Raw genomic sequence first — 69,738 nt, 5'->3', positions numbered from 1 at the left:
CACTGAGTACTAAAAGGCAGGCAACGCTCATTGTGCATTAAAAATTACACCATCCTCTGCCTTAATGATAAGACACTGCAAATGGAACCTGGAATCTGAAGTTTAGCAACGCGCGACTTTAACCAACTATTTGGCCAGCCTAACAAAGGCGTTGCTACCAAATAGTTGAAGTGACAAGGAGATCTTGACTGATTGCTTTGCTCAGGTGTGCAGCAGCAGCTGAACTGTATACAAGCTGAAATTATAATAAAATAAGAAAATATATTTTGAATGTCAATCCAATTTAATTCAATATTAAAGACAATGATTGCGGCTATGTGAAGCTCATGCCTGGCTCACGACTTCTCACTTCAAGTGCGAGAATTCCGCATATTCAACCAAAAACAGGCCTCATCATTGTGTACGCCAAAAAATGGAGAAAGCTCACGACAAATGCTAAAAAGTTTCAGCAACTTAAGAGCGTTACTCTTTCATAAGTCTAACCATGACCAAATGTCAATCCAAATTCAATTCAAAGTAACTTTCAGTTGTTAAATAGGCTGTCAAATAAAGCACTTTTGTCAACTCCAAGTTGTAAGCCTCTAAAGAACACAACCTTTTTATGGATGAAATATCGAGAGAAACCTTTGTTCTCTTATATCAGTGGAAGAAATTGAGAATGAGAATTGAAGGCATAATGGATTTTGAGGCATAGCCGAGATCTGGACGACAAGCTGAATGGATCTGGCCTGGATTTATCTTTATTTTATCTTTATTTCTCGCAGCCTATAGGAGCTAGAGGTATAATAAGTGTACATGGGGTCCTCATTCACAGCTCGTGTTGTCACGAGATTGGTTCGTTTCCATGAAACCTCGAGCTGCTTTCCAGCGAGAGCTGTCGAATTTGGCATTTAGTTTCATGCATAATTTCAACAATTTTGATTTATTTTATATGCTATCTCTGAAGACACAAAATAAACTTACTCACAGTTCAGTTGCAGCTTTGGCCAATTTCTAAAAGACGTTGAGCTCTTTAGTAGTTGTTGCACATTCAGTGGACTAATGAGACTAACTCTTGAATATAGTAACAAAGTTTCAGAGAGCTGTAGCTCTATTCGAGTGTAGATGGAAGCTAGAGTGCTTGGAAAAGCAACCCAGCTGGCGTTCGGGGTATATCTTAGTCAGATTTCCTTTAACACATTCCAAATGTTACATTTGATATAGAAACACGATATTATTGGACTCATGACTGAGAATGTTTATTGCTTCGTGGGTTTCAAGAGACATGTAGATGATGTCTTTAACCCACCAGGCCAAACACTAGAGATGCATGACTGACCCTCCGCTTAGCTATAAAACATGCCAAGCCTACATCTCAGTATTGTTTTGAAAATAGGCTGATAGGCTAGAGCTGGCTAGAAAAAGCAGTTGAAACGAAAACGGGTTTGTAAGTGGATAAACATAGCAGCTGCAGATAGAAGTTTTATAATTGTAATAGAATGAGGAAAGGAAGATAAAAACGAATTGGTATTCGGTTGGAATTCGAAATTGTCTTGTTGACTTGTCATCATTAGCGTGACTTGCGCTTTGTGCACGCTTTCGTTGCCTACCTTTACATGTTCGTATTAAGCTAGAAAGCTCTACGATCGGAGGGACGCGATTGCCCCAAAGACAGAGGTAGAGAGAGAGACGGAGAGAGCCGGAGAGAGACGGCTAGAGAAAGAGAGAAACTTTTATGTTTTGCTCTAAAATTAGAGTCCAAATATCTTTCAGATCCGTCCGCGACTCTTGCCTCACTTCGTGTCTTGGTTAATTAGGACTTGTATTAACTCTGTGGAAGCGTGCGAGAAAACATCTATGTTAATTGCCCAGCATGACAACGAAAAGTGAGGGTATCTGCGAGACGCCGATGCCCTCTGTTGGCATCGATAAACTAGAAAATAAATCATAATGAAACTGCGAAAGTGATTCGCTTTGGACTAAACAGAATTTTGAATGGAATTTCAAAGAAATTTTATATATGTGCTGCATTTCTCGCAGTGTATTCGAGCAGGGAAGAAAGGCCAGTTTATGATCTATATGCTGAGTAGCATAAACACAGCTCGATTGTCTGTGGCATCGACTTTACGATGATGTTTACGATCGATTTCTGTTCTGTTTGCTCAGCTGACTGCTGTCGACGACGAGCGTCTGTTGATTGGCTTGTAAAATCCAAACAGGTATCAGTTCGTCTACCCAGCCAGCGACGCTTTTATGTCAAGATCAGTCAAGTTGCCCAAGTCACAGATACAAATGCAGACTCCGACACAGATACAGATACAGATGCAGATACGGAGACGGAGACAATGAACACCGTTACAAGCTTTACTTTCACTTGTGCAAACACGGAGCGAGCTTACGCCAAGAACAAGAGCTGGCGCTGCCATGAAGCTCATTTGGCGGCCATCTCTGCTGTCGCGAGGGTCATCAGCGGGCCCTAAACGTGCAGCCGACTGGAGCTGGAGCCTAAAGCAGCGCTTGGACGTCGCTTGCGAGCGTCTCTGGCCTCAGTAGCATGTCAGGGGGCAAGCCAAGCGGTCCAATTTACCGACTCCGATTCGCGTCTCGTGGTATCTAGTACGTTCTACCTGCCTGCCTCTCTCGGCTTTCGCTTCCCCTCTCTCTCTCTCTCTCTCTCTCTGTCTCTCGCCCTCTCTGACGCTCTTTGTCTAACTCATTTGCCGGCTTCGCCCTTCTTTGCCAAGTTTTGATTTATAAATTTGGCTAACGTTGCTGGTGAATTATGACGCGTTTCGGCAATTTTAATAATCGGCATTTGCTGCTCATCTCTTCTCTTCTCTTCGCAGTAGCTGGAGACAGCGGGAGCGACAACAGAAGCAACACTTTACTTACCATGGCCAGCCATTTGCCAGCCTGTGGGTCTGCCTGCTGCTGCTGCTGCTGCTGGGCAACATCTGCGGCTCTGGCGCCCATTTGCACAAATGGAATATCTTGCAAAAGAGTTTTCGCTACATGCAGGAGACGATGCTGAGCAACAGCTTAGAGCGCGCTCATCTCAATCATGGCATTGTGTTTGAGTGCCGCACTATGTAAGTGCTGCCATTCCAGGCTCCTCAAGATTCTCATCCCAATTGCCTTTCCTGTAACCAGCTCCGACGCGAACCTGGGCGACGAGGTCCACTTCCAATTGCAGCTCGGCGACCTGCGAGGCTTTCGACGCTTGGATGCCAGCAAGAAGCTCGCCTTATTCCTGCACGGCTGGAACGATCAGGGCAGCAAGGACTGGGTGCAGGAGCTACTACTGAGTAAGCCAAGCCGAATGTGCCACAAGTTTGCCTAGAATCTCAAGGATTTTCTCCACACTTTCAAGTGCTCAGCAGCCCGCGACAAGCGTACTTTCAGCTGCTAAAATTGACTTGTTTTACTGAAACTCTAACTGAAACTTAAACTGAACTGTTCAGCTCCTCTTTTAAGTGTTTAAGATTCAAGTTCGCTCGCTTAAGCTGTTGTTTGAGCTGATCTAGTTGCCGTAGATCCCATACTGCTTAAAAGCCTTGCTCCAAGCGGATTTCCAATCAGACATTATGCAAAAGACTTGACTTCCAATTAGAAATTTGTCAAGCAGCTTCTGATCTGTTCTCACAGAAGATATAAATAGATAGATATGATTTGATATAGATTTATATACTTTTAGTTAGCAGCAATGCTTTCCTTCTTCACAATTACTTGGCTCAACTCACTTCGTGCTTTCGCTTGAGCCTTCTTTACTCAGCCACTCAATAGTCTTGTTTGCAGCTCTATTGGTCTCTCCCAGACGAGCTCTCCCAGTAGAGCTGGACTAAGCGTAAGCTCTCTATAAAAAGATTCTAAGAGCTGAATCGAATCGATTGTGTTTCATATCAAACTTAAGGCGAGTGCTAGCTGCATCGCTTCGGTTCATGTGATGAGAAAATTTTTGCGTCTTTTGCTTACTCCTCAATAGGAGTCTTCTGGCTTCTCCGCGGCTCTTTCAATTGCTTGTCTATGGTGTTTGCAAGCAAAGGTAGCTCTGAGTTTCTTTTACGACATATTCATGCGGCCTAAAGTCGTGTCAAGTCTTGTACTACTTTGTGGTATAGCAGACAAGTTAACACTTTGTTTTAATGCTAGATACCTTTAGTATGCAAAATATCTAAATTTCACAGACGCCAGCAATTGCTAAATGGATAGAAACTTAATCAAACTTCGTTTAGGAGCTAGAAAAAAGTAGTCCAGCAGCTGCATGCCAGGTGCAGCTAGACTTTTAAATACAATCAATGAAACATTAATATTTGAATACGTTGAGCTAATTTAATTACTCAAGCTTAATTACAAATTCAGTTCAGAGATAAATTTGCCTTACAAGTAGCTCTTATCAGACTAGGCAGCTGAAGAAGGCCTTGTTGATGGTTGAGCAGGACTCGGACTTAAGTTGCAAGAACATGGAAATGGTTCTGTCTGATAGTTTATAACCACGTACAGCCAGATACCTCTGGCAGCAACTTCTAGCTTACATAATGCTCACAAAGACTTTGATTACATTTGCCTGTGCCAAATAAAAGTTTCATCTGCTTTTACCTGATTCAAACTAAATCGAAGCTGGCAGCGACACAGCTGCAGAGTCGCCTGATATACTCAGTCAGAGAATGAACAGATTCTGCTATAGACTTTATCTAGAGCTGGCGCCATCCATCAATGACCTTTGCTCGCGCAGCTGCTTGAGCTTACTCCTGCTTATCAATATAGAGATCTCTATTGCCAGCATCACTTATAACACTCTGAACGTCTTTGGCAGCTTGGACGCTGTTTGATGAGAACTACAATGTGTGCGTCGTGGACTGGGGCAATCTGTCGCAGAATGACTATAAGAGCGCTTCGATGTCCATATTCGACGTGGGCCTGACCGTTGCGGGCATCATCATTGCCTTGGAGGAAATGCGACCGCAAAGCTTCAATCGGCAGAACGTGACCTTGGCTGGGTATAGCCTGGGCGCTCATGCAGCGGGCTATGCGGGCGCCGTGCTGGGCGGTCAGGTGGAGCAGATCATTGGCCTGGATCCAGCTGGGCCGCTGTTCACGTTGCCCGCCGATGTCCATCCCAAGTACAGGCTGGACAAGACGGACGCCCAGTTCGTTCAAGTGCTGCACACCTCTGGCGGCACGCTGGGCACGAGCCTTAAGTGTGGCCATGCCGACTTCTATCCGAACGGAGGACGAGCTCCGCAGAGCAACTGTCTGATGTTTATGAATCTGCGCGACATGCAGAACACAAGTGAGTGAGCATGAGCAGCTGCTGCCAGCGCCAACAGCTAATCCTTGAGCCCTTCTTCCCTAGATCCCATTGCCTGCAGCCACTCGGCGGCTGCGATCTTCTTCCGGCAGTCAATGGATCCGCAGTACCCCTTCATCGGCTACGAATGCGGCAGCTATCGCGATTACTCCGCTGGCCGTTGCGTCAACAATCGCCGGGCCATGTTCGGCATCCACTCACGGCGACGGCTACAGGGCAGCTTCTACTTCGACACCAGCTCGAGCTATCCCTACGTGCAGCAACAGCGTCCGCAACGCTTCTGGAATTGGATTTGGGCTAGGTCTCGCAATCGGAATTTGAATCAGAATCGGAATCACATTAGCGCCCGGTACTTGGCTGAAGACGAAGCAATTACATTAGCAGCAGCAACAACGGCCACGGCCAGGCCATGGACGCTCAGGTGGCGAAGGCGCAGTCGTGGGCGCCATCGCTGCCCGTTCAGATGAGCCCAATGCAGAGAGCGAGACAGAGGAGGGAGGGAGTAGAGCGGAACTAGTTCCTAGTGTTGTTGCTGTTATAAACATGTGAACGATTTGATATGTATGTCCGATAAGAAACAGAAGAACGCCCCACCACAAATATGCAATCAGCCAGGCCGTGTGTGCTCCACATTTCGCAGCAGCGAACACTAGAGGAGAGTCGAGAGTTGAGAGTCGAGCGTCGAGAGTCGTGTATTGAATAGAATAGCAACAACAATTTGTTGGTGTTAAGTTGATTATTGTCGAATAAAAAAGAAGAAGGACAAGAAGAAGAAGGAGAAGGAGAAGGAGAAGGAGAATAAAGCAAGCATTCACTGTACCCTAGAAGCTGTCTAACGTGTTGGCTAAAATAGCCGTTCATAATTAAGAGGGGTCGGGGTCGGGGTCGGAGTCGGGCTCGGTCTGACATCTACATACTGATATAGGTGCACATGAACATAAAATAATTTAACACTTAACGTGGACAAGGTTCTGGACCCCCGGGCCAGGACTTGGGCCAGACTGCTTGCTGGCCGCACCAGTAGAAATGCAACTCACATAACTCATGCGAAGTCGACGGCCGCGCTGGCGACGACGGCGCCATAAATTTCAAAACAGGAAGCAGCGAGCAAAAACAACTCGCAACTCAAGTGGAATGTAACGGAGCAGCAACAGCAACAGCAGCAGGAAGAACAACAAAATCAGCAGCAGGAGCAGCAGCAGGAGCAGGAGCAGCAGCAGGAGCAGCAGCTGAAGCAAGAAAACGAACAACAAGCACAAGCTAAATAAAAGCAGCGCAGAGCAAGTCTCATGTAGACGGCAAATATTAACTACCTTTTAGCAGAGGCGTGCCCAATGCGAAAGGCCAGCTGACGTAAAGTTGTAGAAAATTATGTTTTACAATGCGAAAATTGAATTTCAGTTTATTGTTTTCGCTTTTCATTTTGTTTTACGATTAACTGTAAAGTGCAGCCGCCAGTGTACGTTGCGTATACGCCGTGGCACACAGCGACATCGGGCCATGGCAGCAGCTACTAGCCAGAGCCGAACTTTGTTGCACGTCAATGACTTCCTGCCAGCCCCCGTGCAAACGTGTATATAAACTCACTCGTGTGTGTGTGTGTGTGTGTGTTAGCTGTGTGGAGGCAAGGCCCTTGTTTTCATTCGGACAAGCTTTTGTAGGTAGCATGTAGTAACAACATTCGATAGCTGCCAAATTAATTAGAAATTTTAAAAGTTACCAGCGTATAAAAATTGAATTCGGAAACTGAACGAACTGCCACGGCCTGCCGCTGCGAGCCCATCCAGGCAAAGCAGCAAAGACTGACAGAACTTCAGCTACCCTTGGCCCTTCCATAGAGCTTGGATGGCGATGAGCAGTAGCTCAAATCGAGCTGATTTCAGGAAATTCAACTGGGTTTTTCCTCTTTTCCGATCAACTTTCAAGCACCACAAATATCTTAATATTTTTATAAGCCAATTGAAAGAACTTGGCTATGGGCACACGCCTATTGAGCCAAGATTTCTTAGCCTCAAGCATAATAGCTAAACCTGAGCTCACTTTAAGCTCGCTTCCACTTTGCTCACATGCCTTTATATGCCACTAAAATCGGCAGCTGTAGAACACTTCCCTTCATTTTAAGCTTGGCTTGATCTTCAGTAAAGACTCAGTGGCCAAGTTTAAGCTAGGCAGGCTTGAACTTAGTTAGAGTCAGCTAGAGTTCCCCATGTCTACTGGATCTTACCAGGGTCAACCACTACTCCTCAGCCTATGCCCTTGAAAGGCATTAGCTTACGAAGATGTCATGAAGGCCAGCTCAAGGAGTTTCAGCCAGAGATTGGGCTCGCAATAAGCCGGCTCTTAGCGCTGCAGATGGACTTCATGATGCCTGCAACTGCATTTTAGTGCAACTCAATTGTTTTCCTTCTCCTTTAAAAGCCTCTCAGCTCATAAGCTCAGCGCAAAGCGTGCTGTTTGTCTGAATGCATAAAAGGATGTTGTTATCTTTGTTATTGCAGCTGCGTGCAATAGTCCGACCAGGAATACCAAATTTTGCATTGCTGCTAACTGCATAAAGTATATATTTATATATCTCAGTATATATAGAAGATATATCCAGCTGCGAGCAACATTTCTGCGCTTTGTTCTGAGTACATTTGAAATATTCGAATGCAAGGAAATCGACTTGAGTTTGCAGTCCACAGACTCGGGCTGCAGGCAAACAGGCAAACAGGCAAGCAGGTGTACAGAGGCCAGGGTATGTGCTTTTCAGCAGAGCTATTCCTTCTTGAATTGGCGATTTATTTGCCTGTGTGATGCTCTATGCAAATAAAAGAAATCAATTTATAAAATTGCATCAAATAAAACTGTTTCGCTTTGTTTTCGACAACAACAACAATTAATACGCGCTGCGAAAATAAATACTGTAAATATATATGAAATATTTATATAGATATATAAATATATATACATTGCATATGCTGACAAGAATTGTTTCAGTCTTTAAAAGTTTCCATAAATAATTCAATCAATCGATGACGTCGCAAACGAGAAGTGGGAAATGTTGAATTCTTGTTTGTCTTATTCTTGCTATGAACAGTCAAATAAACTACTTACTCTACTTTGTTATTGATTATTAACAATCTCAATATTTTGCCCAGGAATAGCAATCCGTGTGGATCCTTGCCTCCTCGAGTTGCCAGCGTGACGAACGAGAGCTTTCATTGTGCCTCCCGGGAGGCAGCTTCTACCCTGTAATTTACATTGGCTGCAGACTTCAATTTCAAGTTGAAGGCGTTCCAAATAGGCGTGACAGTTGCTAAAGCTGCAACTGAGGCTGAGGCTGAGGCTGAGGCTGAGGCTGATGATGTGCCCGTAGCTGAAGCAAGACAGGACTTTCACTCAATAGCAGCGAGTTGTTAGGAAAACTATTTTACCGCTCAATTGATTTTGCAATTTATTTGCGCGCATTATGCAAACGCACACATACATAAACAGAGTAGCACACACGGGTAGCGGGTAGTGGATAAGGGGTAAGGGGTAAGGGGTACGGGTATTGGATATCTCAGCGTGTACGAGACAGCAGCAGCAGCAGCAGCAGCTCACGTGTCCTCAGCCCAAAACGAGCGTTTGCCAGTGGCGGGCGCACTTTCAATTCTATTTACTCCCAATAATCATCATCAATGTCAGTGGCGCTTGCACTAAAGTAGAAGAACAACAGCAGCAGCAACTACAACAACAACAACAGCAACAGCCTTAAGCACTTCTCAAAAGTAACAACGTCAACAGGACCATTGGCGGTGCTTAGAGCAACAACAAAGAATAAAAGTGTAAGCACTGCGGTCGGGTATGACTGGCTGAGCAATGCTCTGTCAAGTCATGGCTCACACGAGTCTGAGGCCTCAATTAACTTTCCAAGGAAACATTCGCAGAAAGAAAATGTCAAATGCTTTGACTAGCTAAAAGTGAAACGAGTATATTGGCTTTTGCGCATGCAGACTTGAAGGAGGGAAATCTGAAGACTGGAAAGACTGAAACATTTTAGCACTGCGTTTGTCTCGCTCTTCTGTGCAGCGTCTGAGGCAAAGCTCCATGAATAAAAAATAAGGTCTAATAAGCTCCGGTAATACCCTGCCCCACAACATATGTGAAGGAATAACTGAATAGCATTGAGTTGCACTTACAAATAAGAGCATTTAGTTACAGGTTTGCCTCGCTGCACGGATCACGAGAATGGGAAATATCTATCTAATGTGAACTCAGACCCAGGATCAAAGTTATTCACATATAAATTTCTCTATAGCTGGCGATGGAAAGTGGACATAAAGTGCGCAGCTTATGTGTGTGTGTGTGTGTGTGTAATAACAGGCTCTGTTTACGATGCAAAGATCCCATACGCTATTTGACGTAGAGACAGAGCCTCGGCATTACGGCACGGCGCACCTGGCCAACGTCCCAACGTGATCCTGGCAAAGTTAAGTGTTTCTTTAGCTTAATAACGGAAATATTTTAGTTGCTGGTTGCTGGTTGCTGGTTGCTGCCTGGCCGATACACGCTTACACAAAAACACATTTAAATGCTTCCGGCGCTGTGTTAAAGCTGCACGAGGACGCTCTTTTGGCTTCTGGCCGACGTCTTTCGTGGGGCGTCTCTGGAAGAAGGCCCTCCACTGCCTGTAAATAACTCGCAGCTGGTGTCGGCGTCATGGTCGTCGCTGGCTCTGGAACGCCCTCCGTGCTGGCGCTCGAGAAGACGGGCAGGTCGACGTGCGCTGTGCGCTGTGCGATGTGCGACGTGCAGCCGAAGGCAACGTTTTCTTTTGATTACACGCCGTGGGGTCTGGCCATTGTTCTGCCGCCCAGCCACGTTCTGTGCCCACGCCGACCTCCAAGCAGTCTTGCCCACAATGTAGGTGTAAATGCAAGTGAGCATGAAAGATGAAATATTAACGCGTCGCCTTGCAAGTCCCTGGACAGTGTTCGGCGACCAGCGTCCTGCGCCCTGTGTCCTGCACTCAATTTCAAAATGCAATTTCTACTAAGAGCGCACATCCGCCAATCGAGCGCCCCAGCCACGAGCTGAACAAGTCAGCAAGCCAGTCCCCGGTGAGGTGCCACACAACAAAAGAGCGCATAGATGAAAGTGCTTCAGTCGGGCCTGCCTGACCACCGGATACACTGTCTAAGCACAACTCTAACTACTCTACTTTGACTCTCTAACTCTAACAGTCGAAGATCTGAGATCTGAAAACGGCATTAAATTTCCGATGGGTTCCCTTGACAAGAACACAGATAGCAGCTCGATCATTAAATTGTATATTTCTTCATTCATTAAGTCCTCTAAAGAAACTGATCTATGTTTGTCAGGCTCGCTTCATTTTGTTCTATTTCTATGCTGCTTCTAACGAGCTCACAGCTGCTTTTGCTTTTGCTTTTGCTGTCGCCTTCTCTTCCACTGATTATCATAACGTCTCTTTCCGATTGGCCTTCACAGCCAGCTCGCTCTTACATAGCAGCAACATGGGGACAACGTTGCGCAGCAGCTATCTTCGACTCTCTCTCTCTCTCGCTCTACCTCTCAGTTATAATGAGCAGCGTTTAGCTAAGACGCAAACCATTCGGATAATATTTTTACAGCGCTAATGTTACTGTAGTGGAAGGCGACAGTCAAGAACTGGGAAGCTTGGAAGACTCTGATATGAACGCTACATTATCGCGTACTTATAGCATATAAAAACAATTTAGGCTGACTTAATCTAATTTATGTTAGCCAGATCAGATCAGAAGACTGAACTGTACCTCAGATCTCAGCATAGAAGAACTTAACACTCAGACTGTCAAAATTTGGTATGTAGAGTAGAGTAAAGTCTATGATTACCTTTCCCTTTTAGAATTGTGCCAATTGTTGAAATCATTCTTATGTAGATATATATCTATAAACGAATATCCATAGTCAAATAAGTTAACTGCAGTCGATCTTAGCAGGCTAAAAGCTGATCAGAAAAAAAGTTCGATAAGAACTCAGATCAACATGCTTCAGTAGATATATGAATTATAGCTAGATCGAGCTCTGGGCACAGCTGCGAGAAAACGACTAAATGAAGCTAATCTCAAATGGAAATTGCAGCTCAGTCCAGGCACACGGCAAATGTAGGACAATAGTAGGGCAAAGGAGCTCTCCACTGGAGCGGCAGCTCTGATGCAACAAGTGCAAATTCACTGCATACTTGAGGCCGACCACAAATGCCAGAATGTCAACGACACATGCCAAAATGTTCGACAAACCTGGCCAACATGTTGCACGAATCGCTCGATTAGGCAACTGCCAGCTGCGACTGCCCTGGTCACATGCTCCTCTGATGACTCCTGCCTTGACCAAAGCCAGAGCCAGCGCGTGTCAGTATGTGTGTGGGTGTGTCTGGTCATTCTCATCAAAGCAGCGAACATAAATATATATATATATATATATATATATATATATATACATATATAAAATATATATAAATATGCATAAAACATTTTCTTATCTAATTGTTCAGAAATAATATAGAATGTTACTGAACAGCTTTTATTTTTATATATTAAAATAAAATAAAATACATAAATTTATATATTTCATATAAAGCTCGAGTTGCGTTCAAAAAGTAATGCAAATTTCGAATTTCCGCGAATTACATATATTCGATTCATGATCTTCAATGATCGATGTCACCTTATCCCGGTACTCATATACCTCACCTATGCCTAGAAGGACGACGCTATGAACAGATAAAGACGGCAACGCTAGAGAAGCTAAGCAAAGTCACAAAAAATAATTTTTTGAAGTGGAATCCCTGATAGAAATTACTTGAAAATGCTATCTGAAGCCTTGCAGAGGAGTTCCCATCACATATTATCCTCTCTGCCAACTGAACTACCTTTCTCTTCCATGAATATATAAATATAAAAAAACAAGTTCTTGTAACGTTTTGAGCACACCTCGCATATTCATTTGTTATTACATCTAAGTCTAAGAAATACACTCAGAGCTCTAATTCAATTGGATTAATGCCAGTTGATATAGATAGACCATATAGTATATGTATCTATATAATTTATATATTCATGAGCTATCTTCAAAATCTCTAGATTCTGTTTAATTTCTCAAAAGTCTTTAGGAGTATCAAGCTCATTTTATGTGCAATGAAATTTTCTTTAGATTTCATTAAATCGATATTTATCGATTTCGGAAATTTATAGCTGTTTAGCCACTTCAATTTGTGAGTCAAGTAGAGCTTGCCCTGTGTCTTTAAGTGAGCTCAACTGACACAAAGTAATTTATATAGATTCGATTCGCGTTAAATATATATTTTAGCATATCTGAGGAAGCCTAGCGGCACATAACAAGGCTGCAACATCGCCAGCTGCGATAACAATTGCTGGAAAAGAAAAGAACTCGACTTGAAGATCGCTAGGAAATGCCAAGGGCTTCGCAGGCAGCTTCAAGGAAAAGCTTCGACAAGTTCGGGCCTGAGCACAATGCTAAGATCACGAAACCCGTATAAACGGCAATCAATCAGTTCTTAAATGCTATTACTAACTAACTAACTTCAAGGTGTGATTCAAGTGCAACTTTGTATGAGTCAAAAAACTATATTCTATATAGTTCACCGCAACTAAGGATGTGGTATATAAACCTTGTTTATATTTTAAATAAAAAATAAAATATATTTATATATTATATATTTATTTATTTTTATTTATATATTATATATTTATTTCAAAAATGTATAATCGGAAATTTTAAGGAATGATTGGCGATTGGCGTCCACTAATTTGCTTAAAATAATATCTCATGGCTTAATAATTAAACAATTTCATTTTTTCTAAAAAAAAAAACAAGAAAACAAATAAAATTAAATTAAATGTTCGCTGATGAACAAATTTTCAGTGTATATTTTAAAGTTTTCCAAAAAAAAATTATTTCTTAATTTATCTTAAAAAGAATTTATAAAATTTAAATAAATAAATAAATGTAGTACTTTCAATTAAAAGCCTTGGATAATATGCAGCATGTACGAAGCAAGCAAATGGGGCGATGATGACGATCTACAGAGTATATATATATAGTAAATATATATATAAAATACATGTGTATATTCGATCTACAGAATATATATGTATATATGTATATAGTATATGTATGTATATCATTTCCATCCTAGCACAGAGCTTCAGCTAGGCTCAAGGCTTAAAGTCACAGCAACAAAGGAGAAAATCTTTCAGTTACTCGAATGGCAGCAGGTTTAGTTATTATAGCCAGCTCACACAGATTACAGGGTATTTTGCTGGCGAGCAACACTTGCTGCAGCAGTCTTAGAAGTGGCTTAAAAATTGCTGTTGAAGCAAAAAAGAAAAAAAAACAAACGAAGAAGTTGAAGATAAAACACCAGAGATATGAAACCAATTGAACGAAATTTTTGTGACACCTCCAAATGTATAGAGAGAGAAAGAGAGAGAGAGAGAGAGAGCGAGAGAGGGTGAGAGATGGAGTCTCTCTATCTTACATTGCATATTTCGCTTAACTTGTGAGAGACTTTTTCGCTTTGCCTTTGGCAATTTCTTACTGCTGTCGCTGCACACAATTTATATGCATGGTTTGGCGTTGATGCCACGCCTCCCGCCGAGACTGGCTCTGGCTCTGCCTGGCCGCCCTTCAGTGTGCTCTGGATTTTTAATGACACTGAAATATTGTGTTGCAACTTTTGCTTTATTATCGAGCCCACAGCTACTGGCCGCTCAGGTGCCCCGAGCACCTGGCCCCGTGGCACATCTTTTGCAGCTGCAGCTGGCTCTGCTTGAGCTTCAGCTTGTGCTTCTGCTTCGTTTCTTGCTGTTGTTGTTGTTTTCTCACTTGGATGCTGCGATGATTGCAGAGTGCTCGCCTCCGCTCCACTCGAAGCGATTAAGTTCCCGCCCAAAACAAAGAGCCGTTGCGCAGCATTCAATTTCAAGCGTATACAATTTAGTTAATAACTTTTAAGCAAAGCGCATCATAAACTCTTCTCTCGTTGGCAGCGCTTTGTTTTAACAAATGGCCGGCAATAAACTAAACGCAGCAGATTACGACTGCTGCGACTAGGACGAGATATCCTTCTGGCTCTCCGGCTCAACGTGTTGCTGCCATGTGTGTGCCTCTCCATGTGTCTATGTGTGTGTGTCCGTTGTGGACTATGGGCTCGTGGCGTGGCAGTTGATATGCTTTTTCCAGCGCTAAGATGCTTTTAACCAGGCGCCAGGCGCCAAACGCCAGACGCCGAGCGGCAGCAGTGACAACAAAATGCTGCAACAACTTAAGCTTAGCAATGACAGAAGCCCCACACAGCGGACGTGGCACGGGCGACGACATCCCACGACACATATATATATCCAGATATACATATATATAAGCGCACAAAAACGGAGACAATGCGCAAAATTGTAAGACACTTAAATTGGCTGAAAAGACTCGCCAATGCCAGCAGGCGACTGCGTTGATGTTAATGCGGCTGCCCATAAAAGTGAGCAACAAACTTCATTGTTTATATCCAGCCTGATGGCCACCTATATGTCCATCTATATATCTATATATGTGCACACGTATATACATACACACGCCTTTCTTGGCGCCACTCAAAGCCCGAGCTTCGGCTTCACTCCCCCATATCAATTGAATCAGCAACAAAAGGAATTTACTTATAGCTGGAGTTGCGTTTCATTAAAAACCATTTTGAGTTTGTTTTAAATATGTTTTCAACTGTTTTATATGCCAATTCTTAGGCCACTCACAGCTGAATCACTCTTGGAAAAGGACTCAGGTAGGAAGCCAGCTTCAACTGTGGAAGCTGTGGGCGACTTGCCTAGGCTAAAGAGTGTTTCTTTTAAAGTTACATAATTTTAAAAAGTATTAAATTACAGACATATAACATTAATATCTATCAAACTAACTCAATTATATACAAAATATTATAACAATGCATTAATAAAGACATTTCGACTAATGCATGCATCTCGTAATCTGAAACTTTCACTTTTACAATCATCAGAAATCATGAGGCACTCGTTGCTGAAGACAGATGAGCCAATGACTCAGCAGCCACCAAACATTTATTTATAATGTAATCAACTATAATACAACTATAGCTTGTGGATAATAATTCTACCTATTTAACTATCCATTCAAGCATTTTGTGTGGCTCAATTGAAATAAGTTTGCAATTTAAAATTTGCAAGCAATGCTCTAGTGTAGTTCTATCTGTGACAAAATGTCCTGTTAAGTGCAATAAGAAACAGTTATCATGTACTAAAAAAATATTAAATAAAATAGTATTATTAAATCAAAGTGATCTGCCTTTTAAAAAAAACTCCTTTTTATATACTTTTTAGTGAATCAATTGAGATTTAGTAGTTCCCTTGGGAGTTTCTAGCTTTAGGTTAGTAGAAGATAGAGCACGTCACATCCTCTCTGGATTCAGATATATATATAATACATATAAGGTCCCTTGGTTTCTGGGATGTATGACGTATATATTTCAAATTCTAAATTTCAAATATTCAAAGACTCTGATCTAAAACTAAATTCATACGGACAAAACCAAGCTTCCAGAGGGAAAGCTATGCCTAGTTTGCATTGATATTCGTATGATCAAGTGAGATATAGCAGCAGATCAAATTTTTCAGTGGAAACACTGGAAGAGGCTTGACTCATGAGTACTTACAATCAGGTATCTTTATACTCCTTTAAGACCCAGAAATTATGATCTAACAGTCCAAGAACTTTAAGTCAAAGGAAATCGAGTCTTCTGTGTAGAGTTGTTTTTCGACTGATCTGATTTGGCCCGATTTCTATCAGATTTATTCCTTACCATGATGGGAATATCATCTGTCGATGCTTCAGGTAGAAGTGAAGTAGAGTAAGGGTATGAGCTCTCCAGAGTCTCTATATTAAAGTATAGCAATTTAATATCTCTCTTTGTCTCTCTGACTCTCTCTATATATATTTTGCTCTCTTTGACCCTCTCCTACTTTTTATCCTTCTGACGCTCTTTCTTTATTAATCCCGCTCTCTTTCACTCTGTCCCTTTCTTTTTCTCTCTATCTCATTTCCATTCTCTCATTGTCATTCTCTCTCAACCACGGACTACCTGCCTCTCTCTCTTTCTCTCTCTGATCCTCTGTCTCTCCCTCTCGCTTTCTAGATCACTTTCTCTCTCTCTCTCTCTCTTGTTTTTCTCTCTCTCTCTCCCTCTCTCTTTTTTTTCTCTCTCTATCTCTTTTTATTTTTCTCTCCCTTTTTCTCTCACTCTCTGCACCAACTCTTCAATAAGCTTCAACATATCTTGTGTCATTTGACCTAAAGTTCTCCAAGCTTCTTCCGGCTGGGTATCCAAACCTTACCTAATGCCTTGATTGCTTGTTGTCTATAGGCCATAAATACGATGACACTACTAACTGCATGGCACTAGCGCGAAAGACAATAAAGTCGACTGTGTGATTCGAACCCGCTCACTCGTAGTTCGATGGCCCGAGCCACTTAGAGCGAGCAAATGCCCGGCGCTAAGAGTAGAATGTAAAGCTCTAATTCCCAACTGGAATATGCATAGACACGAGCGACATTCACCGTAAATACATATATCCAAATCTATTTGATAGATAATCTATATATGTATGTATGCATAGCCTATATATATGTCCGCCTCGCCGACCATTGCTCACGCGAGTGGCGAAACTTTTGAATAGATTCGAGTGGTTCAAGTCAATGTGTTTTTCTTTTTTTTTTGTTTTTATTAGAAATTCATTTTTATTTTATATATTTTTTACGAGGTCTAACGGAAAGAATTTCCTAAGCGTGAAATTAAATTTGACTTGCGCCCGCGTCGATATCATTTTCATAGTTTTTTTTGGGCGGCTTTTATAGAAAAAAAAAATATAACAAAAAAGGGCTAGCCATACAATAGAGCAAAAGTCCTAGCTTTTCCAACTATTTATTATCATTTTTTTCTTTTCTGGTTTTTTCTCTTCTTTATTTTTTTTGCCAATTCTATTATCTTTTATTTGGCTGCACGCAAAGCAAAGCGAAGCGTAACAAAAGTGATGTCCACTATGGATTTTTACTAGGCACTAAAATTATATTTTCATTGTTATCTATATGCACGCGTGTGTGTGGGTGGGAGGGTGTGTTGGTTGAGTAAGTGGCCTATGTAAATGGCAGCATAGTCGAAAAGGAGAATTTCATAGTGAAAACAGTCGCCGAGCCGAACGCAACACAGCCAACGATGATGTCGCCCATACGAACAGCTGAGGCGTACTGAAAGCACGAACCTAAGCTCTGTGTTGAGTTTGAAATTTGTTGCGACGCGACGTTGCTGTGCTGTGGTGACTTTCGACAGGCACATGAGAGCGCAGATGGAAGCGCTAAAGCAACAGTTGGTCGCTGGAAGCACTGGAATAATTGATGAGTTGATGGGCAGATGGCTTAAGCTTGTCAAGCAGTTGACAGTTGTCGGCCATAATCTCTTGCAAGTGGTCAAGAGGTATTAAAATACAATAAAAAAAGAAGAAAAACAACAACAAAGTGTTTGTTGGCCTTGATAAGAGCAAACCAGCCAAATTGGGTTTGCCAACATTATTTATTCTCGCTTTTCAATGAAAAAAAAAAAACTCAAGTGAAAAATTCAAATTTCCTTTCAAAACGATTATAATGCTCCTTAATTCCCTAATCCGATAATTTATTGATTTAGTTTCTCGCTAAAGTAAATGTTTATTTTAAAAATGAAATAGATTGAACAGACTCTAGACTCATGTGCTACTTATACCCTGTAAAAAAAAAATATATATATATATATATAGTTTTATTTTTAAGTAACCACTACTATTTTTTTAAACAACTCCATTTTGAGAATTTCTCGTCTTTAAGCCACAAAGTAAACATGTTCCTAAGATTGGTACTAAAAAAATATCTAAATTAATAAAAAAAATGTATTTATCTAAAAATTCGTTTCAGTTGCACTACCATTTTTATGAACACTACAGCCTGATAGTCTGAGTCTGAGCTTGTAGGCTTATAAGCTACAATATCAGTATAGGGTATGTCGCAGTCGATCATTTTCAGCTATGTCACTGCATGACTGCCTTACTACATCAATAAATAATTTCGAATTTTGCTTTCAATTGGCATCGCCAAAGGGTATGTTAGGATCGTGCACGCTCAGCTGGGGCGACTTTTGAAACAATTTTTGTATTTCTTTGTTTTGTCGGGTTTGTGGTAGGAAAATGAATATACATGTATTTTTAATACGCAAAAATATTGAAAAACACGAAGCCGATAAAATATTTTTACAAATACCAAAAGCCAACATTTTGCCAACTGCATATTACGTTATGCATATTGCATTTGTGGCCCCAAAACAAAGCGAGCGGCAAGCGCGAGTGCACAGCGGAGCGGAGCCGCACACAGAAGCTGTGCGGCTTTGCGCGGCTTAGTTGAGTCGAAGCCAACAGATGGCGCTGCCGAACGAGTTACAGTAAACCAAAGAACAAATCACTTAAGCTTCATTGAAACGCATTACCCACATATTATATATATGTGTATATGTCTATATGGTTTTTTATTCATTACATAATCGCATTTAACAGGTGCGAGTGCATACGACCTCATGTGAATTGGCCTGCTAACAACATTTTGGCCATTAAATGCCATAAAAATGGATCAGAAATTGTCTCGCCTATTATTGGGGCCGTGTGGTCAGACGTTTAAGCCTAGTTGCCACCGCCAATGGCTATTGCAGGGGGCATTGCAACTCATCTATAGCCCACAGCAATAAGGAAATAAAAACAAGTGCTGTCCAGGCGAGACTGATCGACTAGCAGACACCCTAACCCACCGGTAACCGAAATGTGAAATCTGTCAGATTTTTGTTTACGATATGCTCAAATACTTAAATTTGATTCACGAAAGCGAAAGATTTTGAATTGACTATGTATTCTATGGACATCGCTTATGGATGTCTTCTAGCTTCTGAAACCAAGTATTAATCTATAAGACTGATGCGTTTATAGGACTAATTCACTTATTCGAAATTATCCCAAAGCCAACATACCCTATTTTTCCTTAAATGAGTATGAGCACGCAACTTAATTCTCAAATTTCGTAGACTACTCTTATTTACTTCCTTCTACGAATAGTTGAGTTTGTTATGTATGTAAGTAGAAGCAAATACAAAGTTATTATAGCTTGATCTCAAATGACATTTGCGATCTTTATACCCCACTACAAGCATACATACATACATATGTACCTATGTATGCCTCGCTGCAACAGCCAAACAGGCCAGACTCGAACTTCAAACTCTCCATTGTTCTTTTTTGCGCGTTTTTCATTCATTTGCTTATGCTTGACGGTCCCACTAGTCTGTGCGTATGTACATGTACTATTACATCATGCGAATGCATGCACACATACATATTTCTGTGTGTGTGTGTCTGCATGTACTCTCGTTATTGCTCGCCGGCTGCTCTTATGCAAGAGCAAAAATGAAAATAATAAAAGCAAAACCTGCTCTGGCGTTTACATAGTCACTATATTTGTAGCTGGTGCCGCTTACACCGTTTACTACTTTACAGCAACTGGGTAAGAGGTGTGGTGGGGTGTATTTGGTGACGCAGCTCCATGCGGTGCAGCGGCATTGCTGCGCAGTCGCCGCTGTTGTCGTCGCTCGGTCAGCTGCGCAGTCGTCGTGGATGCCGTTGCTTGGTCAGCTGCTGCTGTGCTGCACTTTGAATAGCCCGAAGACGATATCGTCCGTGGTCTTCGTCGCTCGCCGATGCTAGCTACGCACAGTGGTTAATCGCTATCAGTTTGTGAACAGCATTTCTTTGATGATAGGCAAATAAGTGAGCTTTGAAAAGAAAACGGCTGTTATATTCATAGCATCTGCTTGGATGATCATAATTTGAAATTTTTAATGATAAAATATTATATAATAAATATAACAAATTAACTAATAATATTAAATTTAATTTAAGTTAATTTATTTTATTTTATTTTGTTGTAGTTCATATAAATGAATCAAGTAACAGTTGACAAATTAATATATAAATGAATATTTTACCTAGAATAACTAATGTACTTATCTTATCAAATATCACCAATATATATTGTGAGCATATATTTACATATATATATATATATATATTGTCTCTTGCCATAGTATTAAAAAAATTTACATATTTACTTGTTGTAAGGTATGTAACCACACCACTGTGCGCAGTCCGGTTCGGTCGACGCCGTCAGCTCGGCTGTGGATAATTTATTTATTTTTGTTACTTTTTTTTATTTGGCTGCATAGAGCTTAAACAATTTGGTTGTCGTTGCGTTTAGTTCTCTTTCGCGTGCGTTTAAATCAAGTAATCCCAAAACATTTTTATGCTCGGTGCTCGACCAGAAATTCAATTCGTTTTCGGTTACACTTCAATATTTTTCTTCTTCTTCTCTTTTTTTTTTGTTTTTGTTAAGTTTTGTAAATATATTTACTTCTTTTTTTTTGTGTGTGCCAAGTGAAAGCGAGTGAGTTTATTTTCTGTTGATACAATGTGATAAAAAATATTTATACTTTAATTATTGTTGTTTGTTTTGATGTGTTAGTTAGTTGCGTTTCGATATAAATCGATTGGCCAATGGCTAAATGCATGGAATTAGACTTGAGTTCTGTAATCAGTGGAAATACTACAACTAGTTGGAAGTAATGTTATAGAAGAGTTACATGCATCAAAACTGATGTAAAATGCTGCACTTGTACATACCCTGTAATCACTCTTATTCGAACTACCTGCGTGCGTGTGTGTTTGTGTACTTGGGCTGAGGTTCCATTTGTAGTCATTACTCTTTGCCAGGTGCTGGGTATATCGAATTCGGGCACATTTAAGTGCCAAGCTTTGTCTTCAATACGTTAGTTACAAGATAAACTAAGTACAGAGTACACTGTATATAGAGCGCACTTCAAAGAGTTATCGATATGCAATATTATCGATATATCGATACATATACATGCATCGGCATATATAGCTAAGTAATGTATATATTGTGAGCATACATATTCATACTGCATACATACATTCATCAATTTAAAAATAAATCGATAAATATCGGTCGATTATGATCTGTCATACGCAGACATAATAAATATATCTATAATCAATATGATATCAATTGCAAATAGATATCAAAATTAAGTAAAGACCAAATCATGCGCAATTGGCACTTTGGAAATTTCGATTTCAGTTGATCGATATATTTACTTGTTAGCGGATTTGCGGAATGGTAAACAACAAGTTGCAAACCGAAGTGAACAATTGCAGGTGCAAATCTCCCAAAGAGATAATCAAACAAAGCTGCAAATTCCACTAAAATTGTTTTGGCTAACTCAATTTGGTAATAGTTGTCGATACGATTAGGCTAACGCGTTGTTATTGTTGGCCAAGAAACAAAAATCAAAAAGTAAATAGAAAAAAAAATAACTCATAAAAAACTCACTGACCTCGGCATATTTAACGCTGCTTAAGTCAATGTCTATTGAGTCACCAAGTCGACTCGAATACCATAAAATCAAGGTTAAGTGTGTGTTGTTTAAATACCCGCTCAGCCCACTATAACGAGCATATTGGCTAGTCACATAGACTTACTGCAAAAATGCAAATATTTTGCGTCCATATTCAATGGGCAAAGCGGAGTGAAAAATTCGAGGCATGGCGCTATCTGAGTGAATTGTTAACGAGTATGGCTTAGTCGTTGCAACCCGTTTTGAATATCGTTTTTTTGCCTCTTTTCATATTCGCTTTGTCTCATAGATCGTCTGGCAGGTGGCACCCGGCCCGAATTATTTCGAGGCAGCAAAGCCAACTACAGACAGCACTTCATTTGCTTAGGTAAATGTTTGACAGGCGACTATACCCGACTGCACAATACTCTGTTTTCAGTTGCTAAACAATTCTTCTATATATATTTATTTAGTGCTTCTTCTTCTGCTGCTGAAATGTCAATCAAGATTGAAAGATTCGAACTTTGTACTACGAATATAACTAGACTTATTTCTTAAACGAAATGTTCTGAATCGCACAGCTGAGCTTATGTATGCCAGTTTATATACTCTATAGCCTTGCACCTTTCACCTTCGACCTGCCTAAGCATTCAGCTCGAAGCTTTTAGGGTCTGAGCCCTATTGAAACTTCCGCCTTTTACCTTTGGTCACCATTGACCAATCCGTCAGCCAGAACAAATTCTATCACATATATGGATGTTGGTTGTTGGCATTACTTAAAATTCAAGCATATTTCCACTTACCATACACAAGCACACACATACGCACACACAAACACACACGCACATCTCCTCCCGCTCGATAGACACGTATGTGTATGTATTATTTATTGAGTTGCTTTTGCTCTGCGCTGGCTCGGAAGGTTCCTTTTGAGCCATGCGGCTGCTCTGACTAGTCTGACAGTTGGCACGTACATAGCCGGCTAGAATGACGTGCCGGACATGGCTGCTCAAAACGCTCTCTATTTCGAGCCTTTGCTACGCTGCGTATACGAAATGTGATTTATAAGCGCGCCATGGCGATCACGTAGCCGACCCGTTGCCGCTTGCAGCGCTCGCTGCCTGTCTGGTATCATGAAATAATGTTAATATAACAATTAAATTTAAGGCAATGCTCGCTGCCAGCTGCTGTCGAAGGCTGCGCCGCCAATTGCATTGCGGGTGCAAATTTAATTACAGCAGTGCAAACAATTTGCGAATTTTGCAGCGCCAAAAAAAAAACGAAAAAACCAGAAAGGAAAAATCCAACAAAAAAACAAAACGAAAGTAAGAGTAAAGGAAAAAAGGGTTCAAACAACCAATCCCAGCTAGTTGCTTTTGTATTTGTTTACTCATTGCATGCCCTAACAGAGAGCTTTGCAGAGTCCCTAGGAAGTGGTTGACCCGGCGTGATGCTACTTCCAATAATTGTGCTCAGCAGCTGTTTGAGTTAACGATACATTGTGATTATCAAAATATTTGATATAGTTTTTCATTTATTTGTAAATTAAAGTTAGAATAAATTGAGCAAACTTCGACTCAGTTTTTAGTCTGTTAACGTAACGTTCCCTGTGCCTGGTCCACGCCGCGCATAGTTTAAAGATCTAAGCGAGATTAAATTCTCCATGATCTCAAGTTAACTTATGTTAAGAGTATATTGATATTAAGGTAGTCAGCAAAGCTGAGTCGATATATAGAAGCAATTCACAAAAATCTGAACCAACTGCTGCCACTTAAATTACGTTATCTAACTGCAATTTCTTAACTCTGAACTTTTATACAAGTGACGAATTTGCTATGTGTGCTAGGCATAGCTCAGATCAGTTTGCTCAGGCAGAGTAGAATTTGGACAAATTTGGACCAACTGCTGCCATTTGAATGATTTTAGCTGACTTCAATTCCTTTAGCTCTGACTCTTTATACAAGTGAAGACTCGACTATATATTTTAGGCATAGTTCAGATCAGTTTGGCAGGAAAGTCGCTGCTGGCAGAGTATATTAGATGCGGTCTGTTGGCTCTTCGACTCTGTTGTTTTCGCTACTGTTGACTGTTTGATGTTGCTGTCTGGCGGCCATTAGAGTCGCAAACATAAGTCAAACACAAAAGCAAAGGCTACGCCAGCGACTACTCATCGAGAAAAGCAATTTTCCGGTTGAGCTTACAGAAAGCGAACGCCTTGTGCTGCCACGCCATGTCCTGCCCTGCCCTGCCGTGCCCTGAAAATAAATAACATATCACAGAGTGAGAGAGAGAGAGAGAGAGAGAGGGCGAGAGGGAGGGAGACAGGGCGACTAGTCACCTTTATGAGTTGCGTGAAGCAAACACGCCGTCGCATGCATGTGTAGTGTAGGGTATATATAGGATAGATGTTTGCGATAGGATTGTGGTCGCTGATGGAACTGCTCGAGCTTGAGGTGCGGCTGCTAGCCCTAATGCACTCTGCCGTGTGTCCAGCGACTCTGCATAGCAGCGAGCGCAAGTACTTGGGCACAGCAAATCGCTACGTTCAATCGAGACGCACATTAGTTGTTGTTAATATATGACAGTTATGAATCGCTATCCATTCGCTAAATGAAATTTCAAGTTGTTGTTGCTGTTGCCCTTGCTGTTATTTTCGCCAACAGCCAGGTGCCAGCCGAAAAAACACGTTCACACGCCACACACACACACGTATAACAGATATACGTGACACACACACACGCGTACACACTTGGCCAATGGTGGAAGGTCCTTTTGGCGTTGCGGCAACTATTTTGGGGCCATCATCGTAAAGCATTATTTGCATTTATTATGCAACCCGTTCTATGTGGCAGCTGTCGGCTGTTGGGTCGGGCGAAGTTGTGTTTTACGATCGCCTCTGGCCTCGACCTTCATCTGTTAATTTAAATAAAAATACATTTTATTGGCAATTTGATGGGCAAGTATTGCCATATGGCTTGCCGAGCATTTGAATTTATTTCTTTCCAATTTAATTATAGCTAGTATTTTGAGGCCAGGTCGCAATTAAAGTCCAACTCGTCTTCTACACGCTTAGCCCGAAAACTGGGAGAGTCCTCTGTGCGCCAATAAAACCACATATGGTATATGGCTAACAAAATTAATTGGTCTCAGCTAAGCCAATGCCAATGCCAATGCCAATACCAATGCTGGGCTGGCAAGCAGCACAAATGTTGCATTTATTTCCAATTTCATTGTTTTTCTCACGAACTCGAATGGAAATCAATATTCAGACAACTTGCAAAAGCAAAGCTATTAATATATATATATTTAAATCATGCAAGAAGCAAGCAGGCATTTCCAGACCTTGCACAATTTAATCTTATTATACTCGTTCACAAAGTGAGCAGAGTATATTGGTTTTCGTCCCGTAGGTAGCTTCGTCTGATAAAGTATTCAGAAAATACTATATTTGCTATGCGTAAAGATATCAGAGATTTCTACTTGCATTGGCCACCCAAGATCAAAAATATATATTGTGTATACATCTAACCCCATTATCCGAAATGAGTAAGCTGAACGGGTATTAAGCAGTCGGCGGCCTCCGGCCTACAACATTTTAAGTTATTTTAGTTAGTTAACTAACAATTTTGATAACTATTAATGGCAGCAGACACAAGTGTAGCTGTTTCTTAAATATAACTATAAAATTTGCATATTTTTTTTCATTTTCAAATTTTTTTCAGTTTAGAATTTAATTTAAATTAATAATTTATTGAAAATGTAGCACAGTTAGCAATTTTATTAAGAGATCGATTTCAGTTCAGTTATGACAACTCTGAGCTCTGGAGATTTTATATATTGTCCAATGAAATATTAAGTTATATATATTAAATATAATTATAACAATATATATGCAATATATTATATAAAATAGAATATCATATATAATCGCTCTCACTTTACAGTGAGTTGTATGCCATTTGGTAAACAGGCTTGAAATTAGATTTCTTTAAAAAATCTGCAACTTTACAATTCTCAAATGGTTACAGCAATTATAAAGGCAAAGCAGTGGTGAAGGCTGTCGATGAAAGAACTGAAAGATTCTTGAAATAGCTAAAATAGAAGGAGAAAGAGAGAGAGAGAGATAGAGAGAGAGCTAGTGAAAGAGAGAGAAAGACAGACAGAGAGGGAGAAAGAGAGAGGGCGTAAGATAGAGAGGAAGTTGGAGAGTAAGAGAGGGTAATGTAGAGAGAGAGAGAGAGGAAAAGAGAAAAAGATAGCAAGAAAAAAGAAAAATAAAAAGAGAGAGAGAGAGGACTAGAGACAGAGAGCCAAAAAGCAAAAATTAAAAAATATATTAAAAATGTTAAGAAAATAGTCGAATTAGAACATAATATAAATTAAGATTCTCAATATTAAAATATACCATGATAAAACATTAATAAACATTATCCTAAATATATTCCTATGCAGATTAGAATATGTTGAAAGCCTAATGTGATGGGCTAATTTGATTTCAGTTTCAGACATGCCACGTTCAAGGCCATCTCAAAAGTATAATCTATTTATAGATTACTTAGATCAGTTTGTCTGTGTGCCTTATAAGGGAAAAGCATTCACTGTTTGGCAGTTGCATGGTACTTGCTGCTTATCAATATCTTCACAATTGTTAGATATCATATATCAGAATATATATATATATATATATATATATGCATGTTCATATGTAGGCATCTATGCTTAAGAGCAAAGTTGCCTCGCCTATGGACAAGCACAAAGCTTGATAGACGATTGGAGACATAGTTGATATACCCAATATGACGACGTGAACTGCAGAGCTTATGAATTTGCTCTTATTAGAGCTAGTTATGAGATCTGCTTTTGAATTGACATTACTTTCAGCAATTACTGCTCCGACATGAGTCCAACTGTAAGATGTGTGTGTGAGCCAACATGTTTGCTTATCGATGCGCTGGAGCTGGAAGTGGAGAGTATAGACGCTGCTGGCGTAGCAACATATCGTCAACATTTAACTCAGTCTTAAGTCCTATTTAATTGGTACTTAACATGCAAATGCAAAATGAAGCGAGAATCCAAGCAAAATTGTCTTGACGTGCGCTATCTCGCTCGCTAAGGAGACAGCTCTGCCTGTCTCTCTCTCTCTCTCCCTCTCTCTGTGTGTTTGTGAGCATTGAAATTATAAGTTGCATGAACGAACGAAGCAATTCAGAGCTATTGTTGCAAGTATACATGAGGCAATGGACGTTGGACAGTTGTCGTTGCATTCGATTGGACATGAATGTGAACGTCCTTCAGTCGAGCTGGCAGACCAGGGAGCTAGGCCCGCTGGTAGGTGCTCCTTGTCTTGGCCACATTCAAATTAAATTTAATTTAATTGAAATGCAATGCAAAAATTTCGCACCAGCATAAGAAAATTGATTGATTTTTGACTATTGCAGTGCTCGAGCTGGAATAAATTTATCACACACACACACACACACACGCACACCCCGAGCAGCCCACTATTTTTTTTCTTATGGTACGAACGTTGCTTGTCTGACCAGCAGCAGCTATTCATTGATATAATTACAAAGTTTTGTTGGCCAGTTGATGAGCCAGTTGGAAAACAAAATCAAGAATGCGATTGCCTTGGTCGCTTTTCCGTTTGCCGTTTGGCCAAAAAGTTTTAATTTCAAAATGAAGTTTGTTTCAATGCTCAGCCCAGGCGTGGCTGGGGGCTGGCGTGGATGGCAATAAAATAATCAAAGCGTGCACAAAAGTGCAACGAGAATTGCCGAAAAACTGGTAACAAAAGTAAGCGAAAGGCGGCAACAGGAAAATCAGAAAAGCTACGCAAAGCACAGCGCCGCCTGGATGCCTTTTTCCTCGAAATTCGAGAAAATATTATTTTATGAAAATGAGCAGAAGCAAAAGAGAAAAGATCTATCTAAAAATAAATATATATATATAGATCAAATTTGAATGTTAATTTAGAGAACGAAAATGACCACTTCAATGACTGTGAATCGTATGCAGCAATAGCAGTTATTAAGTTAGATTATAGCAATAACAAAATAGAGTTAGTTATATAAAGACGTATAAATGAGAAATTAGCAAATGATATGGAATCAGCTTTGGCTGTAACAATAAGCCCTTTGGCATATACCCTACACTTGGCAAGTCGAAAAGGCAGAGTTTTCGCAGAGATCGAGAGAGGTTGGTGGGGAGGTTTGCACCTAACTGCGGGCCAGTGCAAATTTACCTGCAAACAGTGCAATGGACGGAGGGACAGCAGCAAATAGCTATTCGAAAAATAGCCAAAGTTGTGGAAAGTGGCAGCGGCAGAGGGATTCCAATGCCAATGAAGTTCTTTGGGGCGTAATGAGCAGCTCGTCGCTGGCCCAGCTGGCGCTGCCTGTGGATGCTGGAGACAGATAGAGAGGAGGCTGTTATGCGCCATTAGGGTATAATTAAAATACTCCAGTTGCACGGCGACTGCGCCTGGCCCAAATGACGAAGACGCTGACAATGACAACACAGACGACAAAAGCAACAAACTTGCCAATGCAAGCTTTGGGGCTGCTGGAGAGCGTGACGGGCGTGGCTGGCAGCTTGGCTTACGGCTTGCGGTTGTCAACAATCGTGATTTGGTCATGAGAGCCGCAACACCTGGCCGCTGTGTGCGAAGTGGCATCCCCTTTGTGCCATCGAGGGCACTACAAATCGACAAACTTAAGATACTATAGGCAGATATCATCATATGCGAGCGGCATATTTACATATTTCGATTGCGATGGCAAGTTTTGTGATGAAAGTCAATTGCATGGCATCCAGAGTGAAATGTTTTTCAACTGATTGCCTTATGCTGCAGTTAGCAATCGATACATACAACATTCATACAAACACACTGGCAGCTGGGCTACATACATATGCATTTGAATGCTGCATGCTGCATGCTGCATGATGCCTGCTGAGGGCTTCTTCTCTGTTCATTTCATTTCATTTCGTTTCGTTTGGTTTGGTTTGGTTTGGTTTCGTTTTGCTCAGCCCAAAAGGAAAAGTTTGCACTTGAAGTAGTTTTTTCCTTTGGCTTGTTTGTTTTCTGGTTTTATGTGTATTACTTTCGATGCCTCGCTCGCCGTCTTGTTGCTGCTGTTGTTGGGACTGATGCAGCGCCCGTCTGGCAAACAGTTAAGCACTTAAGTAGCATTAAAGCAATCACGATGGTCCAAAGGATTGCCAGCTATGGCAGCGCCAACAGGGAACAGCAGCAGCAACATTCTCTATGATGCTTTTTTATTTTTGGCCACGAACATATTTGATCATATGTTTATATGCAGACATATATATGTGTATGTGTGTGTGTGTGTAGTCTGTGAGCATGGCAATAATTGCATATGCATTTCGCAAGGTAAATTCGGATCCCTAAATCTCCTTCTCCTGTTGACTTCTTAAGTAATTGGCGTGATTTTAATTGAAATTGTGCATTGTGCGTGCAATACTTAGTCAAATAAATACACACACACATACACACACACTCGTCCATCGATGTTAAAGAGAAACCTTTCGTAAATATTAATTGAGCGCAAATATTTACGAGCAAAGAGTTATGCATGCCCCACAATTGACAGATATGAATCATTGGCTGATGTTGGCTCAGCCTCCGTAAATGTGATACAATTTATTTGATGCCTTTCCGTATGTTTAGGTTATTAATCTGCCCAACAACAATATGAGTCTTATTGCCGTTCACGTGGCGTATGCGCAATTTGTCAATTTGGCAAATGGCAACTGTCAGACAGTCCTGGCGGCAGCTGAAATCTCTTCTGCACTTATTTGCCAATCGTTTTAGGTAAATTTGTTATTGTTGGCCCTTCGTCATGTCTGCTGGCAATAAAAGGTTAATATCGTCTCACTTTAAGGCCAATAAAACAGTCGAGCTTGCAAGCAAGTCCCAAGCAGTCGCTGGCAACTGAGTTGCGGCTGAACTCTCACTGAAGAGTTTACTCTCGAGTAAGCTATATATATACTTATATAAATATATATTTGCTTGAAGATTCTAGAGAGAGAAGGCGCGTTTAATGTATGAATTAGAAGAGATCGTGGAAACTTTTCTTTGCTGCTCCTTGAACCCATTTTTGTGAGGCATTCAAATTGAGAATCTAAGAAAAGAAATTTTATTAATTAATAATGGATCGTTTCTGTTACCAGGAGTATTACTTTTTTCCCCACAAATACTTCATTTAATCTGAGACTTTTCTTTATATTAATTCAACTCAAGTGTAAAGACTTTTTTTTAATATTCACCAACTTTGAGTTATCAACATTGCTTTATTTGACAGCTAATCTAATAACTTTCTGCTGCTTCTTGTTGAGATTGGCTTGACATTATTTGTTTGATAGACAATCATAAGAGCAACATTTGTAAGTTATTGAAATTTGTTATCCAAATAATAATTTTACTTATGGCGCACCTCATTCATTTCATGATGTACAGAATGATGAGGCCCATCTTCGCTGACGTATCCATGTACGTAAATGGCTAGAATTGTTGTATTTCGAGTAAGGATAGCTCCCCTTGGTCTATATGACTTCAAGAAATTGTGAAGATTGCCAAAATGGGTGTTCTATACGATCCAACTGCGGCAGCGACATGGGCAAACTAATTTCCTCAAATTTTCTCGATTTATTAATATTTAAATATATATAATATTTATATATATATAATTTATTAAAGCACTCGATATTAGAAAAACTTATATGATAGCCTATGCTGAATGTTCTAGGATATGTCCAACAGCATTCGATATTACAAGAATTTCATAGCAAATTCTGATTCTCATTCACTTAATAAAGTCTGTTTTGAATTTTAGTTCCTTCTTCACCCAATCCATCCATATTACCAACATTTAATTGGAATATTTGCTAATCATATCAGAGATTGTATTGTTGTCTCTTTCAGAATGAAGGCCATAAGAGCTGATCGACTGCTAGCACTGCTATTGCTAGGCAGTTGGATGCTGTTGCTGGGCTTAGCCATGGCTAGTGGCCAGGAGCAGCGACTGTCGCCGGCTGCCAGCGATGAGCCGCACATTCGCAGCAAGCGGGGCATCTTTTGGGACTTCTTCCAGAAAATGGTCATAACCAAAAATCTGATTGTCGATGTATGTGAACCGAGCTCTATTGCAATTGATTAGTTTTTACATGTCTCGTTTGTTATCTGGCAGCAATACACGGACACTCGAAACACTCTTAACGACATCTACAATACCGTGAACGAGCAGTTCAGTGACCCCGGCCCAGTCAAGCCAACAAGTCAGCCAAGGCCAACAACCGAAAAGCAGGTAAGACGCAAAATGTTACCAACTCTGCTCACATACCAATAATTGTAACTGATTTTCTGCTCGTATGGCTTGGCCCCATATAGTTGGGTCTAAAGTTCACAGTGCTTGTAACCTCCTATCCTCAAGACTTTTCATTTGTTATTTGAATGGTATTTGCTTGAGATGCTTGACTTAAGGCATTCATATGCCTTACTCCCACTTGAACTAAGCGCTCATTAAGCGGCTGAGCTTGATTAGCACTCATCCTGCTTGCTATAACGGGACACTAGCAAACTTTTCTGAAAATATTCCTTTCGAAAACTAGTCAAATGTAGCTATATGAAGAAAACTCTATGTCCACTGTCCACTGCATAAAAAAGTTGAAAAAGATAGCAGAAAATATTAAAATGATTTAAACAAATATTAAATTACAACATCACAACTGACATAAATAATTTAAATATTGTATATAAGCTGAGCCCATTAAAAATGGGATTTCAATTGAGTGCAATGAAAGCATTGAACTCGAACTGGAAAATAAAATATTACCCGAAGGTTTTCCCGTCACTTGAGCAGATCAAATTTGGAATCATGGAAAACATTTGCAATTTCTCTGAATTACATATTAAAATATATTTAATAAAATATATAATATAATAATTAAATATATTATATATATATATATTTATTATTAAGACATATAACCCATCTGCAGTTAATTGAGCCATATTTTTGTTAACTCAGTCAACTTTCATCTTTCCCATCCCATTTTGTTTCACTTCACATTGTGTAACATATATAATATATATTTATATATATAAATTCATATTCAGCTGCAGTCTTTTCATCCAAAGGAATTTGTTTTGTCTCCTTTGAGGTCTTTCTCAACTGAAGATTGTCAATTTTCCATAAGTTTCAATTCAATTTCATAATTACTCTCTGAATGATGTTAACAGCCTTCCAGTGGCGAAGAGAATAGCAGTGATCAGACGACGACAACGACCACGGAGGCCTACAGCATTACCCGGTACGAGTTGGGCCGCATTCTGGGCCGTAATTTCCGCGGCATACAACGCTTGGCCCAGACCGAGTTCAAAGACGCCCTCAATGTGAGTAGTTTATATATGCTCGTAGATGCGCTTTCATTTCGCTCTTTACCTTGGCTACAGGCGACGCACTACAATCTCAAGGAGTACAAAATGGAGGCGGACAAACAGTTTGCCAACAGCGTGGGCGTCGAAAAGAAGAACAAGTTGAAGAGTCTCAGTCTGGGCTGAGACGACTGCCACAATGGGCTCCACAGCCCACTGTAGTCGCTGTTGTGGTTGTTTCTGTGTGGGCGTTGATAGCTCGTTAATTAACTTACCTGTGTACATATGTTACGGTTGTTACTATTTCTAACTTATAAATAGCATAGAAGACCCCATAGAACTCAGACCCCCTTGTACATATATCTGATTCTAACTATTTATTCTATAAATTTGTATCGAATAAACTACGTTGAAGGGAGCTAAGAGCTAATGTACATAGATCCTCTGGATTGCATTGTTAAACTTATTATAATTATTGTAATTAACTTCAGATTTGTAGCTTATCAATGAGGAAGGTGTCCGAGTAACAGGTAAGTCTTAAAGGACAATGAAAATTAAATTAAATCATTAAATAGCTCTAGTCGACAATGATCGACTAGGAGAGACTCTTGGTCTTAGCATTCTATACTTCATGTATAAGAGGGCAACCAATACATACACACGCATAAGCACGTGCTCTACATACTTTACTAAAGTCCTGCAGACGGATGAACGGATAGAAGGATAAACGGATTAAAGAATAGACAGATAGATAGATAGAGACGGACGGACGGACATGGCTACAACGACTTAGAGAAAGGATAGACTGATGGACGGACAGATGGACGGACTGAAGGATAGACTGATGGACGGACGGACAGACAGAAAAACGGACGGAGGAACATGGTGATTTCGACTCAGAGAAAGGATAGTCTGGACGGACGGACAGATGGACGGACGAACGGAAAGATGGACGGGCGGACGGAAAGATAGAATGACGGACGTACGGATGGACGGACGGGACAGGCAGAAAGACGGACGGACGGACATGGCTACATCGACTCAGAGAAAGGATAGACTGGACGGACGGACAGATGGACGGACGGACAGATGGACGGACGGACAGATGGACGGACGGACAGATGGGAGGACGGACGGAAATTTAGAATGACGGATGGACGGACGGGACAGGCAGAAAGACGGACGGACGGACATGGTTACATCGACTCAGAGAAAGGATAGACTTTACGGCAGGACAGATGGACGGACGAACGGACGGCCGTACGTACATAGCTACATCGACTCAGCTTATCGTCCTGATCAAGAATATATATAAAGGTATCTTCCTCCTCCTTCAACCAGATTCATACGTCTTCACAAAACATTCCTGCATTTCCATTTTCAATGGGTACAGGGTATAATAAGTCTTTCTACTTGCCAGGAGATGTATGTAAAAGTTATTTCTAATTATAGCTTAAGCTCATAAATATTTATTGTGGATTCCTTTGTCTCTTGTTTAAGTCTTTCGACGCAAGTTTCTTAAATTTATGGCATGCTCCGATTTCGTGTGGGCATTGCGGCTGTGCCTGGCCGACTTCATATTGGAGAACTGTGTGTTGAATTTGATTTATGTCAGCAGCTGTAAGGCAATGCTTGAAATGCAGTGCAAAGAACAGGAGCAGCTGCAGGCGGATCGATGCGATGCGATGCGATTCGATTCGTTTCGATTCGATTCGATGTTCGTGCAACTTTGCAGACCTTGCATGGGCTGTGGACAGCGGCTAAGCTCGGTGAGCTGACGGCGTGCGACAATGTTGCGGGTGAGGTCAGCAGGCGGTGCAGCAAGTGGACAGATTGCTGATACGCACCGTTGGCCAGGGGCCCCAGACCCCAGACCCGAGACTCGAGGCTCTGCCATTGGCAGAACAACAGACGCAACCTGGCACTCATTATCGGCGCCAAAGTTTTTGGCCAACGTACTTTCGAGACAGGCATCTCATGGGCATCGAATTATGACACTTTTAGTGGTTTTTGCTAACTATGCGAGTTGCCTGCTGCCACTCGGGACTGCCGCAGAGTGCCACACAGGCTGCCTTCGTCTGCTCCTTTTGCTCTTTGGGTTTATTTCAAACTTTACTTCGATTTCACAGCCAACAACAGCAACATTGTATATATATATACATATGTATGTCTATGTCTATGCACATGTACAGCCTTACAAGAACCGCACTCTTCTTATGTGTGGCTGTGTGTGAGCCCGAATTTATACCCTGTAAATAGATGGGCTGCATTTAGACTTATTTCCTTAGGATTCGAATCGGTTGATTTTCATTATGTATCCAAATCCATATCTAAGTTCAACTTGATTCAACTCCTCCACACACATTCACATTATCCTGCTTCCCACAACTATGTGAGTGTTCTGCAGGGCATCTGCGAGCCGGTCATTCTAAGTCCTAACTTCTTATCGTCCCTTTTGTTTTAGCTTATTTTTCCACTACATTGCCCAAACGGCAGCAGCACAATCACGAAGTCAGGCTTCGATTACCAGCAGAAGAGGCAAAGTTTTCTATTTTTTCATACGTATATCATTTTAATTAATTTCGTTTATGTCATTTATGACGTTTTTCTAAAGAAGCTCTCGTATAAATACAACAGCACTCCAAAGGTTAAAAGCCATCGCCGATATACGACTTGGAACTGCTTTCATCCGTAGGTCAAGTCCGGCTAATGGAGTCACATGATATTTATGCAAAGGAATTTCCATATTGGCCTAAGTGCATTTCCCAGTTGGGAATACTCCACATAATCCCTCCAATTTATGGGAATACTGTTATTTTATATATTGACTTTGCTTATTGCACGTCCAGGCATCTCCCCCAGACTCCTTTGAAGCTAGAGACTTTAAAATTGCAATCGATTCTTGTACCTTCGTCTTAGGTGACAACATATTTTGTTATAACTCTGATTCGAAATGTACACTAGAGGCGTGGCAAGTCGGGAATCACTGTAATATATATATATATATATTGCATATATTCTCTAGTCCATTGTGAGCCATGTTTTGAAGCTAGATATTTGGCATCGGATACTTGTTAGGCTGGCGTATCAAAGTTTAACAAATACTTATTATATATACTAAATAGATATATATATATATATACATCCGTTGTAGGCGTAGCTCATCAGAAATAGCTGAAGCGTGTTTTTTTTAGAGACTGTCAAGTTTGAGTTGCCAACACTGCTTTATTTAACAGCCCATTTAATAGCTGATGGGTGTTTTTCGTTGGGTTTGGCTAGACATTTTCTTATGGATAGAGTTCGACTAATTCATGGCGAACAGAAAAATTTAAAGTTCATATTTTGTGTGACACTTGAAGTGGGCATAATACACATGCTTTTGTCGAAACCTCATTACATTCACAAAAGCGATGATTATCATGATTCTAATAAGTGCTGTGCCAAATTACACTTTGTAGAGACTAGCTATAAAATCATATTTAAACACAAATGTCATGACATCTTCTAGCCAATTTTATCCATTTAATTAATATTAAAAATTTATTTTTGTCTTTTATTACGGCTTCAACTTGTGTAACTCTAAAAGAAATCTCTGAAGTGATCAAAGTTTGAATGCCAAAATTAGCCAAAGTTTTTCTGGCTCTGTTCGCTATTGACCTCGCCTCTCGTTAGCCCTTAAGGTTTTGTGATCTAAATGATATTTAGCTGAAATGACCGACTGCCAGATACTCTATGAGCACTTGTAGTAATCTCAGCTCATTTTATTTTGAGTCACAATGCCAAACTTATCCAAGCATCGCTTATGCAAATCGTTTCATGTTTCGTTTTCCTGTACTCTGAATGAGCATGATTCAATTTATCAATTTCTGTTCATAAGATCTCATCCATCACATATATAGCTGCAACTTGTTGTCCATAATTTGGGCAGCAAACATTTCATTTCATAAGTCGCAGCAATTAAACTTAATGATATGTAAGTGTTATATGAATCATGTACAACTTGTATGTGTGTGTTATATGTGAATCACTTGTTTATGCTTTTGTCCACTTGTTAATTTCATGGCACATTAAATATTAAAGCTTGCAAACTGGAGAACTTTAGCACGTTGTCATATTTTTTTGTAGTGGCTTTAAGTCTGGCGAAACGCTTAGCCTTTGTGCACACACACAGACACATGCGTATGTGTGTTGACAACAAATTATACTATTTGGTTGTCAGATAGCATGACAAACATATGCGCACAGCATTTGTACAAACTACTTATAATTGCTGTAATTACTTGACGTGCAAGTGTATGTGCCTGTATGTCCGTACGTATGCATGTATGTGTGTATGTATGTACATTTGCATGCATAGCGTATGTTGAATCGTGTCGATTAAAACTAATTGAAGGTTGACAGCATCAAATGCTACAAATAAAATCAGCAACTTTAATCATAACCAAATCAGTATAAAAAACAAAAATAAACAAGAAAACTTATTCATCAATCATTCAGCTCAGAATAAGTATGTGTGAGGCAGCAGTGATCGGCTAGCAGATACTCTGGAAACATTTTTTGCTAACCCAAGCTCAAGTCTGGCTGTTGAATGGCTAAGGTAAAGCTTATCTTTGCTCTTTGAATAAATTCAAACTTTATCATCAATCAAGCAGCATTAAAGATGTGCAAAGCAGCAGTGATCGACTGGCCGATACTCTGGGAACACCTTTTAAGCTTACTCACCAATCAGTCAGCAATCAATTCCATCGACTATTCAACATTTAAGCCTGCACTTAACATTGGTCGTATTAATGATTTCTCCACTGACTCAGCTGCTAAGGCCAAGCACTTTTATTGTTCAAGCAACTTAAAGGCTAACGCAGTGACGGAGACAATGACCCCCGGAAGTGTGTGCAGTGCGAAAAGGGTATTGCAAAATAAAACATTTAGGAAACACAGCAAATATGATTACAAAATAGTGAAACCCCGATTCAATCAAATCACGCAAAGCCAATTAACACTTTAAGCTGTTGCACAACCACTGACAATGGAACGACAGGAATTACATTAACTATAACAAGTGAGAACATTTCACTCAGCTTCAATTCAGTGCGCAATAGCAAAAATAGATGCAGATGACTGCAATGCGATATTCGATAAGCCATCGATTTCAATAAGTAAATTATTCGCATTACCTGACCTTATGCTCTGACCTTTGCCTTAATAACTAAGCAAATCTTTACCTGAGTGGGAAATGTAGAATAAATATATAACCATTTCTGTAGAATCTGTATTTACAATTCTATTCTTATGTGATGAATCTAAATATCTATATACATAGATATCACTGTATGTGCCTTGCATGATCTGAGCTGCCTTCTTTTGTCTACTTACAGCAAAACAAATATATAGTGAAGTGCTGATCGATTAATAATAAAGAAGAATATTGTCCTCTGTGAGAAACAATAACTAGATTGACTGGACGACTATGTCACCATATCGATACCAGTCGATCTTAAATCGATCATCAATCATTAGTGCTGATATATGATATCGATATATGCATTCTTTAGGCAACAAATCTAGATTGAAGCTTAAATAAAGTATTACCAAACGACAGGACGACCATATCACTATATCGATCACCAATCAATAGTCAAGTGCTGATCGATATATGCTTTCTTCTGGCTTCTTTCTAGATTGAAGCCAATGTACAAAGAGAACACTATTGCACTCATTAAGAAACTATAAACAGACTGGACGACTATATGAACATAACCATTCGATCGTCAATCATTAGTGAATTGCGGATCGATATACGCTTTCTTTAGGCAACAAATCTACATAAGAAATTATCACCAAACAGACTGGACAACAATATCAACATATCGATCGATCCATAGTCGAAAACCGATCAGCAGTACAGCGCTGTTCAATATATGACTTTTTCTAACAACAGTTCTAGATTCAAGCTGCTATATGCAGAGAAGAATATTTCACTCTTTAAAAACTATCTCACCTTATCCATCGCTACTCGATCTTTAGACGATTGCCAATCTATCAAAAATCGATCAGTAATTAAAATCTAGTCTAGAAACACTTAATACAGATTCTCGAGCAGTAATTCACTCGAAGTCTAACACATCAATATTGGACGTAATTAACTGAGCTTTATTAACAAATTAGACAAATTAGGTAAATGAAACAGTTCTATTTTGATCATTTGATAACTTTTGGAGCAATCAGTTTTGATGAAGCTTCATTATGTGTATAGGTCACGCTGCTGCTGATCTTAACTAAGAAATCACGAATTTTATATAAACAAATAGAAATTCACACAGATTCAAGTTTGTTTGTTTAACAAATATAAAAAAAAAAAAAAAAAAACAAGATGAAGGTAAGCCAAAAACAAGTCCTGTAATAATGGTATTTGCCTTGGGTAATGCTTATCCAGCTGCAAGGTGAAAGAAGAAACGATTATTGTTTTTGGTGTGAGCATGATTTGAGTCAGGACTTGCCAATGGCTTGAGCATTGCTCGCAACGTCCGCTGGCACGGTTGGAGCGATGGGCGCCAGGGGCACGCGTTCCGTGGGAGCGTCGACCTGGACGGCGAGAGGGCTCTTGGGTGTGGAGGCATCGTCTGTGAGGCGTTGCTTCAGCTCCTTGTACTTCTCGACAACGGAACTGCCTAATTCCTTGGCGCCTTCGCCAATCTTATCGGTATAGGGCTTGGCCGCATCGGCGACGTCCTCGGCGCCCTGCTTCACCTTGCAGCCGATGCTCTTGAAGAAGTTCTTGAAATCGCTGTCGTCTGGATTTTTGACCTCGTCGCAGTCGGCGGCGCGCGCTTGGCCACTCAACAGCACCAGACAGAGCAGCGAGCAGCAGATGACAATTGTTTTCATTTTAACGTTTGTTTATTGCTGAACTGTTTTCCACGAGCTTGGCAATACGACTGAGCGTGGCAAAACTTGACTCACAATCGCACAGCGAAGCTCCGATTAGCGGGCCATACCGGTTTATCAGCGTTTCGGGGAACTGCCCCCAGTTGTCCCGCTCTCCGACAAACCTTCACTTCACAACACTCACTAATTAAGAGACCCGACAGCTTCGATCGTACACACATATCTAACATATATATATTTATATTTATATATGTATATATACAAGCTTTGCTTACTGGGAATGCCAACTAGGGCTTATCTTCTTAAGTGTCTCTTTCAGAATAAAACGAGCTGACCTGTTGCAAATGCTTAGAAACCCAAATAAATGATTAGCAGTGCTAACGAGAGAAATCCAACAATTTCGAAACATTCATTCACCATAGACCGAAGCAAGCAAATGGCTCTCGAACCACTTGAAATGCTTAAGAAGTGACATTGAGGACAGGTCAATATCGGTTCGACTATCGATGTTAGCAAATACGTCTTATGCTAAGACTGACCCATAGATCTTCAATATTTGTTGTGCTTGATTGATGAAGTTCAACCTAAACCCCACAGATGGCGCTGTTTAATGCTGAAATATTGTATCACTATCGGAAAGATCTATGTATATGTATTTATATATGTATATGTATATGTATATGTATATGTATATGTATATGTATATGTATATGTATATGTATATGTATATGTATATGTATATGTATATGTGTATGTGTATGTATATGTATATGTATATTTATATGTATAGATATGTAATGTATATTATATGTATATGGTATATGTATATGTAATATTGTATAATTTTAATGTATATGTCTATGTATGTATATGTATATGTATCTGATCTTTCTCTGTCTCTGTTATCTCTTCTCTGTCTCTTGTCTCATTCTCTGTCTCCTGTCTCTGTCTCTGTTCCTGTCCTCTGTCTTGTCTACTGTTCTCTGTCTCTTCTATGTTTCTGTCTCTGCCTGTCTCTGTCTCTGTCTCTGTCTCTGTCTCTTATCTGTCTCTTTCTCTGTATCTGTTTCTTGTCTCTTCTGCTGTATCCTGTCTCCTGTCCTGTATCTTATCTGTCTATGTTACTCTGTCTCTGATATGTCTCTGTCTCTTCTCTGTCTATGTCTATGTCTATTTCCCTGTCTCCTGCCTATGTAAGTCTCTGTCTCGTACATTGATTTATATAATTATGTATGTATGTATGTAATTGTTTATCATCATGAATGAATATATGTATAGATATTTATAGTAAAGCATGAGTAGAGGGTATCTCTTTATCGCTCTTTATTTTTCGTTTATCAAAAAAAAAATCATGTTATTGTTTGTGATTCACACCGTATGACATCCAAGACTACGAGTACATTTCATTAGCGGTAATCTAAAACTAGATAAATAAATATATGGGTATATACTATAGGTATAAATAAATTCGCTGGGGCAGGCGCGTCTACTTGAGTGGCTCAACATTTGTAATTTCATTCTCCGCCTCATTGGGAGCGAGGCCATTTGTTGGCGATTCTGTGGAATGCGTCACCTGTCCAAGCTCCAAATCGGTAGCCGGTACCACGTCTCGCTCTGGGTTTTCGCTGGGCGTGGCTGGGGTCGTGATCTTAGCGGAATCAGCGCTAGCTATGCGCTTCCTGTCGCCAACTGTGCCGAGCAGCGTGTCTATGAGATCGCCAAAGCGAGTCACGATGCTTAGGCCGACGCGCTTGGCTGTCTCCTCCAGGCGCTTGGCCTCCGTCTCCAGGTCGTCGATCCAGGGCTTGGCTTTTTCCAGAGTGCACTGCACATTGTGCAGAAACTGATTCACCTCGTTGGGCTTGGGTGTCACCTCGGCGGCGTCAGTCGACTTGACACTGGCCTGGGCATCTGATCCGCAGATGATGGGCGCGGCCTGCAGCTGCCCGATGCAGAGCGATAGCAGGAAAAGCAGTAGTATCCGCGTCTGCGTCATCATTCCAAGTGCTCCTAAGTTTTCTTTAAAGTCGCTAATAATTGCTTTAAACGTAGTTGTGTCTGCCACAGACGCTTGTCTGGCTTGTGGCGTGTGCAGCAACTGAGACCAAAAACCTGACTGAAACTTGTTTGCAGCCAGCAGCAAAGGCATGGCCGTTCGACCAAGTTCGGCTTTCGACTGCAGATGAGCCACAGATCGGTCGGTGGCAAGCTTTTTAAGAAAGTCGTCAAGCCAGTAAGACGCCAGCCATATGTATTCCTCAGACCAAACAAGTAAGAACTTTCAAATCGGGTGCAACTGACGAGGCAACACGCTGTTCCGAAAGTCCGCTTACGACGCTAACGACAGTTGGCCTAAAGCTGCCTAAAGCTAAAGGCAGGATCCTAGCTCAAAATATATACAAGAAATTAATTATTGCATCGAACTAGTCGAGACTATTTGCTTTACCCGAAACCAATATACTCGGCTTGCTGTGGAGCAGAGTATACAAAGGGAAGTCTGGCGGGATTGCAAGTCAAATACACTCAAGACTCTCTAATTCTGCTTCAGCTAGGTATGCCGACCTCATTTATGATCGATTGGAATGACTAATAGGCCTGAGAACGAGCACCCTGTAACACTTAAATTATATTCAATTGGCAACGCGCAAGTGGCCTAAGTACGGCAAATGCATAATTTTCCTTTATGTTTTACATCTGCAAAAATCGGAAACTCAACTTAGATGAACGAATTGATGTGCTCGACTAGGAAATACTCTGTCCCAGCATCTAGCTTGGCATGATTTCTTTAGATCGTATAATCCTCGAGAAATTCGTCGTGTCAACAGACAAATCCAGTCTTGAAGCTAAGATGACTAAGTAAAATGTTGAAAACATTTTATATTTTAAAGCGATTGCTTTTATTTTTACTTAGAAAAAAAAACAGAAAAAAATAATAATAAACACAAAAAAAAAAAAGAAGAAAATTCGACTTCGTGGGGCTGCATCACTTCCTTAACTTGCTGCAGTTGCCCAAGGCATCCAGAATGTGTCCGTGGCCGCACTGCTGCTCGCCCTTGAGCAGGTCCGGATTGATGATCTCGACGTTGGCTAGGAAGCCGCGGTCATTGCTCAAGTCCTCAGCCGAGTCTTTGGCTAGCTTATCGCGAAAGTCGGCGATGCGATCGCTGATGTCGGTGCCCAGGTCTTTGGCGCGCTCGCCCAGCTTCTTGGCGCCCTCCTTGATTTCGCTGCCCAGGTCCTTGGCCTTTTCGCCCAGCTTCTTGGCGCCCTTCTTGATCTGGCAGCCGACATTCTTAAAGAAGTCGCGCACTTCATGCTCCGAGCTGCTGCTGCTGCCCGTCATCTCCGAGAACTTATCGCCGATCTCGCTTAGCACGGCGGGCACTTTGTCCTCGCAGTCCAGCAGATCGGCACGGCTATGGGCGATCCCGAGCAGGAGCACTGCCAACACACTAATTGCATATAACTGACGCATGCTGATTGCCGTTATCTTATTTGTAAGTAAACTCTATGTATATTCCAGCTGTCGATTAGTTCCTGAGGCGCCCGTTTCCCAACTGAACCCGACAATTCACTTCTCTTGACTGACTGCGAGCGAGGACTGTCCACGCGTTTTATTTACTCCCTCGATAATGGCAGTAGAGGCACAGTAATAGCAATATAAATAAAGGCCACAGCAGCAGTCGCAGCCGCAGCCGCAGCAACAACAATGGCGATCGCATAACAAGGCAGCCCCGTTATTTGTGAAAAATTGTCGCCATTTGTTTGATTGTTAGTTTGGTCGTTGCCCATATGCCTTCGCCTTTCCGCTTAATTTAATTTATTGGCTGACGCCGAGTCGCAGTCGCACTCGTACTCGCACTAGCACTCGCTTGTTCGCTTTTCTTAATTCATAAGTGCAAATTCAATTACAGACTCAGCGGCAACAACAACAGCCTAATAACAATAAAGAGTGCTTCCCACTTGCCAGTTTATTTCCAGCTGCGATTTTTCAGTATCCAAATATGCCTCAGCTTAGAGACTACCTGATCTCAGTCAACCAAGTCTGCCGCCTCGTATCTACTATATACAACCTTATCTCAGCTATCCAAATACGCAGAGACATGCCAAATAGACCTAATGAATTCTCTGCTTTAACTATGGCTCGAGTCTGCGACTGTGCCCTGATAAGGCATTGTAGAGCATCTAGCATGAGTATCAGCCATTGATATGTATATGTACACATAGATGTTCGGCTGGGATAATCATCGAATATATCTTTCTAAGCTGTGCTTACGCACTCACATTTCATTTGTCACTTTCCTGTTTTCAATGCGATAAACTCGGAGCACAGCTCGCATAAACAACAAGCAATTATGAGTGCTCTAATCGGCACGATTAGATGATACCCCAATCCCGCTGCTAGTTCAATCATTCTTGTATACAAATATACATACACCGAAGCACACAACAATTCATGAAACTGCGCAGTTTCTACAGCAAAGATCCAAAATCTTTTTATTGATCACAGGAATCTAAATACCGAATTTGCTGACATTTGATTTCATTCCCTACTAGTCAACAGGGATAGTGGGAAAAGTCGAAGCTTGTATTGCAAGGGGTTTACAGTTTCTTAATTGAATTCCTTTGTTTGGCAGATCACAAACATATATAAACAATATTCGTTACATAATAAGAGATCGGGCATACACAACGCGTGCAGAGTCAATTTGCAAAACTTTTTTATCCACTTTTAATCGATTTAATGCATAAAGAGATTTATTTGTCAGTACCTTGCTGGCAAAAAAAATATTTAAGAAAATATATTAAAAAAATATATAATTTTTTTTATATAAAAAATATTTATTTAAAAAAAAAAATATTTTAAGTCCATATAACATTTTTATTTAAATTATAAAAAATAATTCTTGGAAAAATATATATTAACAATATTTATTCACTTTTATTGATTTACTTAATTTAATATTTAATAAATAATTTAAAATTGTTTGTTGAGCAAATAAAATAAATTATCAAATTTATATATATATATTTTTTTAAAAATATATTTAAAATTTTTTTTTATATAGAAAAATATTTGCTTAGAAAATATAATTATAACCTATTTATTAATTTATTTTATTGATATAAAACAAACAGGTTAGTAGAAATTATATTTATAAAATTTTAAAATAATTTTTTTGAAGAAAAAACTCACATCTTTTACGAAACAATATATTTTAATAATATTAATTTTTTTTTATTTCTACATCAAATTTGTACTTATTTAAAAAAAATATATTTATTTAAAAACCATATTTTAAAAATATATTTTTTTTATTGAAAAATATTTAGTTATTTGAAGTTATACATTTCGAGTCTACCTTGTAACACATTGGTTCGGGTTGTGATGTGATGTGCTTATCAGATGCCTAGCTCAAGCTATTAGTATTTTGGTCGAGCTAAGCTTTTTCAATTATTTATAATCGTTTCAAGGACGCAAAGTTCTAGACCAACTGATAACCGATTGCGTAACGTCTGCCTAATTGAATAGGTACAATTTTTAACAGAAACAAAACTATTTTAAATACGTATTCTGCATTTAATTTTCATTAATATAACTTTCTGACTCATATTCTGAATTGGAATATGTTGTAAAGTCGACAATTCGAATACAAAATTCTGATTCCCAGCTAAGAATTCTTGAATTCTTCGAAGTCACTCAGTCAGGTAATTTTGCCTTGTAAGTCCATACATAAAATTTTCAGATAAGGCTCTTCTAATGTTGCATAAAGAAATAAGACGGTTAAATAATTCTGAAATCATTAATTATATTGATAATACGCTAAAATCGTAGAGTATAAAATTTCGACTCAGGTAATATATATAGTCGAAAAGTCTAAAGAAGTCAACTGCATCGCCTTGTCTTGCCTTGTCAGCGATTACACATGATTGATTGGGGTAAACATATGCATGGTGGCATTGCTCCATACAAATCCATATATATATAGAGATTAATCAAATTCGTGTTGAGCTTATTAAATAATTGGCAAACAGCAGCTATCGAGGATGGGCTTTATTTGGTCATATCGTTGCCGCCAATGCTGCCGCTGGGATTTAGATAGTCTGTGGAATCCAGATCGGTTTCATTTTCTGTGTCGTCAGCCACATCCTCGTTGTCCTGCTCGTCGTAGTTAATGTCGTACGTGTCTTCCTTCTGCTCATAGTCCTTCTCTTCGTTGGCCACCGTTGTCAGTTCAGGTGACCCGTCCGGCAGGCTGGGCAGCTCTGGCAGGAAGGGCAGGTCGCTGGTGGTGGGGGCAGCGGTGGTGGTGGTGGTGCTGGTGCTACTAGTCGTTGTGGCATCCGTTGTAGTCGTAGTTCTTCTTGATGTGAATGTTGGTAATCTGTCGTTGCGCCAACTGCTGACCGGATTAGTGCGAAATTTGGCGCCTGCCGTAAAAGCAAAGTAAATGAAAAAGTCAAAAGACGTCACAGCCCTTAGTTGCTGCTGCCCTACTCACAGTTTGGCAATGTGGGCTGAAAGTCGCACAGTATGCGCTCCTCCATTTCAATGTCATTCAACTGTTTGATCTTCTTGGTCGGCGGCGTTGGGCGACGCACGACGAAAATCTCCCGCACCTCATACACCTCCAGCTCGGGATGCTTGGCGGACGGCCGGTGACGAACAGTGCGCCTATACTGGACAGGATTCGGCGGTATATCGGCCGGGTATGCCGCCGACTCAAGGAACAGGGCACAGCCGCAGAGCAGCATTAGACCCACAAAATTAGCCTGCTTTGCCATTGCTGCAGTACGTTTAACACTGACTTAAACACTGAAACACACCGTTTCGCCTGCTTATCAGACTTACCGTGGACCAGTACACTCACTCCGATAACCTATTGACCCCGCACAACTGCTCACACCATATGCAAGCCAGTGCATACTTTTGGGCTGACGTCTTATTATATTCAACTCAACTTAACCTAGCGCAGTCCATAGCTCTTAGCCCTTACCTTTAATGAGCCAAGGGAGTCGCAACAAATGCAGAACCGAAAAGCGTATTAGCCAAACTTGAAGAGGTCATATGAAGCGATCTACAAGCAGTCTACAGGGCATAACCGACTGCCGAATACTCGCACGGATCAAGGAGTCAATGAGTAATGTCAGCTTAAAAGCTGTTCGAAAATAGTTTATTTCGAATTATATAGGGGATCGACAGGCCTCTCTCTTTAATTTCATATTTCTGTAATAAAGAATTGGCCAATTATTATAGCCAATTCTAAATAATTCAATATAATCAGAACAATCTATATTCACTTACTCATATTCTCTAGACTTTCGCACTTGCAGCTCGAACATCATACCACCCTACCCTTCATTGGATACAGGGTACATTGCAATTAAATTTAAGTCAAGCGAATCGTGTTGCATTATGTTGATCGCATTGCCCAAGCGCCCAAGTAGCACAAGAACAATTGTCTGCTTCCCTCAAATGTCAACTCATTGCATGGCCATCGAGTGGGCCGTTGGCTGTCAAGAGTGCATTAGGTGGCTATGATTGGCGTGTCTATTGAATAGCTGACCTTTAAGCAATAGCTGCACTCTCTAATGTATTCGAAAAATATACATATTTCGAGAACAATTCGAATCCATCAGACAAGATATATAGATACACATATATATATAAAGATATATACTTCATGCTTTTGCATTTTGATTATTTAGCGTGAATCGAAAAATTGATCAGTTTATACGTTGGAGAAAGCAATAAAAAATAAGCAAATAAGCGCATAGTCGATTGGCACCGACTAGAAGATACCATGACAACAATTTTATATATATTTTTGGCAAAAATCAAAAATAATTCTGTTCGAAAATAAATACATTAAATTCATTGATTAGTGATTAAAATAAATTTATTAAAGTCTGCTGTAGTCTCTATGGACTAGGCCATTGCTGCAGAATGATAAGGCCTGATAAGCTCGTATACAGGGTATACAAATATTTGATATATGAGTGCTGCAGTCGGTTGCAATCGACTAGTCAATGCTCTGTTCTCCATGCAGAGAGACGTTGCTCAATTTCAACTCTATTTAATTATAGAATATATATATATTTTAATTACAATTAACTCAAAGCTCATTAACTTCTGCGATTCAGAGACAAACAGAGCTGGCTACTCAGCCAATACAACAGTCTTATTCACATTTCGGACAGAGTATGAAAAGCTTTTAATTTTACTTATTTTGTTCTTTGTAGGAAAACAGCTGCCCCAGCAGCCAGCCAGCATTGGCATTGTGTGAGAGCGTGAAAGACGCAAAGTCGCTGCGGCATTAAATTAATATGCCCCCGGCTGCTTCTCCACCCACTTGGCCGAATTGCCGGATAGAGCATCGATGCTCCGGACAGTTCTTGGGGGCAGCATTTCGAGCAGTTGGTGGCTGCTTTCGCTGGCGGGCAGACGCGCTTCACACACGAGCCCCGCCGACCAGCTGATCGCACAGAATCGAGAGAGAGGGCAACATTGAGAGCGGGCCAGCGCTACGACTAGCAACTTGGCTGTGAGAGAGCGAAGCGTTCGCTGCGACCGTGCGTTCGAGCGAGACGGGCAACTCGCTCTCAGTGCTAAAAATATTTTGTTATTTTTTTTGTTTTTTTTTTGCTCGTGTTTTTTGTTCTTTTTTTGTTACACAAATTGAATGAAACTGTGTTTGAAGGTGCATACGAATTTGTTGTTGTTATTGTGTCGTGTGTTGTTATTGTTGAAAGTGGCACACCTAAATGTCACGGGAAAGAAAGCGGCAGCAGGTAGCGGCACTGAATGCCTACTAAAAATACATCCCACATACTAAGAGCACAGAGATGAAAGCATCCAAGAACGCGACGCGTGGGCAGGAGTAAAAAGAAACAAAAAGAAAGAACGCCTTTATTGCATACATATAAACCTTACGCACACAGTGAAGACGGACAGCAAGCCATACACATACATATAGCTCGTACATATATATATAGTATAATTGTTAGCATAGCTGAGATAAACAATAAATTGGCAGCTCGCCAGGGCGTAGGGCGACCAGGAAAAACGCTAGCCGCGTACTCTCTGGCTGGCTCATCGCACAACGGACAGCAAACAGGTGGAATCATCAACAAAAGCATCTCATGTGCAGCAGCTGCCAGCGCTGCTTCAGCCAAGAGCAATGTCAAAGCAGCGGCAGCCGCAGCAAGAGCTGTATACAGAGTCCACGTCTGACTACGAGGAGCAGGAGCAGAATGAGCAGCCAGAGCAGGATCGTTACGATCCCCTGTCCAATCTGCTGCGACTGCAACTGCGCAAGCCCAATCACTGGAACTGGGAGCTGAGCACATCGCGTAGCTGCAGCAACATAGCACTGCCCAGAATATTGCTGTACGATCACACGGGCGCGCTTCTACTGGATGCGGATGGGTACAGCGAGCAGGCCTATCGGCCCAGCAGCGCTCAGGACTGCAGGCGCAAGCATGCGGCGAGCAGTCTCGGCAGGAGCCTGCAGCAGGCGCGACTTGCTGGCAAGTTGAATGGCCTCAGCATTAACGAGGCATCGGCCAGCGACACACACACACCCGTCCACTCCCCAACAAGACAGCAGCTGGCAGGCAGCTGCATTGACTTCAGCACCCACGAGCTGCCCGACTGGCAGCCGCACGAGGTGGACAGCTCGCGACGCTCCAGTTCGCTGCGCGGCGTGCGGCTCGTGGTGGAGGATCAGCCTCAGGCGTCGGCGCCAGCGCCGACACAGCGGGCACAGGAATCGGCTTATCCGACGCCGCCGTCCACGTCGACGCTGACCACGACAGCGAACTCCTCATCGTCCGGACCACGGGAGAAGCGTCGCTATCGACGCTCGCACAGCTCTGGCCAGCACTCGATTCTGGAGCGGTTTAGCATGACGCGCGGCCGCCACTCGTCGCCCGAGTATGCCCAGGAGCAGACATTGGAGCACAGGCCACGCTATTATCTACGCAGCAGCAAGGCGGGCACGCTCGTCATCCAGGACGACAGCTTTAGTCGGGTGCGGCAGCGCCGCCGTCGGCAGCGGAACTCCTCCACCGAGAACGTGCTGGCACAACAGGGCAAAGGCCCCGCGGATAGCGACGTGCAGGTCACGGCGCACAGGCGTCATCAGTCGCAGCTGCGCTGCCGGGAGGCGCCGCTATTAACATCCGACGAGGACGCGGATGCACAAGGCCAGGGCCACAAACAATTAGCGAGGCACTCGCGTTGCAGGCGTGGTAAACGCGCTTGCGGCAAGCATTTGGCCGCGCCAGGTGAGCACTGAATGGCATTACAAACCTGTTCGCCCAACAGCTCAACTATTTCCGTTATTTTCTCGTTTCTTGTTTCCTCTTTCTGGTTTCTTGTTTCTTAGAGCTTATCACAGTCGATCCAGGCAACTGCATATTTCGAGCGGAGCCTTGCGCGACGCAGCGCTGACCTCATCGACCGACTACACAAAAATATGCCCACATGTACATAGAGATGTCTTCTACTGATATATATATACACATGCCTACATAGCTCACCTCCTGCTTTGTTTTGGTTTTGCTCTCTAAAGCCAACTCTATGTAAATTAATACAAATAAAGAAAAATATAAGCCATGCAAAGCGGCGTATGATCGACGAGAATATATAAATTATGTTACGTATACGCAACGTCAACGTTTCAAAAACAAAACAAAGAGCGAAACAGCTGGACGTGGCCAGACATAGCTGGCGTTGCGACGACTGTTAGACTAAGTTTTTAACTGATTTACCTGTTGCATACCTGTGTTAAGAGTTTGGTTCAGGAACTCAGTTAAACGTCTACTTTTTTATATAGATTTTGATCTGAACTACTTCTGACCATCAGAAGGGCTAAGTGAGCTAACAGATGAAGGGATCTACTGCATTATGAAGATGTTTACCGGTTTTATCAGTTCAATTTCAACTACCATATATATATATATATATATATATATATATATATATATATATATATATATATATATATATATATATATATAAACGTGCTTAAGCCCGTCGCCAAAGATGGATCATTCTTTATTGATGAGGCGACCCACTTGGTTCCGCTACATACATCTATATATGTATAGCTACAACCTCTACCACTAGTATTATTAACAAAGCAATACAAACAGATAACAGTTCTAGTCAAAAGTATGTATACAACAAACTTTTTTTAGACTTACAATTGATGTGGGTTTTCTTTATTGTTGTTAAATTAAATGACGTTTCACAAACTTTGTTAATCAAATAATTTAAAATTTGATTGGACAACATTTGCAGAAGATCAACAGATGTATAGTAGCTGTCAAAAGTATTCGCACAGAGTTTGCTTGCCTCCCTAAAAATATAAATTGCTCTGCGGATCTTAATACCCGCCAATGAAGCTAGAAATTGGCTTTTCAGTGTCGAACTTGTCCCACAGAGCGAGTATATAACATCTTGAAACACCTGGGACAAAAATTGCCTGGGAAACCTGCAAACATATGTAATTCTGTAAATAGTTTTGACTTGGGCTGTTTATACAATGTTGTACTTTGACGACAGGTCGCTGTCTCTGTATGTAGAGGGTGTTTTTTTAGAGCTCTACAACTTGCAGTTAACAACACTTGTTTTTCATAAATTTTATCTCATAAATTATTTAATTATTATTAATTTCTATTTATTTAATTTGCTTTGACATTTTTTAGTAAGTAGATTTATTCTCAATCAACAATTGCTAATTGTTGCAGCTATTTGGCACTTATCATGCATCCATTGTATGGCATTCAAATTGCCTATTCTAGGTTCAGCTTGAGGAAAACAGACAGAAGTGAGAACAGTTCATGGGCTTTTGCTGAAACAGCATTCGATCCACAGAAAATTAGTGTTTGGTGCGGTTTATGGGCTGACGGCGTCATTGGCTTAACTCTCTACCGAACCGAACGTCACTGTAATGACTGTGAAAATTAGTGTATCATATTGAATCACATAGCGGAAGTCATATTTAAACATAAATGTCATAAGGTTTTATATATAAAACAGCTCGTTTCATTAATATTAAAAATACATTTCTGTCTTTTAGTATGACTTAAACTTGTGTAACACTGAGTAAAACAACCATTGGTTATATATGCTTTTCTCTTTTGTTTCAATTAATGTTTTATATTTAAACATAAGCAACGTATTACTTAAGCAAAAAAGAGTTTGTTTGCTGAGACGTATTATCGCCCTTATTCTAACCTTTAGTCTCGCTGTAAATTTTCTGCCGAAAAGTATGCAATGGAATAGAAATTATCAATTGCGCAGTGTCGTGGCTGACGGCGGGTTTCTAATCGAAATAGGCAAAAGCAAGAGCGTGGCCAAAGAGTCCACACGACTACAGGCTACGCTGTTCAGACTCGAATAACAGTTTGGGCAGCAGAATGTGGCTCTCTGTTTAGAGTAGGCGTGGCAAACCAGTAGCCCTCAGATATAGTTCTGAAGCAGATGGCTCTGCTTGGCTTTAGTGAAAGTCTGCAGCCTTAAGCTATCGGCTTATTGAGTCTCTGACAGCAAGCCAATACAACCTGCTTGGATGGGCTGAGCAATGTATAAAAAGTGTTTTCTTAACTGTAAACAGACTGATAAGCGACTCAACGAACTCTGCGAAGGGAGCTCGCAACGCAGACACACAGATTGAGCGTGTCAGCAACAACGTCCATATCGAATCTAGATTCTGGGTGCGTGCTAAACGGTGGTCAGACAGCGACGTGTTAGCTTAAGACGAAGAAGATGCTGCTGCGCTCTGGACTCCTGTGGCGGCTGGCCGTGTTCGGTCTGCTCTGGGGCCTGCTGATGCTGTCCCTGCTGCAGAGCAGTGCAGCACGCGTGATTTACTTTAATGCGCTGAACAGCAATCAGAGCATGGAAGCGGAGCAGAACGTCACGCTGGGCAAGGGCATGCTGTTCGAGTCACGACGCGTCGGCTGCAGGCGTGGATACATGTATGATCACCATAACCGCTGTCGCCGGGTAAGTGACACACACAGTCAGGCAGGGCTGAGGCCACTAGCTGGGAATTTTGCATTTTCATGAATTGATTCGCTTGGTATTTCAGATTGTGTAGCGACCTTTGGACGGGGCTCGTTACCTTATCGCTTATCCAACACTCATTAGCGTTTAACAATTATATTATGTTTGTACAACAAAAAAAGGAAAGAAGAACGACGTCACAAGACTACAGTCATGATGAAATTACGAGAAATTTCACGAATAGCGAACTGCGAACAGCGCCAGACACTCTATAGATACCAGTGCAGATACTAAATACACAACTACAAGATAGAAACTTTTCTTAGATAAAGGAACCGTGCAGCGCTGACTCAACCGCTTGCTTTCAAATCGATATTAGAGAATTTGCTGCCATTGTCACATTTTTCGGAATTTTCGGAACATGCTGTCATAGCAGCTGCTCTGTGACGTAGCCATGAGCCATGAGCCATGAGGCCATGAGGCGACGACTGCAGTTGATTACATCGATTATGGCATAGCGACTCATTCTGTTAACGGAACACTTCTACAGCCCACAATCTGTGCCCAAGAAATCCCCAAAGTCTGTCAGCGGTGATCCCCTCTAAATATCTTAATTCGATCACGCTGCCTGGCACATGTGTGTGTTTATATGGAAAACATATCTTCAATTACTGATTACTACTCAACCAGCTTTCTGTTGCCTTGTTAGGCGATCAAAAATATAAACAAGATTATTTAATCTGGCTGACAGTATCCGTCAAAGGCATACCCTCTATATCATATCTGTTAAGCGATTGTCTATCTATACAATAGCTATCAGATCGATATTTATCGATAAGCAGCAGCCACGCACAATACTAAATTTAATTTGATAGAATTTTCTTTACATCGTATATACCTTTCCTTAAATAGATTATAATATATAGCCCCTTTCCTTAGGCAGCTATTCCTTTTGCCCAATTAAACTAAGGCACCTAAACTTGACTTGTTATAGCGAAATTAATATTGAAAATCTTGTATATATTTAGAATACTCTTGATTATATAGCAAATATTATATTCAATAAATGAAATTCAAATTGATTTTGCTACTCTTGGTGGCATTATGAGACTGTTTAACTTGCTATTGATTGAGATTAAGTCGTGCGAAGTCTTGTTTGGTAGAGTATGCCTTCAGGCATGAAGTAGAAGAAGTGGTTTAAGTATAGCCTTTTCGCTTACTGACTAGAGGAAATAGCACTAACGACACTAGAGGTTAGAACTTGGCTTTTATAGTCAATGAAACCCTTGAGCAAAGAGGGTCCATTGACAAGATGTAGCTCTGTTATGATTGGACAATTCTATTTAAAACGAAGCAATGCTGTTTGAGTCTTCTACAGGGTATCTTCAAGTCGACTCAAGGCGTAAGCAATTTTATTTGATTTATCTTGAGCAGAAAGTTGCTGAGCTTTTTATATTAATAATTTATATTATAGAGGCCTGAAACGTAGGCGGAAACACTTAATATTAGCTGCAACAATCGATGACATATTGAACCTATGATACGCATCTAACTGCTGAGCAGAAGAAGTAAAGAGCATTTCAGTTGGGAATTTAATTATTATTTAAATTTAACAAATTATTTTATAAGAATTATAGAGTCAGATGTCTAACAGCGTCTCGTAGAGTGCAGAGAAAAATTAAGGAAAATATTTATTTGCTGAGAGCTTTTATTGGAACTGATTGGACTCAGAACAGCTGTCTTATTGGACGCATATGCATATTTGATACTTCGTTGATGGGTATTGCCTCGCTGTGTGCTTCTTTCTTATTGGATCAGCAACTCCTTAGCAGCTCCAACGAAATATAAGTTTCAGCTCATATAAATTAGAGGATCTGTGTGATGCCAAAAGCTTCTATGTTTAGATACAGTTTATCAAATAAGTCAGACGATAAGCCTCTTTTATGTATACATCGATATCTAAACTGAAGATGGGCTTCGTGCACTGATTTTATTGTCATTTATATTTTATAAGTAAAGCAAAGCAAAGCAAAGCAAAGTAAAGCAAAGCAAACCATCCAATTACCCAGATTGTGGGTGACATAGTAGCAACGCCCAGATAAGATTTGCACATACAGGGTGTTGCCCAGCCCGGTGGTAAGGGCGACAGATGACGGCGCCACAACGGCCGCTGGTGTAGCCTGTATAGTTTATCAATTTTGAGACGTCGCCTATGCTCGGCTGGCAGGCAGAGGCCACTTTTATTTAAGAACTGCTTGCCCAAATCGTATATAATCAGTTAAATGACGGCGTTAGAGCGTATAACTCAATTGCCAGTAGAACGGGCCAAAGACTCGAACCCCCAATAGCGATTACACAATTTCACATTGCCACGAAAGTGTACGGAATCGGAGCTACAAGAGTGAGATAGACAGAGAGAGAGAGAGAGAGAGAGAGAGAGAGACCAAGAGAGAGCGAGATCATGATGCTGCATCGCATCCATCAGTTACTTCTGTATGCACTTTGTCTACTCTTTCTGGTCGTACTCTGTGCCCCAGCACCGGGCGAATCGCGCCGTGTGATCTTTTTCGCGCCTCCCGGCATTGCCCGGGGCCAGATACTGGCCACGCATGGCCTGGAGAAACCCTGCCAGAAGTGCCACATGAGAGACCATCGGGGCAACTGCCGGCGCCTAATATCGTACAGTTCAGGTGTGTATTCAGCTCAGGGCCAGTCTGTCACGTGTACTCAACTCTGCATTCGATTTTTCAGATGGCTCGCGCTGTTGACATCGCGACCGGACGTCATTAAACGCCATCAACTGAATCTCCAATTCTCTCAGAAACTAAACAACCAAAGCCCAAACACGCCATTACACCTATTTATTCGCGTTCAGTGCACTATTTATTACATTACTTTCACACCTTATTTTTACAGTTTTATGAATGTCTGTAATAGCTTTACAATTATTTCGCTTGCAATTATATAGTTTCTAAAGCAAAACTCAAAATACAATTACAATTTGTTCATGGATCGTAGATAACACAACAAATGATTCCCATGAGAAAAACTAACTTTTTTTGTTTTTTTTTTTTTTTTTTTTTGAATAGAAGTTGCCTAGACTTCAGCTATGTAAACGTGTCGGATCTTTCAATAGTCCAAGAATGGACAATGTGATCTGAAAATGTTCATATCTGACTGGCCTCAGGTGAGTTTCTCTGAGGCAAGCGCACTTCAAAGTTGGGCTCTCAGAGTAAGTTTTGGCTGTGTGGTCCACATCTGCCTAGGAAATCAACTACGATCAGCTCTACAGAAAAGCCTGTTCTGGGCATATCTGCAAGTAGTCCAATGGATGTTTTTCGATGGAAGCAAGCCCATAGCAATTTATTAGCTTTCCCCATTGCTTATTGCTTATGTGGATTATCTGCAGACTTGCTTTTTCCCAGATCTATTCGTGGCCCATTATTTACATAGCAATATTTTGCAAGCGATATCAAGTCGAGCCACAATGGCTTACATAGCAATAGTCGGTCGGGAAAAAGCCTTTGTATTGAAGTGTCATTAAGCTCTCTGCCTACTTGGGTATTAGTTATTTTGCGTGACAGCGAAAAAGACATTGAATCAGGCCAACTAAGAGAAGGACACATGAACTGCGTCTTATCAGCAAAATGTGCTTGGACAAGTTTGAAATTGCATAAAGGATCCTTCAATCAGAGCAGTGGAAAGAAGGCCAGGTGACCTTCATCTGCTAAAAGTAAGTTTATGGGCAAAGAAACCTCTGAGTCTACGGAAATTGTGTAAAGCATTTTCCAGGACCAATAAAGCATCGATAGAGCGATACTTTTAAATTAAGAATTATAATTTGCAATACTTCCGAAGATTAATAATAAGTAAACGAGTAAGCTATATTTCATATACCTTTTGAGCAAGTAAGAAGCGTATATTAGTTTCCTGCAAGGTATCTTCAGCTATCTGCCTGTCGAAACGCTCTGAAGCTCTTGAAACTTTTTGTATACACTGGAGGCATGGCGAATGGGGAATTCCTCTTTTCCATTGTAGCTATTTTAGACTCAAATTTATACTAAACACTTAAAGTATTCCTATAATCAGTTAAAGTTTTCCCATATTCGCCACAGCTAAAGGTGCTAAGAGGTTGACTTCCATAGATATTATATGAGAAATCGGAAAGCATCAATGTATTGATGGGAAAGTGTAAGAACTATGCTGAAATATTTGCTATCTTTATTTGTATGAAGACTAGAGACTTCTCCAATCCAAGTCTTTCAATAAGGAAAATGCATAAAACTGATTATTTGCATCAGACCTGCCTCAATTGGGAGCCTTCGGCCTCATAATATTGCAATAAATATAATTTATGACTTCAAGATTGATTATCTTTATTACGAAAGGCGCAAACTATTATATGACAAAGGTCACCTGACTCAATTATTGCTGTGGAAATAAAATAATAATGCAATCGCTTCAGATTTATTTTCTATAGAAATTCGTAATTTTTTAATTCTTTGGTACTAAAATTCTCAGACTTTTAATTATCTTGGTGTGGCACATATCTTCAGGATCTTATTAGCTTGTAATCAGATAAAAACAAAAAGAATTGAATTGTATAACTTGACAGTTCACTCAGAATTCTCTAAGGTTCATTAGAAGTTTTAGGAATTACATACTTTATTTGCTTTCATTCACTCTATAAACACTTTAACTCATTCACAAAGTGTAAAGAGTTTATTGGTTTGTGCAATGTTTGTCCCGGAGTTCGTCGTTCGTCTGCCTGTTTATCCGTCCGTCCCTCTGCCCGTCCGACTGTCCTTCTGTCCGTCCTTCTGTCCGATCGTCCGTCCTTCTGTCCGTCCGTCCCTCTGCTCATGCATCCCTTTGCCCGTCCGATCGTCCATTATTCCCTCTGTCCGTCATTTCGTCACACTGAACTTCCGTCCGTCTACCCCTCCGTCTACCTCTCCGTCTCTCCCTTCTCTCTTCGTTCGTCTGTCAGTCCATCATTCCTTCCGTCTGTCCTCTGTCCGTCTATTCGTCCACCCGTCTGTCCGCCCAAATGAAACCTAATTGAGTCATAAATATTGGCAAATATCCTGCGATCGTAATAAGGTTCAGCAGAATGAATGACAAAGCTAAAGGGACAGTCGAAATATTAAAAGCAAATAGAAAGTAAAATATTCAAGCTTAATTTCGAGAGTTCATGATTTGAGGGCTGACAAAGTCAGTTTATAGGCAAACTTGAATATGATTAGCATTTTTCGTGGATTCACGTTCTTGTTACACATGGCAGAAACGAAGCTGACAGGGATAGAGTCACATTTGCAGAGCTTTCGCTTTGCAAGTTTCGCAGTATATTTTCAGGCGAGAGCGGCAATTGCGAATAATTTTGTGGAAACCGGGCCGGAAGTTTGGTGACACGGACGATGACGTAAACGACTTGTGCGCGCAACGCAACGGAACGCAACGCATTGTCATGGAATTCGGTGAGTGAATTCCCGCACGCTTTCGTCACAGTCGTTTCCATTACTAAGATACAAAAATAGAAGCGACTGGCCGCTGCCAGTAACAGTCCAGGGGCAACAAATGTAGTTCTCGTTTACAGGTATGCAGAGGACCGAGCGTGCTTATCGCTTATCTTATCGCCGGGCGGATCGTGTGGAATGCCCTTATCTAATCTGACAGCGCCGCATTAAATATTGAAAATATCGACAGCACAGCGTCGACTACAATTACGACTACGACCACAACATCGGCGATCGTCCGCAGTCTTAACAAGTCCAGCGTCGAGAGAATTCCGCACGCGCTGTCCGAACACACAACAAGAAAATAGCCCGTATCCCAGTGAACTCTGTCAAAGCCTGCCCGCTCTCGCCATCTCGCCATCTCACCAATCCGCCGGTCAACATGCAACTGCAACGCCTGATTCTCGCCGTGGGATGCGCTCTGATACTGCTGCTCGGCCAGTGCAGCCAAACGACAGAGGCGCGTCGCCTTATCTTCTACAGTCCGCACAGCAAGACGCTTACCGGCCAGCTGCTCATCTCCAGCCGGGTCAAGCGACCCTGTCCAGCGGGTAAAATGCGCGATCATCGTGATCGCTGTCGGCGCGCCGTGATCTTTGCGCGAAACAAGTGAGCGTCAAGCTGGGCAGAGAAGTCGTCTTCTCCGGGTTATTTTTTTTCGCTAGGCATTTACGTTTTAATTTATTGTAATTATACTGTAGTAATGTACCATGTTCGCTCTTAGTATTTATTAATTATTGTAATTTATGCACACCCCTGCATTAGTATTAACAGTTGTAAGCAGTGTAATGCATGTAGCCACATGTAGACAAATAAAACTTACGTATACCTTATAAAGATGTGCACTTTTCCCGGGCAAGAGACCCACAGTGTAGCCACTCTACACAAGCATTGCTATAACAGCTGACTCTGAGATAGTGCAAAGTGACAGCGGGGGAAGAGACTCTCAGCGCTTGACAATGTCAAGGCAAGGAGATTCGATCTACGCAAACAGTTTCTCGCTCTCTGTATATTAGGCAAGAGTTCACTATTGTTAAATATCGAACTATGGTCAAAAGGCCAACGTGACGTATCTCTCAATTTCCTGGAAAGCGAGTAGAACTATTGACGCTATGAAGTAATCTAGATCTGAGTGTGCAAAGGCAGGAGATACGCTTCAAATGACTAGCTCGCCTAGTATATGTTATCTGACTTGGTTCGTCTTGGCCTGACTTGGTTCATTACCCCGAGATTAAAACTATTTTCTATATTCTATCTGCCAACATACATATGCACTAGCCGGGTATACCCTGCGCTGGGCCATGCCCAATTGGTAATCAGAATAAAAATTGAGATATGTGTTTTATGAACGTGTTTTTAGCACTGCTTGAATGACATGAAGCTGTCGAACGCTCCGCCCCACGGCATTAGCCTATAATGATTGGCAACACGCTGATGTCATCAAAACTTTCCATTCCTTTTCAAATGGCACAATCTTTAGTCTGAAGCCAATCAAACAATGATCCGCCCTTTCACTGGCTTCTATCTAACCCTAGTTTCAGATACTCTTGTACTTTCAACAAAGACTAAACTCTGAAGCAAAGCTGTAGTAGCTCAGCGCAGATTCGCGTTGCAGGTGAGTGGCTCGATCTTATCGATAAGGCAGCGGGCAGTATTTTAGCTAATTAGTTGGAAGAGGAACGGAAATAACTATAGTGCAACGAATGTTTTGAATTGTCATAAACATTTTGGACATTTTTTAAAGTTATTTTCAGGCCGTTTGGACATAAATGAAACAAGTTCTTTATCACTTTATGGTATTTGTCTTGCGGCGTTATCTACGGCATGACCCCTTTAAGGCGGCCCACACAGGGTAAGGTGTTTAGCCAATGGCTTATTGGCATTTAAGGTGTTATACAAACCACAAAACTCAATTTCTACAAAAAAGAAAACAAAAAAAAACTATTAAAATTTGAAGTTTAATGAAGACTGCTGATAAGCTCGATCCGCAAATGTTTGTTCTACGTGGCCAAGCCCAAGGAAAATCAATAACTACTCATTAATTCAGGGCATAGCCGATTCGCAGCTGCGATGGGGCCGCTATGAGAATATTTTAATAAACCGTAAATCGAACTTATGACGTCACACTCCTGTTAATTACACTCTGTCGTGTGTGTTCAACGCAATCTCTAGATCTATCAATCGTGACAAACGGCAATGCGCAGAAATCGAAACATGTCCAGTTTTTGTCGCATTTTGGTTCTGTTTGTTCGTTTTTCGTGTTGGTGACATAATTTTCACTCAGCTCATTGAAATTGGCTATGGAAGGGCCAAATGTCGACTTCACATTTACCTACTCAAATAATCGAAATAACATCTAGATATGTATATATGGTATATACTAGCTGCTGCTGCTAGTGCAGGGTATATTCAAGTGTATCACATTCGGCTAGTATACACAAATATTGAGAACTTAAGACAGTAAAAAAAAAAATTGTGGATTGTCGGTTCGATCTTAGCTCTATACAATCTATAAGCTGCAGAAAATATGTATAAATACAACAGTCGGGTATGCCAGACTGTGCAATACTCGTTCACAAACCATACTTTCAGCTCTTTGAATATACCTGAGTATTAGGCCAAGCCAATAACAATATATTCGATGAGCTAGGAGCTGGCCTTTGCTGAGGCATTGCGATTACTTTCAATGGTCTGCTCGATCCAGTCGACGTAGCTGCTGACTCTGGTGTAGACGCCCGGAAAGTCGGACTCTCCGCAGATCCTTTTGCCATAGGACACAATGCCGGCCACATAGACGAAGCGGTCCCTCTGGGGCGTGTATGCCTCGACGGTAAGCGGACCGCCCGAGTCGCCGGCACAGGAGTCGACGTTGATGCCGCCGGAGGCACACAGCTGGCCATCGGTAAGTGTGTAGTTGTGTTTGCTTAAGGACGCGCGGCACGGCTCCTGTGGCTGCACGTAGAGCACGGCCTTGCGCTTCACCTCGCTCGGCTGGTTATTGTGCTCGGTCAGGCCCCAGCCGGAGACGTCCGCGGCGCTGCCCACCAGCTGATCGGCGCTGGCTCCACGTGCTGGCGGCAGGCAAACCGGCTCCACGTGCATCAGCTGGCTCCAGTCGACGGGCTGCGCGAGACGCAGCAGTGCAATGTCGTGGGTCAAGTTGGCCACGTCGAACTGCGGATGCATCAGCTGCAGATCAATGCTGGCCTGTATGTGGGGCGGCGCACACTCCCGCTTGCCATTCCACGCGGTTACGCAGTCCGGATTGCTTGTCTTATTCCAATCGCCCAGCCGGGCACCGGTCAGTCTTCGATTCGCGCCCACAAAGTCCTTGTGCACGCAATGGGCTGCTGTCAGCAGCCAGCGCTGTGCGATAAACGAGGCGCCGCACTTGTGCTGCTTCTGGCCACTGCCGACCACTGTGTACTCCAGCAATGTGGTCCAGGGAAACTCCAAAAGGTTCGTCACGTGACCTCCGTACACCTTGAACGAAAACGAGGTGCCGCAATACGGATGCTGGGGCAACTCATCAGGTGTGCTGGGCCCACTATTCCCAAAGCCTCAAAAGTAAAGTACCTTGGTATCACTCTTGACAGAAGGCTGACTTTTAAAGCGCACATAAGTCAAGTAACCTCAAAATGCAAAAGCAAGCTAAAAACCCTCGACTGGATGCTGAGAGCTTCAAGCAAGTTGTCTTACAGCAGCAAGGCCGCCATCTACAAGGCAATAGTTGTCCCAACCTTCGTATATGGTATCTCTCTATGGGGCTCCTCGGCGAAGACTACAAGGAACAAAATTCAGACCCTGCAGAATAAAGCACTACGCAGATGGACTGGAGCCAGCTGGTTTGTAAGAAACTCAGTCTTACATAGGGATTTAGCAATTCCCACAGTTGCTGAACTCATTGGGCGACACAGTTCAAGATACGCGGACAGACTTGCAGCGCATCCTAACCATCTCGCAAGCAACCTGGCTATAAACAACAATAGGCGAAGACTGAAGAGATTGCATCCTCTAGACAATATTAGAACTAATTAAGATAGTAGCTACAAGTGCAGAATAATTGGCATATCTGCCCTCCCATTAGTTAAGGTTTAGAGCTAAATGCGCTATAGAGTCTAAGACAATAAGTTGCAACAAAATAAAGAAATAAAAAAAAAAAAAAAAAAAAAAAAAAAAAAAAAAAAAAAAAAGATGTAGCCTGAAATTCGATAAGAGTTGGAAACTTAGACGAACTGAGCCGCGTGTGCAGCTGTCTCTCTATTGTCCACGCGCGCACCTGCAATCAGTTGGGCTTTTAGCTGGGCAACCATCAGTAGAACTGTCAGCGACAGCAGCGCATATGACGTCATCGATGGGAGATTGCAGGTAGCCACGATGCTGATGCTAGAGCTTGATTGAACTAACTGATTGAAGTGCGCTAAATCAACTAATCACAGCAGAGCCGGGCACTCGACTCGAAGCCAGCGCAATTAAAATGACCTCCAAGTGGCTGGCCGCCTCTGCCTCTTCCCCTGACTCGCTGTTAGTTCCGTTCTATCTCTCTCTCATTGATTACCAACTAATTTTCTATAGGAAAAACCCGCTTCGGCTAGTTTGCATGCAACGACAATCGCTAAATTCACACTCAAATTAAGCAAGACGGGTTTGATCGGCGGCAAGGTGCTCAGTGCTTCTTGCCAAAATGCAGCCTAACTTTCTCAGTATACAGCTGTGTATACATACATCAAATGTGCATTATGCAGCAGCTTATCCTACAATAAGCGATTTCATTAAGTTGCAGCAGCTAAACAATCGCCTCGCGAGACTCTCTCTCTCTTCAGTCAAGGTATTAGCTTCTCCGATGAGCTTAGAGTTGAGTGTGTAACAAGTTTCTTAAGTTGCTTGAATTAACTGAGCTCAAAAATCTTTTCAAATATACTTTTAAGTGCTGCGCACTTGAAATAAGTTTTAATAATTTTTCTTATTCTTTTATTTAATATGTTTTACAAGCTCTTCTCGGAATCATTAAATTGTGTTATACTCTTTGGCCATTCACAGATTTGGTCAAGGAATGACTTAAGACTTGACTTAAATTACTATAATTATATGCATAAATCTTTAAGCTCTCAGCCTAATCAGGCTGCTCAATTCAAAGTGGCATCATATTTGACTAAAAGTTAACTTAAAGCAAGCTTTATATATGGCTATAGGATCTCTATAGAGCGAAGACTGTCATTCGAAATATAACAAATGCTTTCAACATTGTGTAACTTCTAAATGTTTCTGTGCATGAGAGATCATTGAATGAAGCCCGAGCTGGATCTGCAGAAAGTTGTGAAATGTCTTTCTAGCTCTAAGTAGGCTGAACAGATATCAAAAGTGACAGTTGCAGCTGCTTTTGCCAAATATATGTGAATTCAAATTATATTTTTCAAGCATTATCATTGCGTTAGAGGCCACCTCATTCAGGTCTCTTTTATCTACAATTTGACGCTTTTATCTTAAAGTGAACTAAGGGAGAGCACAATGAGCTGAGGAGAACACTTCAGCCCTCTGCTGAAAGTAGAGCTTGGCAATAGATACAGGAGTAAAAATGACGTCGCTGCTCGAACTGTCGATTAGTTTGGTATAAAGCTTAACAGCTCACACAATCTTAGGTCATTCAATTGAATTCAAGGATACGAATTGCCTGCAAATATCACATGCACATCAAAAAGTTCTCTTTAGCGTCATTTGTTAAGAGAAACACGGCTGAATAGACTCAGCATCCGTTGAATATGTTTGTTGCGGCTCTTCCGTTGCTTGATTCACACTTTTGCATCACTTGGCTATGCCCAGACGCAGGGTCGAGTGGCAGGGACTACTAAATAAACAATGATTCGGTCAAAGGGGATGTTTGCCCAGTGGGCGTCGCCTGGAAGCCCGCAAAGCAGTTGTTCTTTGACAACAGCACTGTGCTCAGCGGCCCGGAGCAGTTGGAATAATATAAACATTTGTAGTTATGCGGTGCAGCACGAGAAACGCCATTGTTATGACTGTTACACTGAAAGCTTCCCTATAGAGGCGAGTCGATTGTTGATAAGATATTGCCCATATATACGAGCCGGATTGGGAAAGATATAATATTATTGCATATATAAACTTGATTTATAACTGATCCCTTCCTTCCACACAGCTCCACAGCTCGCTGTTGATAACACTTTGCTTTGCCACAGCCAAGACAATAAAACGATAGACGGCGAAGGTCTTTCAGAATACAGCGATTTCCAACTAGAAGAGATATTCCAAGATATTTAATATATGTGATGCAAGTGCATTCGATTTTATTTATGCCCCAAACCTCAAAGCGTTCCATTTATTTGAAGTCGAGAGCATTGTTGGCCATCAAACTTATTTCTACTGCTGCGAGATTTGCTCGGCTTTGTAAATGGCGCAAACTGTTAAAAATGTAAGTTTTCGCTCGGCCCTCAAGAAGTATTCATTAACCACAAATGTTCGGCGAGCAGCGACCTCAACACAAAAAATATAAATAAAAATAAAAATAAAATAAAAATACAAAAAATAAAGTCGATTGCTAGCCGAAAATTTCATAAAGCTGAGCTGAGCAGCAGACAAGACCAGCTGGATGATGGCGCTGGGCGTGGCGGTGTTGTGGGCGGGTGGCTGGGCTTGCACAGTTTGGTCGACTCGTTCAACAGGCCCAAAGCTAAATCTACAAAAATGTCACAGAAAAACCGCATACAACACAAAAGTTTAAACTTTTGCAGTGGGCGTAGCAGCTGCTTTGCCTTTTATTTGGGCTACAAGCTGCGCTCCATTTCGTTTTTTGTATGCTGTATTGCGAGGGGGCCGCGGGCACGGCTAAGGGTAGCCGACTGAGAACACAGACGCGAAGCCCAGCGTCTTTGCATAAATGCAAAATATATGCAAAGCTCAAACTGTGCGAGCCATGAAAATCTGATGCCAAGCGAAAGCGACTGTCTGCTTGAGCCGAGAGTGGCAAGCGGTTGGGAGGGGGGTGCTGAGGGGCGGATGCAGGTTTCAAGGCGGCGACGTGCTGGTCAATGTGTGTGTGTGTGTGTCTGTGTGTGTGTGATATGTTCGCCTGCAAGATTTGGGACATAAATGCGGCGTTGCATTGTCAGAACAACAACAAGAGTCGCAATCACAATCCCCGTCACAAGCAGAGCAAAGGGACTAGGAAACGCGAGTAGAAAGAGTTTAAAAATATTTCCGTTTTTCAGTAATATAAATTTGGCATAGCAACACCTTGTTAAGATATTCTATGCACATTGAATAAGGCTAGAGATTGTACTTGTTCCTCGATCATATTTGCCTTAATCAACTAATTTCTATATCCCTTTAGACTCAATTCAAAGTTTTGTTTGTGATTCGAACCCGCATGCCCATTGCTGAGTCAACCGTAGCCGTATAACACTTAGCACAGTTCCATATATCGATATCTTCGATATTTCTTAGACTAATTTAGTTGCTCCAACTAGTTGCAGCAGTGCCTTGCATTCTGCTCGAATTTCGATGACCAGCTCGGGTCTAGCCCAATGGGCGCCAGCAATTGCTGGCGAACAAGATGAAACGGAAGTTTTTGTGCGCCGGCAGTCGACGGAGACGGCGTTGGTATTGCTTTTCCTGTTGGCTGTTTCGTTTTTATTTGACAGTGCAAAACTTTGTCTGGAGCCCGACTTTTATGTGGCTCAAAGGCAGGCGCTCGGCTGCGGGCAAAGGTGGCCCACCCTGACGGTGGGGCGGGGTCCTTTGTATAGCTTGAATGCCTGCTGCGGCCAGGAAGAGGCATTGCATAACTTGAAGCAGCTGCTGCTGCTACTGCTACTGCTACTGTTGCTGCTGCTGCTGCAGCACCCGGACCTCGCACAAGTATCTGTTGCAATGTCACCAACTTGCAATACGATGGCCAGCCCGCTTGGCGGGGCAAAACGATAATGAATAATGTTGGCTGGCGATAATGTTGGCGCCTGTTTGGCTTCGGGTTCCGTCAGCAGCATTTCTGCTCATCGCTGTCAGTGGACCCAGCGCTGGGCGCCTCCACCTGCAGGCCGCCCAGCCTAATACGAGTCAACGGCGAGTGCTGATAAAATGCCCTGTGGCCGTTGTTGAATTTTCATGCACAATGCTCTTTCGCATCGGACTTGGACTTTGCTCCTTTACCATTGATTCAATGTTATGAATAACTTTTCAAAAATAACGCCACAGCCCTCCCGAGCAGCGCCGGCAAAAGTTTACAGTTTTTAATTGAAATTTCAAGCCGTTTCTCCTGCCTGCCTGCCAGCCAGCCCGGCAGGTGGCTGCGACAAGAATTATGTTGCCGAGGTGGGGCCCGAATTAGTAACTGAGCCAGGCGCTGCAACGAAAGAAATCATTTCTTGCCCACCCCCCCAAACACCACTAATGTATGAATCTAGAAGAGCCCATAACGTACATATATATAAAATAATATATATAATAGATATATACAGAGCAGACCTGAATAGAAACTAACGATTCTCTTCGCACAGAAATGAACGCTGCGATCATGCAATTTGAGACAGCTCGAGGAGATCTGCAGTAGTCCAAGCTAGCACATTGACAGAGCTCGAGCTCAACACTCACAGCCATACTGAGCTCAAAAGTAAAGCACTTAGAGCGATGGCCAAGCATTTGCATGGATGAACGCAGTTTCAATTTTATTTCATTGAGATTTCATTTTGTATTACTTTAATTTAAATACCCTGTAATAATTGTTAAGTAAATCAGTTGTGGCGTATGAAGAATATAAGAACAGTAAGTTTAGTTTAGCTTGCGCTCACGTAGTTAACTGATTTGAATGGTTTTGCTTGTGCTTCGTCTAGCTCTCCATTTGAAATTTGGCATATATGTAAAGGACATCTTTTTCAAAGAGTTATTTATTTGGTAACCCATTTAGCAAGTGATAGTTGGTGTTTATTGAATTAAATTGGACATCATAATATGAATTGATTTATATCAGAGCAATGCTTGCAAATTGTTTAAATTTTATTTGCAAGTATCGGTTCAGAATTGTCGCATCTCGAGTCAGGAGAATGCGCAAGCTTTTATTCCAAAAATATCTATCCAAAAAAAAATTAATTTTGGCTAAAGTTAAATTTAAAGATTAATGTCATTAAATATTCTATTTAATTGAGGTACTTTAAATTATATTAAAAATATATTTTAATGCTTTATTATAATTAAAATTTATGTAATTCTTAAAGAAACACTCAATATATAAGTGTGAACCTCCGTTTCTCCTCAAGTGCTAATATGTTTAAGCATAAGCTCTAGGCAATTCTTTAACCTTGAGTATAGTAAACTGGGCTTGGAGCATCACGCATAAGTCTTAAAGGCTTTAGACAACTAGAAATTCAAAGTCTTGCAACCGAACTCCAAGGCACTGTCAACCTTCCCAAAGAGTTCACCAACAGCTCTATATAAGCAGATATATTCTGAAATTAGAGATCGGAGATATTGACATTTTAAGTACGACCCAAATAGCTGACTCACAAAAATAGTAGTTCACTTGATGAGCTAGTTCCATGGAACAATAAGTTGTGCTCAGTCTGTCATCAAATAATTCCCTTTGTCTCACAGAATATATATATATATAAGCTGTCCCTGCTCTTAATTAAGGCTCACATGGAATATATTACTGAGTCTCATGCCATTGGCTCTACGGCAGCATATCAAAGGTGAAATTAAAATTGCGCTACCTTTTTGGGTTACAATGCGAACACAACGAATCGTTCATGAGTGATTGAATAACTGAACAGAGAGCTGCATTCATAGTCTGCACAGTTCACTAATCACTGAATGAGTTCAGTAGTTCATTCGAGTGACCCGTTCGCGCGACGGCACGTTGCACTGAGAGAAATTGTGCATGCGTCTGTTGTGGCAAGTGTTAAATCGGCGCGAAATTCATTCAAATTACATCCAAATTAGTCTTATCACGCATAAGTAATTCCTCATCGACAGACACTCGCTGGCTTTACACTCGCCATTTCGAGCAGTGGATTCAGCTCCGCTTTCTTTTCTTTCTCCTCTTTGTCTGCGCCACTTCAGTGTGACGTCAGAGCACACGCGAGCTGGGGGCTAACCATGCCTGGTACATAAACATGTTATATTTATGCTTCAGTTCACAAAGGCAAAAGCACACGATAATTCACAACTTCATCGAGCTCGTATAAACCTACACACAAATGTAGACATGTGTGTGGGTGCGGGTGTGCGTGTATGTGCGTGTGCACTGAGCATCGCCATCAAGGGAGCATCGAGACGGGCGCCTAAATCGTTTAATCGAAAAAGAGCTGAAAAATTTTATCGCACGCTAATCACAAATCGCAAATCGGAAATGCGATTATTTTTGTTAACACACGCTCACACGTGCACTCCAGTAATCGCACACACATGACCCCCACGCCAGAGGCTCGCGGTTACTTCTCAATAGCCAGTGGCTTAGTTGCGAGGGGGCCGGCTAAGACGGATTGAATTGACGAGGCTGAGAAACAAGAAGTCTGATGCGGACTCAGCTGTAAATCCTCTTGACCCTTAATACCTCTTATAGCGTTTGCTTATCAGATTTATTACCATATCAAGCTGTTGTTAGACTCTGCTTGAGATGTTTATCAATTGCAAAATGATTTGGTTTTAGAGTGTTTGCCTGCGAGTGATATAAGTGTCGTTGGTGTATAGCGTAAGATGAATTCTAAAATAACTTGAGAATGCCAGAATATCGCAGCAGAATGCTCTTGTGCAATTTTATTTCAGATGTAGGCGTGGCTCTTGATCAAAAAATGAAACTGCCTTAGTCATGTTCGTACGATTTCGTAAGCCACAACAGCTAAAAGCTAGAAATACTCAATATATATTCAGGGTATTTTAAAGTCTAGCACTTCTTACTTCTTTAAATATTGTGGGAATTATTTATGTGAGTGTGACTGTGACTGTGATAGTGACTGTGATTATGGCTGTGATAGTCACTGTGAAAGTGACTGTGGTAGTGATTTTGATAGTGACTGTGATATTGACTGTGATAGTGACTGTGATAGTGACTGTGATAGTGACTCTGATAGTGACTGTGATAGTGACTCTATTAGTGACTGTGAAAGTAATTGAAAGTGACTGTGATAGTGACTGTAAAAATGACTGTGATGGTGACTGTGATAGTGACTGTGATAGTGACTGTAATATTGACTGTGATAGTGAATTTTTAAGTGGCTGTGATAGTGACTGGTAGTGACTGATAGTGACTGTGATAGTGACTGTGATAGTGACTCTGATAGTGACTGTGAAAGTGACTGTGATGGTGACTGTGATAGTGACTGTGATAGTGACTGTAATATTGACTATGATAGTGACTGTGATAGTGACTATGATAGTGACTGTGAAAGTGACTGTGATGGTGATGATAGATCTCACATCTAGAAAAAACCGTTTTCTACTATTATTTGCTAACTATTTCAATTGGCCAATGACCTCTGAGCTATATAGACTTGAGAGACAGTAAAACTCAGTTCACTTCTCAAAGAGATCATATTATCTCAGTTTCTATTTAAATTACAGCTCCTCTAATATGGACTCGTGTTATTAATATATTCCGAAGTAAGCTTATGGCAACGTCACACAGTTTCTTTTCCACTTTTAGCTTATGCTATTTATCTCGAGTTGAGCTGATTCCCATCGGTCGCGCCCTTGAACTGGCTAAAAAAAACACGAACGCACACATCGCATTTCAATTGTCAACAATGTGCTTTGCGTCGTACAGCGCCTAATGTGAATGCATCAGCATGGAGCCGCGCCGAGCCGAGCCAGTGGCTGCTTTATGCCATTGTTCCCATGCTCCCGGCCGTCTTATAAATGAGGGGGATAACGCACATCATGCGCGTATTTTTTGTTTGCGCTGTGCATAAAACGCGAATCCCAAAATTGATTTCTTTTCTATTTAAATAGACGTCGCCCTCCACACCCAGCCACCCCTCCAACCCCATTCGGGGACCCATATTGCGGCGTTAAAAGTCGCTCGTACGGGTGTCTTTGGCACACGTCAAACGGCAATTGTATAGGCAGTTAAAGTAAAACGACGACGCGTCGACGGGGCCA

At 41.3% G+C, this 69,738-nt stretch overlaps 11 protein-coding genes across 11 annotated transcripts in view; 6 read left to right on the top strand and 5 right to left on the bottom strand.

The window, feature by feature from the left end:
- Positions 1–5,804, top strand: part of LOC111596567 (lipase member H) — a 7,980-nt gene extending 2,176 nt beyond the window's left edge. The window contains exons 2-6 of the mRNA XM_030223693.1: positions 2,826–3,068; positions 3,130–3,284; positions 4,793–5,269; positions 5,333–5,588; positions 5,651–5,804. Of these exons, the coding sequence (XP_030079553.1) occupies positions 2,826–3,068; positions 3,130–3,284; positions 4,793–5,269; positions 5,333–5,588; positions 5,651–5,804 (1,285 nt within the window). The remainder of the gene's footprint in view (positions 1–2,825; positions 3,069–3,129; positions 3,285–4,792; positions 5,270–5,332; positions 5,589–5,650) is intronic.
- A 15,035-nt stretch (positions 5,805–20,839) lies between these two features.
- LOC111596576 lies at positions 20,840–32,624 on the top strand. The gene is made up of 5 exons (XM_023310849.2): positions 20,840–20,848; positions 30,760–30,961; positions 31,025–31,141; positions 32,077–32,229; positions 32,290–32,624. The coding sequence occupies exons 2-5, from the start codon at positions 30,761–30,763 to the stop codon at positions 32,395–32,397; spliced, it is 579 nt and encodes a 192-aa protein (XP_023166617.1). The 5' UTR covers positions 20,840–20,848; position 30,760; the 3' UTR covers positions 32,398–32,624.
- Positions 32,625–38,338: 5,714 nt separating this feature from the next.
- Positions 38,339–39,161, bottom strand: LOC111596573. The gene is made up of 2 exons (XM_023310847.2): positions 38,709–39,161; positions 38,339–38,644 (listed from the first exon to the last, which is right to left on the bottom strand). Exons 1-2 carry the CDS (start codon positions 39,094–39,096, stop codon positions 38,637–38,639), a joined length of 396 nt encoding a protein of 131 aa, XP_023166615.1. The 5' UTR covers positions 39,097–39,161; the 3' UTR covers positions 38,339–38,636.
- Positions 39,162–40,411: 1,250 nt separating this feature from the next.
- Positions 40,412–41,247, bottom strand: LOC111596577. The gene has a single exon (XM_023310850.2). It carries the CDS (start codon positions 41,243–41,245, stop codon positions 40,583–40,585), a length of 663 nt encoding a protein of 220 aa, XP_023166618.2. The 5' UTR covers positions 41,246–41,247; the 3' UTR covers positions 40,412–40,582.
- An 815-nt stretch (positions 41,248–42,062) lies between these two features.
- Positions 42,063–42,719, bottom strand: LOC111596572. Its single transcript, XM_023310846.2, has one exon. It carries the CDS (start codon positions 42,569–42,571, stop codon positions 42,080–42,082), a length of 492 nt encoding a protein of 163 aa, XP_023166614.1. The 5' UTR covers positions 42,572–42,719; the 3' UTR covers positions 42,063–42,079.
- Positions 42,720–44,849: 2,130 nt separating this feature from the next.
- On the bottom strand, positions 44,850–45,896 carry LOC111596568. The gene is made up of 2 exons (XM_023310842.2): positions 45,600–45,896; positions 44,850–45,528 (listed from the first exon to the last, which is right to left on the bottom strand). The coding sequence occupies exons 1-2, from the start codon at positions 45,880–45,882 to the stop codon at positions 45,152–45,154; spliced, it is 660 nt and encodes a 219-aa protein (XP_023166610.2). The 5' UTR covers positions 45,883–45,896; the 3' UTR covers positions 44,850–45,151.
- A 2,172-nt stretch (positions 45,897–48,068) lies between these two features.
- LOC111596550 lies at positions 48,069–49,734 on the top strand. The gene is made up of 2 exons (XM_023310824.2): positions 48,069–49,386; positions 49,488–49,734. The coding sequence occupies exons 1-2, from the start codon at positions 48,279–48,281 to the stop codon at positions 49,550–49,552; spliced, it is 1,173 nt and encodes a 390-aa protein (XP_023166592.2). The 5' UTR covers positions 48,069–48,278; the 3' UTR covers positions 49,553–49,734.
- A 2,030-nt stretch (positions 49,735–51,764) lies between these two features.
- Positions 51,765–53,111, top strand: LOC111596532. The gene is made up of 2 exons (XM_023310802.2): positions 51,765–52,114; positions 52,200–53,111. Exons 1-2 carry the CDS (start codon positions 51,875–51,877, stop codon positions 52,206–52,208), a joined length of 249 nt encoding a protein of 82 aa, XP_023166570.1. The 5' UTR covers positions 51,765–51,874; the 3' UTR covers positions 52,209–53,111.
- An 868-nt stretch (positions 53,112–53,979) lies between these two features.
- Positions 53,980–55,133, top strand: LOC111596533. Its single transcript, XM_023310803.2, has 2 exons — positions 53,980–54,804; positions 54,866–55,133. The coding sequence occupies exons 1-2, from the start codon at positions 54,576–54,578 to the stop codon at positions 54,880–54,882; spliced, it is 246 nt and encodes an 81-aa protein (XP_023166571.2). The 5' UTR covers positions 53,980–54,575; the 3' UTR covers positions 54,883–55,133.
- Positions 55,134–57,602: 2,469 nt separating this feature from the next.
- Positions 57,603–59,181, top strand: LOC111596535. The gene has a single exon (XM_023310804.2). It carries the CDS (start codon positions 58,013–58,015, stop codon positions 58,241–58,243), a length of 231 nt encoding a protein of 76 aa, XP_023166572.1. The 5' UTR covers positions 57,603–58,012; the 3' UTR covers positions 58,244–59,181.
- Positions 59,182–59,686: 505 nt separating this feature from the next.
- LOC111596531 (serine protease easter) lies at positions 59,687–61,982 on the bottom strand. Its single transcript, XM_030223692.1, has 2 exons — positions 61,910–61,982; positions 59,687–61,190 (listed from the first exon to the last, which is right to left on the bottom strand). The coding sequence occupies exons 1-2, from the start codon at positions 61,980–61,982 to the stop codon at positions 60,277–60,279; spliced, it is 987 nt and encodes a 328-aa protein (XP_030079552.1). The 3' UTR covers positions 59,687–60,276.
- Between the last annotated feature and the right edge of the window lie 7,756 nt (positions 61,983–69,738).

Source organism: Drosophila hydei, unplaced genomic scaffold (genome assembly GCF_003285905.1).
Source record: "Drosophila hydei strain 15085-1641.00,03,60 unplaced genomic scaffold, DhydRS2 tig00000250-arrow-arrow-pilon, whole genome shotgun sequence".
Classification (NCBI taxonomy): domain Eukaryota; kingdom Metazoa; phylum Arthropoda; class Insecta; order Diptera; family Drosophilidae; genus Drosophila; species Drosophila hydei.
This window is presented reverse-complemented; position numbering and strand designations above follow the sequence as displayed.

What these genes read in the sequence shown, in the direction of transcription:
- LOC111596576 (XM_023310849.2), top strand. Translation starts at nt 30,761, where the DNA reads ATGAAGGCCATAAGAGCTGATCGACTGCTAGCACTGCTATTGCTAGGC. An exon ending in GGCCAACAACCGAAAAGCAG is followed by an intron (nt 31,142 to 32,076) that starts GTAAGACGCAAA and finishes TGATGTTAACAG; the next exon opens with CCTTCCAGTGGCGAAGAGAA. An exon ending in AGTTCAAAGACGCCCTCAAT is followed by an intron (nt 32,230 to 32,289) that starts GTGAGTAGTTTA and finishes CCTTGGCTACAG; the next exon opens with GCGACGCACTACAATCTCAA.
- LOC111596573 (XM_023310847.2), bottom strand. Translation starts at nt 39,096, where the DNA reads ATGAAAACAATTGTCATCTGCTGCTCGCTGCTCTGTCTGGTGCTGTTG.
- LOC111596577 (XM_023310850.2), bottom strand. Translation starts at nt 41,245, where the DNA reads ATGCCTTTGCTGCTGGCTGCAAACAAGTTTCAGTCAGGTTTTTGGTCT.
- LOC111596572 (XM_023310846.2), bottom strand. Translation starts at nt 42,571, where the DNA reads ATGCGTCAGTTATATGCAATTAGTGTGTTGGCAGTGCTCCTGCTCGGG.
- LOC111596568 (XM_023310842.2), bottom strand. Translation starts at nt 45,882, where the DNA reads ATGGCAAAGCAGGCTAATTTTGTGGGTCTAATGCTGCTCTGCGGCTGT. An exon ending in TCAGCCCACATTGCCAAACT is followed by an intron (nt 45,529 to 45,599) that starts GTGAGTAGGGCA and finishes CTTTTACGGCAG; the next exon opens with GCGCCAAATTTCGCACTAAT.
- LOC111596550 (XM_023310824.2), top strand. Translation starts at nt 48,279, where the DNA reads ATGTCAAAGCAGCGGCAGCCGCAGCAAGAGCTGTATACAGAGTCCACG. An exon ending in CAAGCATTTGGCCGCGCCAG is followed by an intron (nt 49,387 to 49,487) that starts GTGAGCACTGAA and finishes CTTGTTTCTTAG; the next exon opens with AGCTTATCACAGTCGATCCA.
- LOC111596532 (XM_023310802.2), top strand. Translation starts at nt 51,875, where the DNA reads ATGCTGCTGCGCTCTGGACTCCTGTGGCGGCTGGCCGTGTTCGGTCTG.
- LOC111596533 (XM_023310803.2), top strand. Translation starts at nt 54,576, where the DNA reads ATGATGCTGCATCGCATCCATCAGTTACTTCTGTATGCACTTTGTCTA.
- LOC111596535 (XM_023310804.2), top strand. Translation starts at nt 58,013, where the DNA reads ATGCAACTGCAACGCCTGATTCTCGCCGTGGGATGCGCTCTGATACTG.
- LOC111596531 (XM_030223692.1), bottom strand. Translation starts at nt 61,982, where the DNA reads ATGACGTCATATGCGCTGCTGTCGCTGACAGTTCTACTGATGGTTGCC. An exon ending in AAAAGCCCAACTGATTGCAG is followed by an intron (nt 61,191 to 61,909) that starts GTGCGCGCGTGG and finishes TTTACTTTTGAG; the next exon opens with GCTTTGGGAATAGTGGGCCC.